At 39.6% G+C, this 72,089-nt stretch overlaps 2 protein-coding genes across 2 annotated transcripts in view; one reads left to right on the top strand and one right to left on the bottom strand.

Annotated features, from left to right (window-relative positions):
- Nucleotides 1–31,169, bottom strand: part of LOC101612530 (G2/mitotic-specific cyclin-B3-like) — a 38,680-nt gene extending 7,511 nt beyond the window's left edge. The window contains exons 1-7 of the mRNA XM_045139865.1: nt 31,071–31,169; nt 27,279–27,409; nt 12,437–12,773; nt 10,389–12,125; nt 9,235–9,342; nt 7,225–7,317; nt 1,558–1,695 (exon numbers count right to left, since the gene is read on the bottom strand). Coding sequence (XP_044995800.1) covers nt 1,558–1,695; nt 7,225–7,317; nt 9,235–9,342; nt 10,389–12,125; nt 12,437–12,773; nt 27,279–27,409; nt 31,071–31,169 — 2,643 coding nt within the window. The remainder of the gene's footprint in view (nt 1–1,557; nt 1,696–7,224; nt 7,318–9,234; nt 9,343–10,388; nt 12,126–12,436; nt 12,774–27,278; nt 27,410–31,070) is intronic.
- A 22,835-nt stretch (nt 31,170–54,004) lies between these two features.
- On the top strand, nt 54,005–68,298 carry Akap4 (A-kinase anchoring protein 4). Its single transcript, XM_004670059.2, has 6 exons — nt 54,005–54,031; nt 57,087–57,182; nt 58,268–58,318; nt 58,858–58,959; nt 65,522–67,645; nt 68,143–68,298. The coding sequence occupies exons 1-6, from the start codon at nt 54,005–54,007 to the stop codon at nt 68,296–68,298; spliced, it is 2,556 nt and encodes an 851-aa protein (XP_004670116.1).
- Nucleotides 68,299–72,089: the final 3,791 nt, after the last annotated feature.

The following is a 72,089-nucleotide window of genomic DNA, read 5'->3' as shown; positions in this document are numbered from 1 at the left end:
TCAAGTAAGAGGCTCTGCCTGAGTAAATAAGATGAAGAGCCATCAAAGAAGATACATTTCTACTTCTGGCCTCCACATATGTGTACCTGTACACATGTGATCTCACACACATGCAAACACATACACACACAGGCACACACTATATGTACATGCACATGCAAAAAAAAAAAAAAAACTAATAAAAATTGCTAAGCCTGAGCCGGGCATGGTGGCAAACACCTTTAATCCCAGTACTTGGGAGGCAGAGGTAGGAGGATCACCGTTGAGTTCAAGGCCACCCTGAGACTACATATTGAATTCCAGGTGAGCCTGGGCTAGAGTGAGACCCTGCCACGAAAAACCAAAAAAAAAAAAAAAAAAAAAGATTTTGGGCTGGAGAGATGGCTTAGCGGTTAAGCGTGCTTGCCTGTAAAGCCTAAGGACCCCAGTTCGAGGCTCGGTTCCCCAGGTCCCACGTTAGCCAGATGCACAAGGGGGCGCACGCATCTGGAGTTCATTTGCAGAGGCTGGAAGCCCTGGCGCGCCCATTCTCTCTCTCTCCCTCTATCTGTCTTTCTCTCTGTGTCTGTCGCTCTCAAATAAATAAATTAATTAATTTAAAAAAATGCTAAGCCAGGCTTGGTGGCACATGCCTTTAATCCAAGAACTTGGAAAAAATTGCTGCCTCTCTTTACTAAACCCTACTTTAATACATGTAGCATAACTGAAGCAAAAAGAGAGAAAACTTATTAGATCATTCATATCTAAGAAGGTAAACAATAGGAGAGGTTAGCTAGATGGAGTGTAGTCATGAAGGAAAACTAATCCATTCATGTTTATATTGCTATTTCAAAAATATCTATTTCAACTGGACCATTTTCAGACTCACTACACTTTAAATGCACTTTTTATGCAATCATGAAGACTTGAGTTCAACTGCCAGTACTCATGTAAACAGTCTATAAATGACCAGAAATACTACAACTCCAGCTCTGAGGTAGGTGGACAGGAGGATTGCTGAGGTACCCTAGTAAGCTAGTTTAACAAAATATATAGGGAGATCCAGCTTCAGTAAGAGACTATTTCAGGGAAATGAGACAAATGTGAAAGACACAGACATCTTTCTCTGGCCTCCTCATCACACAGGGCATTCACATTGGCACATACACACACACACATAATACTAAGTAGAAAAGGAGAAGGAGATAAAGAGAGATAGATAAAGTACAAAAACATAAAGAAAAGGGGCCCAGAAGACAAACATGAAAAAGAAGAATATATTTAAAGAACTACTTCTTTAATCAGTCACATGTACACATTATAAAGCTTTGCAGAGGAAGTGAAAGAACCTTGCTGATGCCAAAAGAAATACACTACCAGTGCCAACCAACAACAAATTTGTAGCCTTGAGGAAGAGAGAAAAATGATGGGAAAAATATTTGTATATATGTAATTGAATATCCACATAAATGTTTACACACGTGTATACATATGTATGTACAACTACATTGACATGCTCATTCTGTTTTGAGTGGTTACCTCTTAAATTCTCTCTAGGCCTTAGAGATTCAAACTCACCTCAAATTTTGCAGCAATCCAAGGGGCAGTGGATCCAAGGATCTGTAGGCTTCTTTTTGTACAAAATACCTTCATTAGGTAGTGATCCACCAGCTTCACAGCCAAGTACAGGGTCTCATGACTCATCTCCAAGTTCATCTCAAAGAATATACAAATAAGACAGGAATCTTCATATATTCTAGCTAAATAGTTGGTCTCAGACTAATCTAGAAACCTAAACTGTTTATGACATCAAGGAGAATACCTAACCAATTGGGATATTAGGAGGAATGTGGAAACTGATTTAGGGACATTCCTGTGTATTACTCCCGTGTCTCTGAGGACCCTGGCATTGCCAGTGTCTATACATTTGGGAAAGTAAATAATCTTACAACCAGACCAAAAAGTTCTAGCTTCTCAGTGAGTACCTCAAATGAATATATCCTCTCTCTTTGAACCCTATGACTCAGATTTTTGCCTTCCTCCATATGCTAGTAACTTGTAAATTCCCCCAGAGATACAGACTTGTTTCTTTATTAATTTTCCAAACTGTATATTCTATTAGAATATATTATTCAGGTGCAAGTACTGATAGCACAATTTGGAAGAGAACTGCAAGCTTTGAAAACATTAGTAGCATGACCCACTTCCTTTCTTTTTCTTATTACATTGCCTTTGCAATCCATAACAAGCCTTTTCCCATAGTCTTAGAACAAAGGTTTATGCTGGCCCATGTGGAACTTATGTGCAAATTAGAAAAAAAATATATACCTTCTTTGTGTGAATGTAGACCTTCACACATTTCTCTTACTAAGTTAATAATACCTTTATATGAATTAAAGGCATCCTTGCCTTTGGGTAGAGCTGCCCCCACCGTCAGGATAACTCAGTTTAGCAAAATGAGTAAGCTAGATTCTACTGGCTGTTTTTGTCCAAGAATTTCATAAGAAAGGAATGGCAAGAGCTCATACAGATGAAAATCAAGGCTAACAAGTTGAGTAGAAATTGAAAACAGACAAAGAAAACTAGAAAAATGGCAGGAACAGAAAATGGCAGTTTTTTGAGGATAATGCCTCTGTCACAAATTATGTAGACAGTGCTTACATTGCCTTCTCCTACTAGATGACATAGGTACTTGGCCACCCATGAATGCATTCTGGTATTAAAGGGTAACATGTAAGTATATGGGTAATATATGAATGAATGATTGAAATCTAAAGTCAACTAATATATTTTTTTAATTTAACTTAATTTTATTTTTTAAAATTAACTTATCTGTGTTAAGGAATGACAGTTATCCTGCTTTGTATCTAAGATAATATCACTCTGATAGAATTATACCACTTGGAATTATGTAAAAGAAGTGAAATTCTTATGGCAGCCTTTCAGGTACTAATGACAGTTATCATAGATCCTATAAATCTCCCCTACCTTTAGACAATTAACTTGATTTTCCCTACCTATTCTTTTCTATGAGATGGTTTTCATTCCCCTCCGCTCCAAATTGGGGCAGTTAGGGAAGAGTTGTAGAGCTCTAGGTAATTTCAAGCAGCTCTAACAAATGTGAACAGGAAGCCATTCAACAAATCAGCAACATTCTTTCTCTCCCTCACAATTACTTCTGATTTAGACACTGATTCAATTCTTCAAAAACAACTGACGAAGAGTGTTAAAACCAATTTAAAAGTGATAAACAGAGCAACTGAACTCATAAAGGTTACTTTAAGACTTCAAATTGGACAAAAATTAAACAAAAATTACTAACTCATATTCCAAAACTCAATGGATATCTTATATGATAATGAATAAAACAAAAAGAAATCAAACAGATATATGAAAACAACAAATAATTGTTATAGGAGAAGCATGCTTAAGAATCATCAAGTCTCTACATTTTCACTCCTAAGAACTGAAATAAACTTTTAAAAAGCATACTCTTATCAATATCTGACAGGACATTAAATCTATGAAAACAATCACCTTTGGGATGCAGAAAGATTACTCTCCAATAGATGCAATTACTTAAATTTAAAATGCAGTAAGAACACTACTTAGCATATTAGATAATTACACAAAAGCAAATAAATACTTCCAAAGGCTACTTTCAGAAAATCTAACCAAACTGAGAGGTAAACTATAGTTAATAAAGTTGGTTGTGAAGGTCTATGCCCATAATCCCAGCACTTGACATGTTAAGGCAGAAGGATCAAGAATTTGAGGCCAATGTGTTCTAGGCCATACTTGGTTCCCAACATAGTAGGACTATGTCAAAAAATAAAACTATCAAGCTGGGCGTGGTGGTGCAGGCCTTTAATCCCAACACTTTGAGGCAGAGAAAGTATAATGATAATACTAACAAAATTATAGATAAAAATTTCTTGGAACCAAGGAAACATTAAAATTCAAATTTAAAGAACTCTTAAAATGCCAAACAAAATTAAAGAAAACAGCCGGGTGTGGTGGCACACGCCTTTAATCCCAGCACTCAGGAGGCAGAAGTAGGAGGATTGCCGTGAGTTGGAGGCCACCCTGAGACTCCATAGTGAATTCCAGGTCAGCCTGGGCTAGAGTGAGACCCTACCTTGAAAAACCAAAAATAAATAAATAAATAAATGAAGAGAACAGATTCACATACAAAATTTCAAAGAAATTAATTACATTATGTATTAAATAAGAGTCATCTGGACCTAAAGCTTACACTAGTCTAAATAAAAACAGAAAAAGAAATGAGTGAAAAAGGACAAATTATTTAACCTTGCCTTAGGATATGGTAATAGATCAGCTCTATCAAAGGGGCTAGTAAACTAAGTAAAGATTAAAATTCACATAAGAGAATTATGGAGACATTTTTAAAGAATGCAATATAATTAGACTTACATGGAAAAATGAGTGATATTTATCTTTTGTTCTGTCTTGAGCATGGGTCTCATGTAGCCAGGCTGCTTCAAACATGCTGTGTAGCTAAAGATGGCCTTGAGTTCCTGATGCCTCCACTTCCTAATTGTGAGGATTTCAGGTGTATGCCACCATGCTCAGCTTCAAAAAGCAAAGGTTCTGGCAATATGGCTCAGTGGATAAAGCACTGGCCATGCAAGCTGAGTACCTGAGTTCAGATCCCCCGATACTATAGAAAACTCGATGCAGTAGTGTGAGCATCTATTACACTAGACTATCTATGGAAATATGGGAAGTAGAAGCAGGAGAATTCCCCAGCAGCTCATGGGCCAGCTAGCCTGGTGAATACAATGGTTAGCAGTATGAGTATCTGCCCAAAACAAGGCAGTAGGTGAGGAGTGATACCCAGTGTTGCCCTCTCACATCCCCCCATGTGCTGTAGTATGTATGTGTTCACATTTACACACACCAAAAAATGAAACAAGAAACAAAAGAAGTATAGTGGCACACGCTGTGATCCAGTACTCTGGAAGCTGTGGCAGAAGGATCTTAGGTGTAAGGGCAGTCTGGACTTAAAAGTGATTCAGTCAGTCTCTTTCTTCCCCCACCCCCGTGTGTGTGTGCGTGTGCGTGTGTGTGTGTGTGTGTGTGTGTGTGTGTGTGTGTGTGTATGCACGCACGTGCACACGCATGTGCCCATGATTTAGGAAAAAGATCAAGTTGTATAGAAATGTGTATACCATGACATTTCCTTATCATAAGCCCTGTAGCCAATTAAATAGGTATGTTTGAGATGTGAATAATATATTCACATATGTGCATTAATGCTTGTCGTACATGATTTAAGATATTTAAATAAAGGATAAGAAAAACCTTGAAAATGAAAAGATACACAGAAACAATATGGAAGGGGGGCTAGGGAGATGGCTCAGCAGTTACAGGGACTCTCTTGAAAAAGCCTGTGGTCTGAGCTATATATCTGATAGAAGATTAATATCTAGGATATACAAAGAACTCAAAAAATTAAATAATAAGGAATCAAACAAGCCAATCAAAAAATGGGCTATGGAGCTAAATAGAGCATTCTCAAAGGAAGAAATATGAATGGCATATAAGCATCTAAAACAAGTTCTACGTCACTAGTCATCAGGGAAATGCAGGTTAAAACTACATTGAGATTCCATCTCACTCCTGTCAGATTGGCCACCATCATGAAAACAAATGATCATAAATGTTGGCGGGGATGTGGAAAAAAAGGAACCCTTCTACACTGCTGGTGGGAATGCAATCTGGTCCAGCCATTGTGGAAAACAGTGTGGAGGTTCCTAAAACAGCTAAAGATTGATCTACCATATGACCCAGCTATAGCACTCCTAGGCATATATCCAAAGGACTCATCTCATTTCCTTAGAAGTACGTGCTCAACCATGTTTATTGCTGCTCAATTTATAATAGCTGGGAAATGGAACCAGCCTAGATGTCCCTCAACTGATGAGTGGATAATCAAGATGTGGCACATTTATACAATGGAGTTCTACTCAGCAGTAAAGAAAAATGAAGTTATGAAATTTGCAGAAAAATGGACCTGGAAAGGATTATACTAAGTGAGGTAACCCAGGCCCAGAAAGCCAAACGCCACATGTTCTCTCTCGTATGTGGATCCTAGCTACAGATGATTGGGCTTCTGCGTGAGAAGGAAAATACTTAGTAGCACAGGCCAGTAAGTTAAAAAGGAGACATAAAGGGAAGAGAAAGGAAGGTAGGAGGTACTTAATAGGTTGATATTGTATATATGTAAGTACAATGATTGAGATGGGGAGGTAATATGATGGAGAATGGAATTTCAAAGGGGAAAGTGTCAGTGGAGAGGGAGGAAATTACCATGGGATATTTTTTTTATAATCATGGAAAATGTTAATAAAAATTTAAAAATTAAAATTAAGAAAAAGAAAGCCTGTGGTCTGGATGTAATTCCCTAGTACCCACATAATGCATCAGAAAGAGGTCCTCATGAGCCCATTCTCTCTCCTCCCCTCTCTGCTTTGACTCACTCAGAAACACACATACACACACACATGCACACACAACCATTTTTAACAAATATTCTGTGAAGTACATTCTAAATGATTTCTAGTTGCTATCCAAAGAATAAAAATAGTGCTGAAACAAAATAAATCTTGCTAACATCACCCTCTGTACTTGAACAATTAGTTTGGCCCTAATGGGTCTTTCTTTCTAGTGCACTACAATTTAGCTTGATATAAAAGAACACTTGTTTCAAAAGTATCCTCCTATAAACAACTGAGTATCAGTCAGTCACAAGAGGTTAAACCTCCAGGCAATCAGAAGTTAAAATCTAACAAGTCATGATCATATAAGGCAAAAGTCAATGGCAGCCAATCAGGTTTGGTGTTATTTGTTGTCATGAGTTACTGTATCATTTAAAGCATAACATATTGAGGGTAGGAACTATGATTTCTTAGGCTCTGCTGTAATTTGTTAGCACGGTTTGGTTTGCATTATTTAATGACTGAAAAAGCAAACAGAACCTCCACCGGGTGTGGTGGCGTACGCCTTTAATCCCAGCACTTGGGAGGCAGAGGTAGGAATATCACTGCGAATTCCAGGCCACCCTGAGACTACATAGTGAATTCCAGGTCAGCCTGAGCTAGGGCAAGACCTCACCTTGACAACCAACAAGAACAAAAAAAAAAAAAAAAAAGAAGAGAAAAGAAAACAATAAATAAATAAAACAGAAGCTCAGCTCCTTAGGGAATCAGATGTCAGGCTTACCTGTACCTCCACCAACCAGTCCACAAGAATGGCCCTCATATAGGCACTGAGCTCAGTCTGCCTATTCATGTACTTTTGAAGTATAAGTTTTTCCTAGTGTCAATGAAAAAAAATGTTAATAAACTCTTCTTACAGTTCAAAATTATAAATTAACAATATCCTTCACTGTCATAGTCTTACTCATTATGTTCAACTAACATCAGATGGGGCAGTTCAATGTACCCCTTTCTAAATAAATTCTAGTTCTCTTTGGGAAATGGACACACATGATAGTCAAGTGTCAGAATGTATATTGAGGAATTCAGAGCAAATAAGGGTGAGGACTCACTTTAGCTATAGATGAGTGAACCCAACTTGTGGCCCATAAGCCACATGCATCCCAGGATAGCAATTTGTGTAGTCCAGCACATTTGTAGATGACAATGTCATGTCATAATATCAAAAGGTTGGACAAGCCTTCTGTAGATGGATGTCAGAAGACTTTTCCCTCTTCTTTGCAATTCCATCAACACAGTACCATGCTATATCGTGCTATATAGACCAATGCTTCTCCAAATTTGACACAGACTTGAGGATCTAATTAAACTTCAGATTTTGATTTAGAAAGACTAAAGTGGAGCTATGTTTCTAATTTCTCCCAAGATTACAAGAGAAAACAATACCACACACACACACACACATACACACACATATTAGAAAAGCAGAATTGTCTCCTATTTTCTCTAAAGTATTGATGGTCCTGACTAACAGTGGTTCAACTTACTGATTTCTGTTTTACCTTATGATGGAACAAAAGCAATACACATTCAGTTGAAACTGTACTTTAGTTTTTAATTTTTATTTTTTTCCAGGGCTAGCAAGATGTGTTCAAGTCCACTCTTTCAATGTTGGTTATGAGGAGAAAGCTATAGCTCTACCAGTCACACAATCACAAGGATAAACATAGTATATTTCATACTGAACATTGTGGCTAAGTTTGTATGTTTCAAATTATATGGGTTCATATGGATATGATCTCCTTCATAAGTTGAACATTATCTATAGACTAGCAAAAGCATGGCCTATGAAGTCAGATGATCAACTCTTTCTCTAAAGAGGATGAGATATTCACCCACTCTTTTACACATAACCTGTGACAAATTCTTCTTTGTACGTAAACTTGTTCTTATCTGTATCACTGAGAGACAGAAGGAAATTTGGAATTAATGATTCTTAGTAGTAAAAGAAAATGGAACATATCAAAAGAAAATAAACCTAAACCAGGTTGAACACTCAACAATGGATGTAATCTTATATATAATACTAGAAAAAGATCTCCAATAGAATCCTAAGATACAAACTACTTTAAGATTTCTGTGTCTGTACGTAGTAAATTTCAAATCAGCCTGGGCTAGACCAAGACCCTACCTCTGAAAAAAAAAAAAGTACAGAGACCTTGAAAATGTTTATTATTGCAGCACACCCAAACCTACCATGACAAATATTGCTGCACAATTTATCCTGAGGAGGAGAAATGGCATTGAGGGTGATGATCACAGGGGACTTTGATGTTTATTTTCATATACTTATACTGAAAATATATTCATGCCTCACTGTGTAATAAAAATATACCATTTAAAATGAAAAAAGAAAAAGATTTTTGTGTCTGATAATGTTTTCTCAGCAACTAAAGATAAAGATGAAGGATTATGGTCTTCATGTTAGTTCTAATCAATCTTTTTGTTCCTATCACAGTTATAACATGTAATAGTTTGAAAACCTGGGCAGTTAATCCTATGAAAAAAATAGGTAACAATTCCTAGCATCATGAAATTATTAGAAGAACAAGATAGTATCTATAGATTACATAATGCCCAACTCACACAAAGCTACCAATAGATGTTTGTTGGTGCTTTTGTGGCTTTCTTCAGCACCATTATCATTTCCTCTTTCATCTTGCATGCTAAAGGGTGGAATGAGGAGGAAATGAGAAATAGATTACTGTATACCCCCTACTACCTATGTACATACCTCTCTCTCCTTCAAGTAACTAAAGATTTTCTTCGTATAAACAGAGTTAAATAGTGGATCACGGTCTTCCAATTCAATTTTTCCTAATGTGTCACTGTCTTCCTGAATCTGCTTAAAATCATCAGAAACACATTAGAAAAAAGAGGGAACAGAAAGTTTAGCTCATACATATTATGGATGAATCATTTTGTCCCCACTGTCTTCTACCCAGACTACTCAAGCCTCATGTGCTCTGGGCAATCACAACACCTCTTGACCCTGTCATCCTCAGATAGTATAGAGATGAGCATCTGCCAAGTATATGCCTTCTCTACCCAAGCAAAAAGATGCTCTTTATACAGATAACTTCAAGCTTCTCTTTAAAAGGTAGTTTCATCTCATTATTTCAGATATGTCACCGGTCTTCACCTGCTCTATCCAAGCAAAAAGATGCTCTTTATACAAGTAACTTCAAGCTTCTCTTAAAAAGGTATTTTCATTTCATTATTTCAGATATGTCTCCAGTTTTCTTACATAACTTGTTAGGTATCTCAATATTTTGATCTGTCCCAATTCATCTTACTAGCCATTTTCTCCCACTACACCTTTACATAGGTTGATTTATTTACAATATGGCGCTATTCTACTTCTGCTTACTAAATCTCATCCTTTCAATCTTGAAATTCACAACTTAAAAGATCACTTTCTTTGGGAGATATCACAATGTCCTAGGCTTTAAGGGGAAATATTTTCTGTTCCTTAAGGTCTATCACTATAAAACCAGGATTTCAAGATATTCTGCCAGATAAGCTTGATATAATATGAAAATACCAGAGAGGCTGCTAAATTCATCACCATTTCATGGACAAATTCAGGCTATGAGAAATGTGAAAGAAAAGATTATGTATCACCTCTCATTAAATAAAACCAGAAGGAAGTCCAAAGACATAATCTGTCCTCACTAGGTGCAATGTATGCCCTGCCCCCAACAACTTACTCTATGTGAATTAATTGCTTGGGAAGCAAATTGTATGATTAGTGGTATAGCATGTACGTTGCATGTATAAGGCCCTGGGTACAATGTTTAGCAACAAAAGAATATCCCTTTTCTATGAATTACCTCCAGGGCAAGAAAGAACACTTCACCCAATTTAAGACACAAGCAAGATAAATACCTTATTCTGTATTCTGCTCACAGACGAGAAAAGGTTTTGCACGTCAGCTTTCCATAAACTGGACTTGATGGCAGTGGAGGACATGTTGAAAACACTGACCTTGTCTTTTTGGGATTCAATGGCACTTTTAAACACATGTGAACTGTTCACAACTGGAGAGATAAAAATTCTTTTGTGTAAAATGGCATCTTGGGTAGGATTCTCTTCTATAGAAAATGGATGCTTAAAGGATGACTCCTTGAAAGTAGTGCATTTCTCATTCAGAGTTAATGTGTCCTTAAATGGGGGTTCAATGTTGGACTTTTCCTGAAAGGCTAATGGGTACTTGAGGATATTGTACTTCATAATGCTAAGTTTATCATGAAAGGCCAAGGACTCCTTAGGATTGGCTTCCTTCTCAATGCTGGGATTCTCTTCTAAGGCCAATGATTCCTTCAGGATAGTATCTATCTTATATATAGTCTTCTCTTGCAAGACCAATGGCTCCTCCACGACCAAGGCCTCCTGCAAGACCACTTCTTCTGGATCCTCCAAGACTGCGGCTTCTGAATACTCAGCAGGAGTATCTTCCTCAAATATTGGCTTTTCCCGCCAAAGTAATATCTCCTTTGCAGGAGTCTCTAGCTTTCTTTTAGAATTATTCAAGGTCGAAGATCCATTCAGGGTAGCCTCTGTCTTAGTGTTGGGCTTCTCCTGCAAGGACAAGGGCTCACTCATGATAACTTCCTTCTCCTTTCTGGTATTTTGCAGACAGGCCAATATATCCATCAGGAACATCACCACCTCAGGTGTGAGCTTCTGTGGCAAGGCCAAATCGTCTTCGAAGTGAGCCTTGGTGCAAATGGTAGCCTCTGTGTTAGTATAGGGTTTTTCCTGCATGGCCAAGGGCTCCTTCATAATAACTTCCTTACCAGGTCTGTTATTTTCCACACAGGCTAACAGATCCTTCAGGAAAACCACTACCTCAGATCTGAGATTCTCCTGCAAGGACAAATAGTCTTTGAAGTGAGCCTTGGTATCTATGGTTTGCTCCTTGAAGACAGCCATCTCTTCAGTGCTAGACTTCTCCTGTATATCGAAAAATTTCTTAATGGCCTTCTCCAAAATGCATGAATGCACCTGAGAGGCCAGTGGCTGCTCAATGAGGGACTCATTATCATCACTGGTGTTCACACAAGAAGCTACAACTTTGTTTAACAGGAATACCTGCTCTTCAGCAACAATCCTTTCCTGGTTTGTTCCTGTCTCAGGGGAAGAGTCTTTCTTCTCAAACAACTTATTGAAAAATTTTACTTCTTGTGCATTGTTATATTTCTGTGAGTGCACCAGATTTGGGGGGGAATCATTTTTGATGTGACTCTTCTCTTTCTCTCCTAAGTTCAATGACTTCTGGGACACACATGTCCTGCAAAAAGTACTGACATCTTCAATAGGATTATCTTCACAGGTAGAACTGTTTGAAGAAAATAACTCTATAAAGAACTCCTTGTTATTAGAACATCCTTCCTTTAAAGCCATCAGTTCCTTACTATATGTTTCATTAGAACTCTTTGGTGAGACCACTGGCATTGAGAAAGATGCCTTCTGTGCACCAGTGTGCTTCTTCTGCTCCAATATAGATGACTTTGTTGGGAACCTAAGTGTCTCAGTATACAATTTTTGGTTATTACTAATTATTTTATGCTGCTCTGACTGTTCTGACCCTAAGGGGATGGCCTGAGCAGTACACTTTTTTTCCTGAAAATTTTCAAAGGATGATGGATACTTGATGAAAGTCTCCTTTCCTGAAATTATTTTCTGTATTTTTAGTGTATTTTTTACATTTGTGGACACTATGTCATTAGTGGTATGTGGCTGATTTTTAGTGCTAATGATTTTTAGTGGATTTACCCTTTGAGTGTAAGGGTATTCTGGGAAGAGTTGCCTTCTCAGTGGGAGGTGTAAAAAAAATCAATTGAGTCAAGATAGTCAGGAGTATCCTCACCATTTGTGTCCTGTGAGGCCAATAACTTCTTCTGGAAAGAATGTTTCCTCTGATGTATGTATACCTTCTGCCTTACAAGTACTGAATCTTCAGTGATGGGTGACTCCTCAGGTTTATACTTCTTCCCAAATGTCACTGGCTGTATATCAGGTTCATCATCATGGTCCATCTCCTCAAGTAAGGTTAGTGGCTCCTCTAACTTGGATACCTTATCACAAGTCATACACCTCTTCAGTGGCTTCTTAAGGATTGACTTTATCCGAGGAGTTTCCTCTATTAAAACTAACACTTCTTTGAAGGCAGGTGCTTTGCTGGTAGTTTGTGTTTCAGACGTGTTGGATATACCCAGGTTTGAAACTGAGGTGGGAGAAGCTGCTACTCGTACAAGTTCCACGTTGTATCTATAAATGAATGAATGTCTTAGTAAGAAGAATACAGCTCCTAAAGTCCTCATCTATGAACTCATTCTGTTGTTACATTAACTAAGTTGATTGAAAGGTATTCAACCCTGAGTAACAATAAGAGAAATGAGAATTAAAGGGAAGCAAAACCACCAGACTAAATACCAAGAGTAAGTGCTATGGCCATGTAAACCATGGCCAATCAAGTAAGTACTACACAATGTAGTTTCTGTGTCTATATCCCAACATTCTTCAACAACAATATATCCCTTAAAAAGTCCATGTTGTTGTTGCTGGTAGCAGGATAGTGACAACTCAGTTGGATGCCTCCTAACGACTAGCTAGCTGGCATGGTACTGGAAGGTTCCATGCAGGCTACTGGGTGAGAAAAATCATCAACTACCTACTCAACAACCCTGTGTACTATACAGCTGATTAGCCAACCCAGAGGCTCCCATCAGTGTTATAATGGACCCATATGGATAACCAACTGCTGTCTAACTGGATCTGAGGCCCATTTCATGGGAGGGAAGTGCCTGGTAGTGAAAACTTAACCCCAATCCTATGGTTGCAAAGAGCAGAGCCACTACTGTTGACTGACTAAAAGGATATGCTATGACCCCAAATTGCCCTCTAAATATTTATATTATGTCACCTTCCACAGGGTAGTGCTGATTGCTCCTCTGGTCTGAGCAGCTTCTTTATGCAGATGGCAGAGACTACTGGGAAGATATAAGACTTGCCAAAGTGCTAAGAATAAGTTCAGCATTTAGGGATAATAAGCTGAGACATTTAGAATACTCCAACCAAGGCTCAGGGAACATTTCAAAAGATCAGGTAGCAAGAATTTAAGAGCCAGAGGGTGAGGTGGCACACTTTGGGATGCCATCTTCCAGACACAAAGTGACTGTTACACAATAAGCTCATTCACAGTGGTTGTTGCTACTTCCATAAGATCTCTGCAAAAGTGAGCTTATCAACATTTCAACATGGATGATGGAAGAGGACCAAAAAAATTCAATAAAAGAAGAGGTTCTCGTTGGAAAGAAGGAGTTCAGAAAAATGGGTTTGGTGAGGTGGAGGAGAAAAGAAGGTACTAGGATGGGTTATAATCAAATTATATTAACTTCATATATGACATTTTCAATAATAATTCATGTTATTCTTTTTCATGTATACTTTATTGCTTTTATTTATATACAATGATTTTTCTCACTAGCTGCATTTATTCATCTTTATTTATCAGCACCAGGCATCTAGTAGAATGCAAGTAGAACTTAATATTAATTGAAGGCTAATGAGAGGCAGGATAATTAACAGTGGTAGTATTTAACAACATTTTCTGTATTTTGGATTATTCATGAGACCATTTCTCAACAAAGGAAGTAGAAACGTCAACAAAAATATTTGTCAGCCGTGTCACATCTAAAACTTTTTTTGAAGAGGATTCCATAACTCATTAGAGTGATTAGCCTACTGTGATCAAATCACCAGAAGAACAAATATGTGAATAAGAGAAAAGAGAATTTTAGAGAAGCAAAACTGCCAGTCTAAATACCAGGAGTAAGTGCCTCCAAAACCTATGTGTCATGTTTCAACTGATATAAAATATACAGCACTTAGATGGGTAGGAAGGGAAAGAGGGGAAGAAAAAGGATTCCTAGTAATGAGTCCCACAGAAAAAGGAGAGAGATAGAGAGAGAGAGAAAGAGAGAGAGAGAGAGAGAGAGAGAGAGAGAGAAAGAAAGAGAGAGAGAGAGAGAGAATGAATGGGCATGCCAAGACTTCTCTGCTGCAAAGAAACTCCAGACACATGCACCACCTTGTACATCTGCCTTATATGGGTCCTGGAGAATCAAACCTGAGTCCTTTGGCTTTGCAGTCAAAAGCCTTTAACTGTTAAGTTATCTCTCCAGTCAAATTAACAGCTTCTTTTAATGGTGTTGAAAAATTCTAAAATTAGACAGTGGTGATGTCTATACAATTAAAATTCTAGGAATAGAAAGAAAAGCACTGAATTATAAAAGTTAATTGATTACTAAATAACATGAAAGTAAGTGTCTCAAAAGGTTCAGTTTGGAGCTGGTCATAGTGGTGCATGCCTTTAATCCCAGCACTCGGGAGGTAGAGGTAGGAGCATTACTGTGAGTTCGAGGCCACCCTGAGACTCCATAGTGAATTCCAGGTCAGCCTGAGCTATAGTGAGACCCTACCTCAAAAAACAAACAAAAAATAATAATAAAGGTTCAGCTTGGGCTATAGAGTTGGCTCAGTAGTTAAGACAGTTTCCTGCAAAGCCTAAGGACCCAGATTCAATTCCCCAGTACCCACATAAGTCAGATGCACATGGTAACACATGTATCTGGAGTTTGTTTCCAGTGACTGGAAGCCCTTCTGTACCCATTCTCTTCCTATCTGCTTCTTCCTCTTTCTCTTTCTCTGTCTCTCCCTCCTTCCCTTTCAAATAAATAAATAAATATGATAATTTTAAAAAAATTAAAAAAAGTTCAGCTTGACAAAACAGGTATCAGGTTCCTCATGATGAGGACATTTTAAAATTGTCATTAGGGGACTTCCAGTTAAGATGGTGGCTTAAGAAACATGCCAAAGCAGCCTAGGAGAGAAAAAGCCAAAAAAAAAAAAAGGCAGCAAAACACATTCTTCTACTAAAAAGTGAGGTGTAAAAGAAATTACCAATGGTAGCAGAGAAGTAGGGGAGATCCAGAGCATCTAGAGACCACAAAATCAGGCAGAAGTAGCTCAAGAAACAGCAACACCAGGCCTGAGGGGCCATAGCCCCCAGGCTTGGCCTGAGCCACAGAAAAAAGCCAAGTGAGGGGATTCTCCACTCACCGAGGCCTCTGTTCAAACTCAAGAAATGTGAAGGGAGGACTGCAGTGACCAACGGGGTAGCAGCTCATGAGGAAGAGGATCATGTGGACCAGTGGGAAAGCTAGAGCCACCATCCATACCATCCCCTGCCCCAAAGCTAGCACAAGCAAAGAATGGACACTATCTTAGGGTGAAAGGTTGGAAAATGGTGTTTCAAGACAATGGGCCTAGAAAATAAGCAGGGGTTGCTATCCTAATATCTGACAAGGTAGACTTCAGTCCAACATTAGTTAGGAAAGATAAGGAAGGTCACTTTATATTCATTAAAAGCGCCCTCCAACAGGAGGACATTACAATCCTAAACATATATGCACCTAACATGGAGGCTCACAACTTCATCAAACAAATGATATTAGAACTAAGGTCACAGATACAACCAAACACAGATGTAGTGGGTAATTTCAACAACCCACTCTTATCAATTGACAGGTCATCCAGGCAAAAAATAAACAGAGAAGCATCTGGATTAAATGAGGTCATGGAACAAATGGACCTAACCAATATATATAGGACATTTCATCTAAATGCTGCAGAATGAATATACATTCATTTCAGCAGCACATGAAACATTCTCTAAAATAGACCATATATTGGGACACAAAACAAACCTTAACAAATACAGGAGAATCGAAATAATTCCTTCCATTCTATCTGATCACAATGGAATCAAACTATAAATCAATAGCAAGAAAAGCTATAGAGCATACCCAAATCATGGAAACTAAAAAATATACTACTAAAAGATTAATGGCCAATGAAGAAATCAAGAAGGAAATCAAAAAATTCATAGAGTCAAATGATAATGATAACACAACATACTAGAACTTTGGGACACAATGAAGGCAGTCCTAAGAGGGAAAATTATAGCTTTAAATGCCTATATTAAGAAATTAGAAAGGTCTCAAGTAAAAAACTTAAAGTCTTGGAAAAAGAAGAACAAGGCAAACCGAAAATCAGTACACGGGAAGAAATAATAGATTAGTGCCGGAGACGGCAAGCATGCCATTTCAGGATCACAAGGAATCGAGCGCTGAAGAGCTGCTTGACACAGTTCCAGCTCAGCTGTTTCTTCCTTGAAGTCCAATGTGGCCCCTCTATAGAAAAATCTTTGGTTCTCTACGCTATAGAAATATGTGGTTTTCTGTATAATGTTTGTCTTTCTCTGTCTTTCACTTGGTGTCCCAATCTCTAAGTTTACTTTTCCAGTAAAAATTGGTGTTGGTGAAGTGTTGGTCAATGTATCTGAAAGAGGCTCTGGCATAGAATTGGAAAAACAAGAAAATGGGTCAAAGATAATTGTTTCCCTTAAAGGCCTTAGAGAAAGTCAGGCATGGAGTACAGTACACTTAGGAGGAAACAATGAACCTCCTGGAACAATGCAAAAATTTTTCTATGACTAATTTTTCTAAATGGTGGCAATTGCAGCAAACTATGACTCTACCAAGAATCCTTACAGAAAAACAATCAAAGTCAGAAAGAGTTCAGTTGGGGGGACCAATGTCTAAGTATTGGAGAGACATGAAAAGGAAAATTCAAAATAAATTATTGAGGGATAAATGGATCTACTGGATCAGTGATTAATGATGGGAAGCCCCATTTGTGGTTGTTTTACCTCACACCTTTAACAGAGTAATTGAAAGTAGAAGTCCAGGAATTCACAAGTGCTTGACTGCACATACATGGGGAAAATGTGAAAACAGTTAATCATTACAGGGGCCTGACGACTTTACTTGAGGTGAATAATTATGGGATTGTTTGATGATAAGGAATAACAAAAAGTTTCTATGAATTCTGTAAAATTGTATCTTTCTTGAAGTTTGTTCTTGCATGACATGATCAGAAAACAAAAGACTAAGGCTAAGAGCTGTGGCAGCAGAGAAGCAGAGAAATATAGAAGCATGGAAGCATAGAAACAGGGAAAAGCAGAAAACAAAGAAAAGACAAAAAAAAAAGAAAACTAGAAAGAGAAAAGTAAAAAAATAGAAACAGAAAAGGAGGCAGAGAGAAAAAGATAGAAAAACTCAGCTGCCTTCAGCATTAGCCTGTCAGCTTGCACCAGAACTTGACTTCAAGTCGTTATTTCGCCACTCCCTTTCACCCCTCTCTTTGGGGAACCTCCTTCAAGCCAGGGCTGGACCCCGGCAGATTAGGGAAGAAATTAATGAACTAGAAACCAAAAAAAGAATCCAAACAATCAATGTGACAAAGAGTTGGTTCTTTGAAAGGATAAACAAGATTGATAAACTCTTAGCAAATCTGACCAAAAGAAAGAGAGAAGAGACACAAATTAATAAAATTAGAGATGAAAAAGACAGCATCATAAAAGATACCAGAGAAATTTAAAAAATCATAGAGACATACTATATAAGAACATATATTCCAATATGTTTGAAAATCTGAAAGAAATGGATGATTTCCTTGATTTATATGACCTACCTAAATTAAATCAAGATGAGATTCCACTTAGTGGACCTATAGCAAGTATGGAGATCCAAGCAGTTATGAAAAATATCCCAACTAAAAAAAAAGTCCAGGCCCACATGGATCCACTGGTGAATTTTACCAGACTTTCAGGGAAGAACTAACACCAATGCTTCTTAAACTTTTCCATAAAATAGAAAATGAAGGAATTCTAACAAACTCATTCTACGAAGCCAGCATCACCCTGATACCAAAACCAGGCAAAGATAAGATAGAACAAAAAGAGAATGGTATAGACCAATCTCCCTCATGAACATAGATGCAAAAATTCTCAACAATATATTGGCAAACAGAATACAAGAATATATCAGAAAGATCATTCACCCTGACCAACTAGGCTTTATTCCAGAGATGCAAGGATGGTTGAACATATGAAAATTGGTAAGTGTAATACATTATATATATGGACTGAAGGACAAAAATCACATGGTCATCTCATTAGATACAGAGAAAGCATTTGACAAAATCTAACATCCCTTCGTGATAAATATCCTATACAGAGACTGGTAATAGAAGGAACATATCTCAACACAACAGAGGTTAGTTATGACAAGCCTACAGCCAACATAATACTAAATGGAGAAAACCTTGAAATTTTTCCACTAAAATCAGGAACAAAACATGGGTGTCCACTGTGCCCGCTTTTATTTAAATATAGTACTACAAGTCTTAGCCATGGCAAGAGACACACATAAAAGGGATATAAAATGGAAAGGAAGAGGTCACTTTATCATTATTTGCAGATGGAAAGATTCTATACATAAAGGATCCTAAAGACTCTACTAGCAAAGTGTTAAAGCTGATAAACATCTATAGCCGTGTAGCAGGATACAAAATAAACACACAGTAATTGGTAACTTTCCTATATGCTAGCAACAAACACACAGAGGATGAAATCAGAGAAGCACTCCCATTCACAATTACATCAAAAAATAAACCTAACCAAGGAAGTGAAATACCTCTACAATGAAAACTTTAAAACATTGAAGTGAGAAATTGCAAAAGACAGTATGAAATGGAAAGACAACCCTTTTTCTTGGATCAGAAGAATCAATATTGTGAAAATGGCAATCTTACCAAAAGCAATCTACATTATTTAATGCATTCTCCATCAAAATTCCAATGGCATTCTTCATGGAAACAGAAAAAAAAATCAAAAAATTCATTTGGAAGGACAAAACATCTCGAATATCCAAAACAATATTGAACAACAAAAATAAAGCTGGCAAGGATGTGGAAAAAGAGGGACCCTTCTACACTGTTGGTGGGAATGCAATCTGGTCCAGCCATTGTGGAAATCAGTGTGGAGGTTCCTAAGAAAGCTAAAAATAGATCTACCATATGACCCAGCTATAGCACTCCTAGGCATATATCCTAAGGCCTCATCTCAGTACCTTAGAGATACTTGCTCAACAATGTTTAATGCTGCTCTATTCCAATAGTTGGGAAATGGAACCAGCCTAGATGTTCGACTGATGAGTGAATAACGAAGACATAGCACATTTAAACAATGGAGTTATACTCAGCGGTAAAGAAAAATGAAGCTATGAAATGTGCAGGAAAATGGATGGATCTGTAAAGGATTATACTAAGTGAAGTAACCAAGACCCAAAAAGGCAAAAGTCACATGATCTCTCTTATACGTGGATCCTAGCTATAGATGATTAGACTTCTGTGTGAGTATGAAGAAAACAAAGTAGCAGAGACCAGTAAGCTAGAAAGGAAATGTAAAGGGAATAGAAAGGAAAGGAGGGGGTACTTAATAGGATGGTATTATGTATGTAAGTAGAAGAATAGATTAATGGGGGTGAAAGGGCCTAAGTGAGGTCAGGGGAAGAGAATGAGTAAAGGAAAGGTGGAGGGAGGGCTAACCAAATCTAAGAGGATATAAATAAATCATAGACACAAACCACCAAAATGCATTCAAGAAGAAAATAAGAACCCAAACATATCTATAACATGTAAAGGAGTAGAATTAACCCATAAAACAGTTTAAGTTGATCTGGCTTCACTGGTGAATTCTACCAAATATTTCAGGAATTGATGTCAGTTCCTCATGAGTTCTCCAATGATGTAAAAGATAGAAACACTTTCCAATCACGCTTCAAGTGTCAAAAAATAAGGCATCACCAAACCAGTATATCTTATGGATATAAATGTAAAAATATTCAACAAAGTATTAGCATACAAAATCTAGAACCATCGAAGTAGTATACACTCTAACCAAGCAGGATTTATGTAAGCAGTATAAAGTCATTTTAACATCAAAAACTCAATTCAAGCTGGGCAGTGTGGCACATGCCTTTAATCCCAGCACTTGAGAGGCAGAACTAGGAAGATTGCTGTGATTTCAAGGCTTCCCTGAGTCTACATAGTGAATTACAGGTCAGCCTGGGCTACAGTGAGACTCTACCTTGGACAAACCAAAAAAAATTTTGATTCACATATGACAGTGTAATAACAAAATAAACAAGAAAACCATATGATTATTACCTACACAAGACTATCATAATAGGAGGAAAAGATCGTGACATCAAAATAAAAGAGAGACTGATTGAGACGGGAGGAATATGATGGAAAGTGGAGTTTAAAAGGGGAAAGTGGGGGGAAGGAGGGTATCACCATGGGATATTGTTTATAATCATAGACTTGTTAATAAATTTTTAAAAAAAGAATAAACAAGAAAACCATTTGATTATTAACAGGTCCAAAAATCATTTTAAAAAACCAATAGAAGGGGGCTGGAGAGATGGCTTAGCAGTTAAGGTGCTTGCATGTGAAGCCTAGGGACCAAGGTTCAATTCCCCAGATCCCATGGAGGCCAGATGCACATGGTTATACATGTGTCTGGAGTTCGTTCGCAGTGGCTAGAGGCCCTGGTGGGCCCATTCTCCCTCTCTCTAAGTCAATAAAATAAAATATTAACAAAACTAGCAGAAATTAAATTCCTCAGACTGATACAGGGAGTCTGTAGAAAAGAAAATAAAAGCTAATATCGTATTTAATGGTGACAGAATGATAACTTAGCTTCCTCAGATCAGAAAAGGCAAAAATACCTAATTCTACATTTATTTATTTGATTTTTTTCTTTCTTTTTTCTGAGGTATGTAGTCTCAGGGTGGCCTTGAATTTATGGCTATCCTCCTACCTCTGCCTCCCAAGTGCTAGGATTAAAGGCATGTGCCACCATGCCCAGCTATTTTTAATATTTTTAATTATGTTTTCCTTCAAGGTAGGGTCTCAGTCAATCCAAGTTGTCCTGTAACTCACTATATAGTCTCAGTCAGGCCTCAAACTCACAGCAATCCTCCTACCTCTGTATCACAAGTGCTGAGATTAAAGGCATGCACCACCATGTTTGGCTATTTTGAATATTTTTTCTTTATTTTACAGAGAGAGGCAAACAGAAATAGAGTGTGTATGGGTACACCAAGGCCTCTTGCCATTGGAAACAAACTCCAGAAGCATATGCCACTTAATGCATCTGATTTTATGTGGGTAATGGAGAATCCAAGCCAGGCCTATTGTTCAAATATACATTTATTTATTTGATGGAGGAAGGGACAGAGAGAGTTGAAGGGAGAGAGAAGGGACACACCAGGGCCTCAAGCCACTGCAAAGGAATACCAGACACATGTGCCACATTGTACATCTGACTTATGTAGGTACTGGGGAATCAAAACTGGGTACTTAGGCTTTGTAGGCAAGTGCCTTAACCACTAAGCAATCTATTTGCCTCAAGCCTATTTTTATTCATTTACTTGAGAGAGACAGAGAGAGAGAGAGACTGAGTATGGGCACAGGTCCTCCAGCCATTGCAAATGAACTCTAGACACACATGAAACATGGTGAATTTGCCTTTATGTGGGTACTGAGCAATAAAACACAGACCATTAGTCTTTGCCGGCAAGTGCCTTTAACAGCTGAGCTCTCTCTCCAGTCCAAGGATGCCTAACTCTGAATGCTTCCATTTAACATTTTACCAAAGACTCTAGCTAGGGCAATTACATAAGACAATCAAATAAAAGACATGCCTTTGGAAAATAATAAGTAACATAAGGTATGTTAATAGAGAACAAAACAAGATCTTAGAAGATAGTAATGAACCAGGCATGGTGGTGCACACCTTTAATCCAAACACTTGGGAGGCAGAAGTCAGAGGATCACCATGAGTTCAAAGCCAACCTGAGGCTACATAGTAAATTCCAGGTCAGCCTGAGCTTTTGTGAGACCCTACCTCAAAAAAAAAAAAAAAAAGAAAAGAAAAATACTAATGAAAGCATTCAAAAATTGGTAGAATAGATATGCACAGCAACATTTCAGGATACAAGATCAATATTTAAAAACAACAACAGATGTTGGGGCTAAGGAGATGGCTCAGCAGTTAAATGCACTTGCTGGGAAAGCCTGACAGCCTGGTCTGTTCCATTCCCCAGCACCCACATAAAGTCAGATACACACACAAAAAAAAATGTTGCAAGCATCTGGCATTCATTTGCAGTGGCAAGAAACACTGGGAGGGAAACACACACATACACACACACACACACGCACACACAGCTTTAAAGAACTTAAAACTAGCCAGTTAGATGTTGTGGTGGCACAAACCTTTAAATCCAGAACTTGGGAGACAGTGGTAGGAGAATTACCATGAGTTAGAGACCCCTAAGAGGCTGAACAGTGAATTCCAGGTCAGCCCAGGTTAGAGCAAGACATTATCTCAAAAAACAAAAAATAAATAAATAAATAAATAATAAACATTTTTATATATACTTGTAATGAATAACCTGAAGTGAAATGAGAAAACAATTCCAGGCTAATGACTCTACACATTGCTATAGGGATATCAGTTTCTCTATGCTTATTGTTGTTCCATTCACCATAGCTAGGAAATGGAACCACCCTAGATGTCCTTCAACTGATAAATAAATAATTAAGATGTGGTATATTTCCACATGTAGTTTTATTCACTGGTTAAGAAAAATTAACTTATGAAATTTACAGGGAAATGGATGGATCTGAAAAATATACTAAGTGAGGTAACCCAGGCCTGGAAAGTAAAACACTACATTTTTCTCTCTCACATATGGATCATAGCTTCCAATGTTTAGATTATATTTGATTTGTACTAAAAGTCAGTGGTAGAGGCCAGGAAGCCAATTCTCTTTCTCTCTCTCATAACAATTTTAAGAAAAAATGTATTTTTGAAAGTATTAAACTTGATTCTGGGGATATAACTGTTTAACTCAATCCCCAAAACTTGGTTTCAAGGCTGGTTATCTAGCTCCATTCAGCCCCTATAAATGACCCCAATTTGGGTCTCTAGAGGTGGACTTTAATCACTTCTACCTTCTTATGGGCAGACCCTCTCTCTACTGCGGGCTTTACCCACTCTTGCCTTCTAATGGGCAGCTCTTCATACCATCTATTCTTTCCTTCTCTTAAGCCAATGAAGTCTGTCTAAACATTAAAAAATAATCTACTCCACGGCTAGAGAGATGGCTCATCAGTTAAAGGTGCTTGCTTTCAAAGCATGATGGCCCAGGTCCTATTATCCAATACTCACGGAAAGAGAGATGCACTAAGTATCACATGTGTCTGAAGTTCATGTGCAGGATAAGAGACCCTGGCATACCCATTATCCCCACTCTCTCTTGTCTCCCCATTCTCTACTTACAAATAAATAATTTAAAATATTTACAAAATAAAATAAAAATATTTTTATTGATTTTTTTGGGTTTTTCAAGGTAGGGTCTCACTGTAGCTCAGGCTGACCTGGAGTTCACTATGTAATCTCAGAGTGGCCTTGAACTCATGGTGATCCTCCTACATCTGCCTCCTGAGTGCTAGGATTAAAAGCATGCGCCACAATGCCCAGCTAAAAATATTTTTTAAAGAATCATTTGAAAGTTTAACAAAATCACAAACCTTAGTTAAAAGATGACAGTTTAAAATTCATAGAAGAAACCAAGTATGTCTTTTTAATATTGGATTTAGTTACTTAGATATGAGTATAAAAACCTCAACATCAAGAAACAAGTAGAAGTATGTCAAATAAATAAGATGAAGGCATAAATGTATGGTACATTTATAATATGGAATATTACTTGCCTATAGAATGAAATTAAGTACTGACACCTACAATTACATGGCTGAATCTTGAAAACATGCTAAAACAAAGAAATAATTTTAAAAACATATATTGCTGGTGCAGTAATACATGCCTTTAATCCCAGCACTCAGAGGCCAAGGTAGGAGGATCACTGAGAGTTGGAGATCAACCTGGGCTAGAGTGACACCTTACCTCAAAAAAAAAAAAAAATCACATAATTCTATTTATATGAAATGTCTATCATAAGGAAATTACCCAAGAAAGAAATTAGGTTATTGATGGCCTAGAATTGGGGAGTGTGAATTGACATTTACAGGAAAAAAAAAAGTGATACACCTGCTCCATGGCTTATTGACTAATTAGAACTTCTGAGCCAGGAGTTTGCAGTACCAGAACCAAATCATCTTGGACTATCTTTAGCCCCATAAATAACCATTTATTGTACATCTCTATCTTTGACCTAACATCCTTAGGACCACCAGGTAAAATAATTTTTAGAAGGTACAAACAGACATATTATCTTCTAGCAACCTAAAGGCTAAGAATGTCATCAGAAAATATCAGAGTCAGGTAACAGGGACTTTTCCACTTTGCTACAATATACCTACCTAATATTTCTACCAAGGTATTTGAAAAATGCCTGGATTGGTATCATTCCTTCTTCTGTTATTATAAAAATACATGGAACTATTACCACAGTGGAACACAACATTAGGATAACTTGAGTCCTCACTCCCAGGCTATGGTTGGTACTATTTGGGTTCATAATAAACTATCTCTGAATTCTCATCCTCCTATCTCTGCATCTTTGGCAATTCCTCCCAGCATGCAATACCACACCTCACTCTTAATCTGTTTCATATGAGACCTGTATTTTTGTATGGACAGAAGGATGAGGACACTGAGACGTGATAGCTAAAGTTATACTTTTGGGGAGGGCCGGTAATGAAAATGTTCCACAGTTGTGGTAGCTACATAATTGAATATACTCAAAGCCATGAATTACACACTTTAAAAAGGTGAATTACATGATAGGTGAATTATAGCACAACAAAACTATTAGTTTAAAAAACAGGCTGGGTATGCTGGCACACACCTTTAATTCAGTTCTTGGGAAACAGAGGTAGGAGGACTGACATGAGTTCAGTGCCATCCTGAGACTTTATAGTGAATTCCAGGTCAGCCTGAGCTAGAGCAAGACCCTACCTTGAAAAACAAAACAAAACTTGGAGCCTAGTTTGGTGGCATATACCTTTAATCCCAGCACTGGGGAGGTAGATGTAGGAGGATCACTGTGAGTTTGAGGCCGGCCTGGAAGTACTACATGAGTTCCAGGTTAGAGCAGGCAAGAGTGAAACCCTACCTTGAAAAAACAAAACAAAACAAAAAGAATTGGAATGATATGTAATTATAGTGAGCTTTCAATAAACAGTAGGCACTACTAGTTCCACTATCATTATTATGGTCCATTCTACTATACATTGAAGAAGATAAAAATATTCCAAGCTGAAGTGAGAATGATGAAAAATTTAAAAGAAACCCCAGGAATTTGATTTCAGCCAGAAACCTAGAAGGGATAAATGTTAATCTTCTGGCTAGATTTCTCTCTGCTGTGTGATTAGCTAAGTGCTCTATAGGTCTTGCCATTTGAGTTTCTGAAATTCCAACCTTTTTACATTACACATTAGAAACCATGCTCAGTTTTGCTATGGCTATGTATCTAATCTATTCAAATGCAAATTGATTAGTACCTATAGAAGTAATTAGAATAAGGAGTCATTAAATGGAGGGTAAAAAGAAGGTAATGGAATACATGTGACATGAAAGTAGAATTAGGGAGGATGGGAGTGAACAGAGAAGGGAACCAGCTAGATCAGGGCAGGGAACACAGGTGAGTACAGTTGCAAAGGCTGATGAATTAGAACCAAGTATAATGGCACATATGTAGGGAGAAAGCTATAATGAACATATTATTTTCTTTGCTAACTTAAATATTAATTTTTTAAACTGTGAAATTATAATCATTAATACCCCTAGAATAACAGAAAATTTAGAAGAGAACAAATATTTCCATCTAACAGGCCTTACCTAATAGGAAGAGGCCAGGAAACTTTTTCTGTAAAGCAACAGATATTTAGCTCCAAGCATGATAGCACACACTTGTAACCCTAAAATTTAGAAGCTGAAGCAGGAGGAACACTAGCCACCCTGGACCATATAGACAGCCCCATCTATCTATCTATCTATCTATCTATCTATCTATCTATCTATCTATCTATCTATATCTCCCATTCATTCTGCCCTGGCATTGAAAAGGCAATAAGTAATATGTGAGCTAGTGAGTGTGGCTAATAGAGAATAAAGAGAAAATATAGAAAATCTCACACTACTTTCTAAGTCTTCTCATAAAAATCTTTCCTACTAGTAAAATATTTTTTAATCCTAGATGGGAATGCTCATCTCTATTAGGAGAACCTATGAAGAGTTACCTGTAACAGCTAAAAGACATATGTTTTGGGCCTTGTGGATATACTAATTTCTGTCCATAACAAGGAAACAACAAACCTCCCCACAAAATTTGAAAGGGATAAGTAGATTTGTATGCTGTTAAGTCAATTGTTGAGATTCTCTGAAAAGTTAGATCGCCTCTACACTCATGAACATAGACTAACTTAAACAGTGACTGGATCAAATATTAAATAAGGTCTTTGCCAGACCCCTCAATCTCTCTCTTTCTCTCTCTCTCTCTCTCTCTCTCACACACACACACACAGAGAGAGAGAGAGAGAGAGAGAGAGAGAGAGAGAGAGAGAGCAAGAGAGAGAGCGAGCAAGCCTGGGAGAAAAGAGACAGAAGAGAAACCTGTAACTAACTCTTCAGCAACCACAACTAGACTCTTGTAAGCACCTAGGTGTAATGTGGTAGTCATCACTGTGGCTAACTAAACACTATTGCTTGTTGGACAAAATGACTCCACAGACTTTGTCATCTCAAAATTTATCATCCGAATCATGTCTTACGTTTTTGCTTTCTTTAGATTATTTCTTTCAAACCGCAGAATCTGTGTCTTCCTTTTCAAGCTCTTGAAAACATCTTTTATAGAATCTATATCATCTTTCTTCTTTGACTGGAAAAGTTGACTTGGAGAAACCTACAGAAAAGCAAGGAGAAGGAGGGAATATAAGAGAATCATATATTACTCAATTAGTGGTCCTTATAAGAAAGTTGTGACCAATGTCTCCATCCTAGACAGCTTGTTTGAATGTTTGTCAGAGCAATAATCCAAACATCTCATAACAAGTATAGTACTGAGTCAATCCAGCATAGAGGAAGCCAGAGGAAAATAATTAATAGTACTAGTAAATATTGACGAAATGATAGCCATTAGAGTTCCCAAGGGGTACAGGATACAGTACTGATCTCCATGCCAGGCATACTGACTTGTTAATAACTGACAAGGTTCTTTATTAATATCACATTCCACTTTTGCTTCTTAAGATGTTCAAGGGGAAAGAGGAAATATGATTGATGACTTTGCCATCTAGATATTCCAAGAACAAATAGCTATTAAGAGTATGTCCAACAGAAGTTTCAAGAGAGAGAGAAAATAAACAGTAAAAATCAGGCAACATCTTGACAAGGTGTTCACAAATAAAACTACCAAAGAGAAGCCAGTAGACACCATGTGCCTTCACATGTGACACTCTGAGGAAACCAAAGCATCACCTATAAAGTATTCTAATGAAGAAGGTTTTAACATATCAATCTAAACAAAAAGTTCAGACCAATAATATGTGAAGACTGTTTATAAAAAGGAGGAGTTGGGGGCTGCGGAGATAGCTTAGTGGTTAAGCGCTTGCCTGTGAAGCCTAAGGGGCCTGGTTTGAGGTTCAATTCCCCAGTACCCACCTCAGACAGATGAACAAGGGGACCCACACATCTGGAGTTCATTTGCATTGGCTGGAGGCCCTGGTGTGCCCATTCTTTCTCTCTCTGTCTACCTGCCTCTTACTCAGTCTGCGCCTTTCAAATAAATAATTAATTAACAAAAAAATTTAAAAAGGAGTAGTTGGGCCACAAAAAAAGAAAGACTATGAAAATGTTCCAGATAATAAAGCTAACACAACCGAGTGTGGTGTGGCATGCCTTTAATCTCAGAACTCGGGAGGCAGAAGTAGGAGGATTGCCATGAGTTCCAGGCCAGCCTCAGATTGCATAGTGCATTCCAGGTCAGCATGGGCCGGAGCGAGACCCTACCTTGAAGCAAACAAACAAACAAAAAAAAGCTAACAAGTAAATGTGATATATGCTTTGAGTCTGAATCCTTGAATCAGTGGGGAAGAGGGGCATCATAAGGCCAACAAACAAAACTGGAATATGAATGATTGCTGGTTGTCAGGAAGGCAGTGACAGCAGCATTCATTTTAAGCTCTGTTGTTATTAAGCTGCAGAGTTTTGCAGGTCCTTCTTGACCTGCCATTCATCAGTTGCTCTGATATTATTCCCTTTTCACTGTGACTTGATCCAGAGGTCAATAACACTGTGTCCTGTGCTCTCATCCAGTGGTTCAAAAGTGGATTTTCACAGATAGTAAGCTATTTCTTGTCATGCTATGTGCCTTCAAAACAAATACAAAACAGCATTAGATATAAGGAGGGATTTCTATACTTGTATAAAAATGTGCATACAACTCTCATTTCCCACACATATAAATTGACACATTCATCACATGTACAACTTTATTTGCAAGTAGAGTTCATTGCTAGTGTTGATGGGTTAATGTTAGTATTATTGTAGTAGAAGAAGTAGACTGTTGCCTAGTCAAATGCTTTATAGCAACATTTCATCTTTGTGGATTTGAGTAGTTTAATGTTCAGAAGGAGGCTGAACCTTTATTTGATTCTAGTAGGATTAGTGGTAAAAATATTCCAGAAAGCAAGAAGGGAGGTGATTTTGGTTAGAGAGGCAGGGAAGACCCAAATGGTATGTACCAGGAAAAGAGCCTCTGAAGTTTGTGTAATTGGGCCATTGAGTCCAGATAAATTCTATTCTCAATATTCCAGAGAGGGTCAGTATCCAGTAAACTGTAAAGATGTGTCAAGGTAAAGACTATGTAAAGTTTATGCCAAACTAAAGCAAAGCAGGCACTAGCATACTCACATTGGTGATTTCTTCAAAAGCTGATCTTGGGCTGGAGAGATGGCTTAGCAGTTAGGCGCTTGCCTGTGAAGGCTAAGGACCCTGTTCGAGGCTCGATTCCCCAGGACCCATGTTAGCCAGATCCACAAGGTGAGACACGCGTATGGAGTTTGTTTGGAGTGATGGGAAGCCCTGGCGCACCCATTCTCTCCCTCTCTCTCTCCCTCTCTCTCTCCCTCCCTCTCTCTCTCCCTCCCTCCCTCCCTCCCTCTCCCTCCCTCTCCCTCCCTCTCTCTCTCTCTCTCCCTCTTTCTCTCTCTGTTGCTCTCAAATAAATAAACCAAAAAAAAAAAAAACCTTAAAAAAAGCTGATCTTGTTCTGACTGTCCCCTTAGGTAAAGATAAAAATATTTGGGCTGGGTTTTTCTCTTCCCTCTGAAACAGTAAAAGAACAAATGAGACTATCTAATTGTGTATCCCTTAGTGAGCATTCAATAGTGTTAGTATAATTTTCATTTAAATATACATGGTGGTGAACATAGACCACACCAAGGTTAGAATAACAGTGTCAAATTATCCTCAAGTCAAAAAGTCAGAGTTTAACTGCACCAGAACATTTTCTAAATTTAATACTGGTTAAGTGTCACTTATCCAAAATGTGTAGAAGTATCTTGGATTTCAGGCTTTTATAGATTTTGAAGTATTCACACATACATGGTGATATACCTTAAGGATGAGACCCAGGTTTATTTTAAATTCTTTTAAAAATTATTAATGTATATTTACTATACAAAAATAAGCTCTGTTCTGCCCCTTCCTGTTCCAATCCAAATTGTGTTTCACATACACCTAATCATTTTACCTGAATGTAATTTTACACATTTTTAGTGTGTTTGCATTTTGAAGACAATTTAGGCATGAAATTTTCTACTTGTAAGATCAGGTATGTGCTCAACATGTTTCATACATCAAAACATTTCATTTTAAAACTTTCAAATTAGAAATAAGCAACCTGAGTAGGTAAAAAAGTATGATACTACTCTGCTAATACAATCTTCATATTCTATCATGAACATACTACAGCCTCCTGGCAAAATATTTAGAGCTTTTAGGAGAAAGCAAATGTATACAGCCAGGAGTGGTGGTACATACCTTTAACCCCAGCACTCAGGAGGCTAAAATAGGAGTATCATTGTGAGTTCAAGGTCAGCCTGTGAATTCAAGGTCAGCCTGGGCTACAGCAAAACCCTACCTCCAAAAACCAAATAAAATGTACAGACATGGTCATTAATGAGAACAACATGTTTTTGGTTTCAAAAGATGCAGAATGGGCTAGAGAGATTACTCAGTGGTTAAAGTGCTTGCCCAAAAGATGCAGAAAATGGCTTTCATTTGAGCCATATAGTTATGAGGAAAAAAAATTACCCTTTCTCCTCAATTTATTTGGAGGAATACTGAGGCTGGAACACAGGGTCTCACACATACTAGGAGGCAAATGCTTCACCACTGATCCACATCCTCAGCCTCCAGACCTGTCTCATCTTTCTGGTATTCTTCAACTACAAGGCTTACCACTTCCTACTTTCTCATAATAATCCCAGAATACTACAAAAGATTCAGAGGTCAGAAATATTTTCCATAATGCACTATTGGGAAAGATTGTTTGCACTAACCTTTTTGGATAGGTAATGATCACTGGAGACAATATTGCCAGACTGGTATTTTGTAGTCTCCTCTTTATTGGAGATTTTATGTGGTAGTTGTCGTGGCATCTCATATACTTTTGGCAGGACTGTATGCAAGGCAGACCTACAACCAGAAAGAAATTCTTTACAAATAAAATTCATGCTGGGTATGATAGCATATGCCTTTAATCTCAGCACTGGGGAGGCAGAGGTAGGTGGATCACCATGAGTTCGAGGCTAGCCTGAGACTGCATATTGAGTTCCAGGTCAGCCTGAACTAGAACGAGACCCTACCTCGAAAACCAAAATAAAAATAAAATAAAAATAAAATACACCATGAGTACCACAGAATTCTGGAGAAATTAAAAAAAAAAAAGTTTCTGTATAGCATCCCTAAGAGAAAACGTACATTAAAGTTATGTACATTTTGGTACAAATCTCAGTTGTGGGCTGGAGAAAGGGCTGAGTGGTTAAGGTACCTGCCTGGAGACCCAGGTTCGATTTGCCAGTTCTTGTATAAGCCAGATGCACAAGGTGGCGTATGTATCTGGAGTTGGTTTGTAGTGGTAGAAACCCGGGAATGCCAATGCCCATTCTCTCTCTCCTTCTCCACTTTCTCTCTTCAATAAATAAAATGACTTACCTCCCACAGCTTCAGGGACCTCTGTAAAATGGAAACAAGAATACCTATCTCTACAGGTTGTTGTTCAAGTCAAATGAGATTTTCATTAAAAAAAAAAAAAAAGAGCACAGGGCTCGAGAGATGGCTTAGTGGTTAAGGTGTTTGCCTGCAAAGCCAAAGGATCCCAGTTCAGGTCTCCAGGACCCACCTAAGCCAGAGGCACAAGGGGGCACATGCTTCTGGTGTTTGTTTGCAGTGGCTGGAGGCCCTGTAACACTCCGGAGGAACTCCATACCCTTTCGCCACCTAGTGGGCATGAACGACCTTGTGCTTGCCTTACCTTTGTGCCTCTGGCTTAACATGGGATCTGGAGAGTCAAACACAGGTCCTTAGGCTTCACAAACAAGTGCCTTAACCACTAAGCCATCTCTCCAGCTCTGAAAAAATATTTTTATAATCATAGAGAAAAAATAACTTTGAACAGGACCAAAAATTTAGTAGTTGATTGTTTTTAAATTTCTGTTAGACAAACAAAAAAACCTAAAACCAGGTTAACATCTAACAACAAACTACCAAAATATCAGCAATTCAAATGACAATAGGATAACTTTACATTATAATCAATAATTTGAAAATTAACCAAGTATAACACCTGGAAGTAGAAAAAGAGGAATGTTAATTTTTTCATTCAAAACATATATTGATTTGCTTTTTTTGAGAGAAAGAGGAAAAGAGACAAAGGGACAGACATAGATTGGATATTAGCCCACCATAGCCTTATGCCATAGCAAATGAACTCCAGACGCATGCACCAGTTTGTGCATCTAGCTTTACATGGGTACTAGGGAATCAGACCCATGATGTCAGGCTTTGCCAGCAAGTACTTATAGCTGCTGAGCTATCCTTCCATCCCAATCATAAAAAAAAAAAAAACAAATGATGTTTTTTTGAGCAGGGTGTGGTGGCACATGCCTTTGATCCCAGCACTTGGAAGGCAGAGGTAGGAGGAATACCTTGAGGTTGAGGCCACTGTAAGATCACATCATGAATTCCAAGTCAGCCTGAGCTAGAGTAAGACCCTACCTTGAAAAAAAAAAAAAACAGAAAAATGTTGATGTTTTTTTAGACAAAGTGAGCAAGAGAGAAAATTGGCACAACAGGACCTCTGCCACTGAAATTGAACTCCAGACACTTGTGACAACTAGTGGGTATGTACACCTTTGTACTTAGCTCATCTTTGTGCATCTGGCTCACGTGGGATCTGGGAGAATGATCAAACATGTGCCTTAGGCTTTGGAGGCAAGTGCCTTAACTAGTAAGCCCTATTAAGCCTTGTTTTGGTTTTTGAAGGTTTTGCCCTAGCCCTGACTAACCTGAAATTCACTGTATAATCTGAGGCCAGCCCCCTGAGTTCCTCTGTACTGTCTAGAGACCCTGGCAAGCCCACTCTCCTCTCTGCTCGCTCTCTCCTCTCCCTCTCCCAAATAAATAAAATGCTTAAAATAATATAACAAATTTGGGTTTCAGGGATGGCTTAGCTGATAAAGCATTTGCCTGCAAAGCCAAGGGACCCAGGTTTGATTCCCCAGGACCCACGTTAACCAGATATATAAAGGGGCACGTCTGGAGTTAGTTTGCAGTGGCTGAAGGTCCTGGCACACCCATTCTCTCTCTCTCCCTCTTTCAATGTCAAATAAATAAAAATAAATTTTAAAAAGCTGGAATAGCCGGGCATGGTGTCACAAAACATTAATCCTAGCACTTGTGAGGCAGAGGTAGGAGGTTCATTGTGCGTTTGAGGTCAGCCTGGACCTACAAATTGAGCTCCAGGTCAGCCTAGAATAGGGGGAGTTCCTTCCCCAAAAATACAAAAATAAAAAACAAAATTTGGTACTTGGAAATATCAAGCATTATACAGAGTGACAAATGAAAAAATCAGCAAGTTATTAATATAAAAGAGACACAAAGCTTGTCCTACAGTACCAAATATTCAGCCAAGATATAACATTTGCTTCTTTATGTAAAAAATAAAGAAGCATAGTCATCTCATTAGTATGTAAACTTACCTTCCCCTTTAATAAATATTAAAACTATGTAAGAAAAATAGACACAGGCCCAGCACTAGTGTGGCAAAGGTAAGATTCCATGAGACCAGCCTGAGACTTCATATGGAATTCCAGGTCAGCCTGAGCTAAAGGGCGACCCTACACTGACAACCAAATAAAAAAGGAAGGAGCGAGGCACAGTGGCACATGCCTTTAATCCCAGCACTTGGGAGGCAGAGGTAGGAGGATTGCCATGAGTTCGAGGCCACCCTGAGACCACAAAGTTAATTGCAGGTCAGCCTGAGCTAGAGTGAAACCCTACCTTAAAAAAACTATATATATTTGATCTGTTAGGCTAGTCTGAGTTTGAAATTCCTCCAGTACCCATGTAAAGCCAGAGGGACAAAGTGGCACATAATCTGGACTTCCCATGCAGAGGATGGAGGTCCTAGTGTACCCATACTCCCTCTCTCTCTCCCCTTACAAATAATTTTTTAAGTCTAGATTTGGGTTGGAGAAATGGCTCTGCCGTTAAGACACTTGCCTGCAAAGCCAAAGGACCCAGGTACAATTCCCAAGGACCCACGTAATGCCAAATGCACATGGTGGCACATGCATCTGGAGTTTATTTGCAGTGACTGGAGGCCCTGGCCCACCTAATCCCTTTCTATCTGCCTCTTCCTCTCTCACACCCTCTCTCAAATAATTTTTAAAAAATGTTTATTTTTTTTTTCAGTTTAGATTTAGCCAGGTATGGTGGCACATGTCTTTAATACCAGCACTCTGGAGGCAAAGCTAGGAGGATTGCTGAGAGTTTGAGGCCAACCTGGGACTAGAGAGAGAATACATATCAGCCTGGGCTTGAGTGAGACCATACATTGAAAATAAAAAATTAAGTCTAGATTTGTATGTATGTTGGGATAAAAGAGAGCAGGAAGCTACAAAGGGGCTATGTGGGAAGGAATAGAGAAGGGATTTAAGGGGAGGGTATAATAGGTATAGAAGGAGAAGGGCAGAATGCTGGCAGGGAGGTAGATTAAGGAGACGTTATGGTAGAAAAGAAGGCATGGGAGGAAGGATAATTAAAATTTAAGATGGGTGGGTGAAGAGCTGGCTCAGTTGTTAAAGCATTTTCCTGCAAAGACTAATGCCCTGACTTACCAGTTAAAGCACTTGTCAACTTAAAGCCAGATATACAAGGTGGCCTATGTGCTTTGAGTTCCTTTGTATGGGCTAGAGACCCTGGCAAGCCCATTCACAAACTCTCCTCTCTGCTCTCACTCCTAAATAAATTAATAAATAAAATATTTAAAATAATAAATTTGGGCTTCAGGGATAGCTTAGGTGTTAAGGCGTTTGCCTACAAAGCAAAAGGCTCCAGGTTCAATTCCCCAGAACCCACGTTAGCCAGATGTGTAAGGGGCTGCATCTGGGTTTGTTTGCAGTGGATGAAGGCCCTGACACAACCATTCTCTATCTCTCCCTCTTTCAATGTCAAATAAATAAATAAAAATAAATTTTAAAAAGCTGGAATAGCTGGGCATGGTGTCACAAAAATCTAATCCTAGCACTTGGGAGGCAGAGGTAGGAGGATCATTGTGAGGTCAGCCTGAACCTACAAATTGAGTTCCAGGTCCGCCTTCAATAGAGGAAGTCCCTAACCAAAAAATACAAAAGCAAAACAAAACAAAACAAAACAAAAAACTGGTACTTGGAAATATCAAGCATTATACAGAGAGACAAATGAAAAAAGTAGCAAATTATCAGTATAAAAAAAAAAACCACAGAGCTTGTCCTACAGTATCAAATATTCAGCCAAAATTTATCATTTGCTTCTTTATGTAAAAAATAAAGAAGCATAGTCATCTCATTAGTATGTAAATTTACCTTCACCTTTAAGGAACAGTAAAACTATGTAAGAAAAACAGACACAGGCCCAGCACTAGTGTGGCAAAGGTAGGATTCCATGAGGTCAGGCTGAGACTTCATATGGAATTCCAGGTCAGCCTGGGCTAGAGGGAAATCCTACATTGAAAAACAAATAAAAAAGGAAGGAACAGGGCATGGTGGCACACACCTTTAATCCCAGCACTTGGGAGGCAGAGGTAGGAGGATTGCCATGAGTTTGAGGCTACCCTGAGACTCCATAGTGAATTCCAAGTCAGCCTGGGCTAGAGTGAAACCCTACCTTGAAAAACTATATATATATTGGATCTATTAGGCCAGTCTGGGTTTGAAATTCCTCCAGTATCCATATCAAGCCAGATGGACAAAGTGGCACATAATCTGGACTTTCCATGCGGAGGCTGGATGTCCTGGTACACCCATACTCCCTCTCTCTCTCTCCCCTTACAAATATATTTTTTATTTTTATTTGTTCATTTTTATTTATTTATTTGAGAGCGACAGACAGAGAGAGAAAGAGGCAGACAGAGAGAGAGAGAGAGAGAGAGAGAGAGAGGGTGAAAGTGCAAGAATGGGCGCATCAGGGCCTCCAACCACTGCAAAAGAATTCCAGACGCTTGTGCCCCCTTGTGCACCTGGCTAATGTGGGTCCTGGGGAATCAAGCCTCGAACTGGGGTCCTTGGGCCTCATAGGCAAATGCTTAACCACTAAGCCATCTATCCGCCTGCAATTTTTTTTTTTTAAGTCTAGATTTGTGCTGGAGAAATGGCTAAGCGGTTAAGGCACTTGCCTGCAAAGCCAAAGAACCTAGGTTCAATTATCCAGCACCCACATAAAGCCAGATGCCCTGGCCCACCCAATCTCCTTCTATCTGCCTCTTTCTCTCTTTCAAATAAATTTTATTTTTTTTTAAGTCTAGATTTAGCGAGGTATGGTGGCACATGCCTTTAATCCCAGAACTCTGGAGGCAGAGGTAGGGGTAGATAGCTGGGAGTTTGAGATAAACCTGGAACTGGAGAGTGAGTACAGATCAGCCTGGGCTAGAGTGAGACCCTACATAAAAAAAAAACAAACAATAAGTCTATATTTGTATGTGTGTTGGAATAAAAGAAAGCAGGAAGCTACAAAGGGGCTATGTGGGAAGGAATAGAAAAGGGATCTAAGTAGAATGGCAGAATGCTGGCAAGGAGATAGTTTAAGGAGACATTGTGGTAGAAAAGAAGGCATGGGAGGAAGGATAATAAAAACTTAAGATGAGTGGGTGAAGAGCAAGCTCAGCTGTAATGACATTTCCCTGAAAAGACTAATGCCCTGAGTTCAATTCCCCAGTACCTACATAAAGCCAGATATACAAAGTGGCACATGTATCTGGAATTCATTTGCAGTGGCTGGAGGCCTTGGAGCTCCCATCCTCTCTGTTTAGCTTCTTACTGTCTCTCTCTGCTTGCAAATATATATATTTTTTATGTTTTTATTTTGAGAGAGACTGACAAAGAGAACTGGTGCACCAGGGCCTCAGCCATAGCAGTCAAACTCCAGATGCTTGCGCCAACTAGTGGATAAGTGCAACCTTGCACTTGCCTCATCTTTGTCTGGCTCACATGGGACCTGGAGAGTCAAACATGGGTCCTCAGACTTCCAGGCAAGTGCCCTAAGTGCTAAGCCACCTCTCCAACCCTAATTAAAAAAATTTAAGAGGGCTGGAGAGATGGCATAGCGGTTAAGCGCTTGCCTGTGAAGCCTAAGGACCCTGGTTCGAGGCTCGGTTCCCCAGGTCCCACGTTAGCCAGATGCACAAGGGGGCGCACGCGTCTGGAGTTCGTTTGCAGAGGCTGGAAGCCCTGGCGCGCCCATTCTCTCTCTATCCCTCTGTCTTTCTGTGTCTGTCGCTCTCAAATAAATAAAAAAAAAATTAAGAAAAATAAGGGGCGAAGCCAAAAGACCCATGTTTGATTTTCCAAAACACATAAACAAGATACACAAGGTTACACATGCATCTGTAGTTTGTTTGCAGTGGCTGAAGGCTCTGGTGTGCCCATTCTCTATCTGTTTCTTTCTTTCACTCTCAAATAAATAAAATAAATAAATATGTGGGTCCTGGGGAGTCGAGGCTCCAACTGGGGTCCTTAGGCTTCACAAGCAAGTCCGGAACACCTAAATCATTTCTCCAGCCCAAGATGCATTAAAAAATGTTTTAGTGACAACCTCCATACATACACACAACATATTAGTATCATGGTCCTCTCACGCAACCCTCCTTTTTCTCCCTTCCCTATCCCAGCCCCCACTTTTGAGTCTTTTCTTTTCTTTTCTTTTCTTTTCTTTCTTTCTTTCTTTTCTTTTTTCTTTTCTTTTCTTTTTTTTTTTTTTGGTTTTCCAAGGTAGGGTCTCACTGTTTCCCAGGCTGACCTGGAATTCACTCTGTAGTCTCAGGGTGGCCTCAAACTCACAGTAATCCTCCTACATCTGCCTCCCGAGTGCTGGGATTAAAGGCGTGCGCCACCACACCCGGTCTTGAATCTTTTCTTAAAATAGTCAGATTCAAATATAGCAAAAACTAGAATTCCTCAAAATCAACAAGAGAAAGGAGTGAGAGGCTAAGTAATTCAGCTGTTGGTAGTTTCTCTCCTTGCCAGGGCAATCCCTGCCTTGCTATATTTAAACAGATATTGACGACAGAAATACCAATAAATCCATACGACACTTCAGCTCTGGGAACAGGGAATGCTTCTATCAGGAGAAATCACCACATCCCTTGTGAGGAAAGCCTTGTGAAAATGGGCTTTTTCCTGAAGGTTCCTGTACTTTAAAAGAAACCTTTTGTTCCAAAAAGCCGCGACACCTAGTGGCCACAAAGCCTCACAGCCCTGATTTACGTTCCACGATTGCTAAGCAAGTACCTGGTCTCGCCCTGACTGACAAGCTCACCACCACCTGTCAAAGCCACGGATCAAGCTAATTTTGTGCCTGCTTTAATTTATCTAAAACGGAGGGGGCCCGAGGTGGCATTGCCTGGTGGGTGCCCACGGGGGTCATACGGAAGTCAGGAAGGCTTCATGCTCCCAGAGCCCGCTTACGGTTCTCAGAAAAGTTCAAAACATTCATTGATGGATAGGACACACTATATCATAGAGGAAAAAATTAAGGTTTAAATGCTTTTACCACAAATTAATACTACATTTAAGCTCTTTTTGTAAGGCTCGTTGTTCGGACAAGTTTGTTGGTTTGACACAAAGTTCGGATCCACAGGCTAGTTCTGTCAGTCCCGTTTACCTCTAACACCTCAGCCTTGACACAGAATATGTAAATATATTCCTGTAACTCTTAAGTATGCAAGGCCAAAAAAACCCTCTGGTAGTTAGTGGCTAGCGGAACAATTCGTACCTTCACTACGCCACAGAGATTACAACGAAAAGTCACATATTGGAGATGTTCCGATCTTGAAGAAAAAACAATACTTCTCCACAAATTGGAAACGCAAACAAACGGGAAGTAAAGAAAGATGAGGAGTGGAGAGACAGAACACTAACCAAAGCGTCCTTGTGAGAGTCTGCGAGCCTTCGAACAGCACCTGCCTCGCGAGGGAAAAAGACCCGGATCGCCAGGACTACACCATTCTTACCAGCCGCGGGGGGGGGGGGAATAATCGGTGCTTCCTTCACACAGACCTAAAACACTACGTGGGGCTAGAAGATCAACTACATACTCATCATGTATATATGTTTTTAATTTCGCTTCTGAGTCTCCACACTAGAACACAAAAAGGGCTGTATTCATGGATGCGTCAACATGTGCCCCCCCCCACTGCAAGCAACATAAGCGCCCCCCATCCACCCGCCCAACCATCTTCCAGTCAGCTTGCCGCTAGCTAGCTACCTAGTCACAAAGTGGCGGCCACGTGGTCAGTGAGGCCGCTTCAGTGGTAGTGTGTTTGCTTAGCACACAGTACACCATGGGTTTAATCCCAAGCACCGTCAAGGAGAAAACGTCCTTTTCGGATTAGAGTGACATCTATTAGAAAAAAAAAAAAAAAAACGAATTGCAACATTTATTAGACACTAAAGTGACAAACTATAGTCAACTATAGTAACCCAGAAGAGAGGGTTTCTTTTCTTTATTAGCATACAAAGAATTAGATATCATAATGGTACTTTCAAACAAATCTTGTTTTCCTTTGCCTTTCCCATTCCTACCCTCACGCTCATCAATTGTGCCCCCTTCTATCTATTTGATAGAATAATGGATAAATAATAAGTTGGGCTTCAAAGATGGCTTAGTGGTTAAGGCATTTGCCTTCAAAGTCAAAAGACCCAGGTTTGACTCCCCAGGACCCACATTAGCCAGATGCACAAGGGGACGCACGCATCTGGAGATCCTTTGCAGTGGCTGGAGGCCCTGGCATAACCATTCTCTCTCTCTCTCTTTCTCCCTCCATCTCTCACAGATAAATAAATACATAAAAATTAAATTAAATTTAAAAATCTTTGATCCTTGGGCTGGAGAGATGGCTTAGCGGTTAAGCGCTTGCCTGTGAAGCCTAAGGACCCCGAGGCTCGGTTCCCTAGGTCCCACGTTAGCCAGATGCACAAGGGGGCCCACGCGTCTGGAGTTCGTTTGCAGAGGCTGGAAGCCCTGGCGCGCCCATTCTCTCTCTCTCCCTCTATCTGTCTTTCTCTCTGTGTCTGTCACTCTCAAATAAATAAATAAATAAATAAATAAATAAATAAATAAATAAATAAATAAAATCTTTGATCCTTTAAAATAAATTAATGTGATATTTTTAAAAATAAATAAGTAAAAACAAGCCATGCATGGTTCCACACACCTTTAATCCAAACACTGGGGAGGCAGAGGTTGGAAACAATGAGTTTTTAGGGCCAGCTTGGGACTTCAGGGTGAGTTCCAGATCAGCCTTGGTAAAGTGAGACCCTCCCTTGTAATAATAATAATAATAATAATAATAATTAATAAATAAAAGCAAGGAGCTGGGGAGATGGCTCAGCAGTTAACGTCTCTTATTGGCAAAGATTACCTGTCTGGGTTCAATGTCCCAGTGAAGCCAAATGCGTGAAGTGGGGCATGTGTCTGGAGTTTGCAGTCCTGGCACTCCCCTCTTCCTTTCTCTCTTTGTAATTAATTAATTAATATAAAAATAAAAATCAATTGAAGTAAGGCTCATCCTAACATCAAGGAAGTTAAAGTATTAGGATGACCATGAGTTCAAGGCCAGCATAGGCTAGAATTAGAGCCTATCACACAAAAAAGAATAAAAGTAGTGTTCAGTTTTCTGATACTTTCCTATATTCCCAGATAGAAGTTTGAGAACTTCTCAGAAACAGTGAAGCATTGTATCAAATGAGTTAATTAAAAAAAAAATAAAATAGGGCCAATTTCATAAAGCTAAATGAGAAGAACATGCATGTGAAACCTAGTAATCAGGAAAATATTTAGGCCCCACCCCACACCTGAAAAGTTAGGAAACTCTGACATGGCACCTAAATATCTTGCTCTAATGAGTCCACAGGTGATTCTCAGACTCTATGGTGTTACATTTATTGCTCTAGAATACTTCCCACTAAGACTAATTGTTATATTATTATACATCCCATGTCTCCATGTCTTTTGATTCATATTTCCTGTTATAATTTCAAAACTAATATTCATTTCTTGATCCCCAACTGTGTGCCCAATATGTAGCAGATACGAGAGAGAGAGAGAGAGAGAGAGAGAGAGAGAGAGAGAGAGAGAGAGAGGGAGAGGGAGAGGGAGAGGGAGAGGGAGAGGGAGAGAGGGAGAAAGAGAGAGAGAGAGAGAGAGAGAGAGAGAGAGAGAGAGAGAGAGAGAGAGAGAGAGAGAGAGAGAGAACCTGCCTTACAGGTTCGCAGTGTAGGTGATCCATATATAGGAAACAGTAATTATTTTTAGAAGCCCAGAGCCAGTGTCAGATAAATGATATTAAACAAATATTCTGGGAAATGACAAGAGAGAAATCTTACAATTATAGGGGAGGATCCTAATGAGAAATAGCCCTAACCAAACCAAACCTGCCTCTCAAAAACAGCTGTCATTTCTTACCACAGGCAATAGAACAAAACCTTAGCTGTCTATTTAAGCCTTTGAATGTGGAGGAATTTCCATTTAACTTTAACTTCTGTTTCCTGACATTTAAAGGGGGAAATGGGAATGTTTATGACTTTTAAAAGTCATTTAGTTTCTCCTTCCATTCCTTCAAACACTCATAGGAAAGGGCAGATGTATACAATACAGACATAAAATAAAATAAATACTTGACAAACATAATTATGCAGCAGTGATGTTCAGAATTACCATCTTGTGTTTGGGCGTATGTGTGTGTGTGTACTTTCGGGAAGATGTTCTGAATGACGTCATGTATTTTCCTGGTTGGAAAACAACTCAGGGGAAAAAGAAGCAGCACTCCCAATTGTATTGGTCCACAATTAATGAATTACATCTAATAATAATTGACATCACTGTCCAACATACCAATAGTCACGTTATCATCACCTAAACTAAATTAAGTAGATTAAATCCAAGTCTAAAAGATACTCAGCAGGACTAACAAGCAGATTATAATTTCATGAGTGGTGATAGTTTATTTCATTCTCTTTCTCTATTGAGAAAAATGAGGAGAAATTAGCCAATAAGGCATTTGCCTGCAGTACCAAAGGACCAGGTTTGATTCCCCAGGACCCAAGTAAGCCAGATGCACAAGGTAGTGCATGTCTCTGGGGGTCCTTTGTAATGGCTAGATGCCCAGGAACACCCATTCTTACTCTCTATTGCCTATTTCTCTTTCTTTCTGTCTATCTACCTACCTATCTATCTATCTATCATCTATCTGTCCCAAATAAATAAATAATGGCTGCATAGATGGATTGGGGGGTAAGCCACTTATTTGCAAAGCCAAAGGACCCAGGTTTGATTATCCAGGACCCATGTAAACCAGGTAGATGCTCTTGCATCTGGAGCTCATTTGCAGAGTCTGTAGGGCCTGTGCACCCATTCTAACCTCTCCCTCTTCTCTCTCATAAACAAAAATCACTGCTTAAAAAATACTTTTTTTTTTTTAAAGAATGGCATTAGAAATACAGGTCTCAGCAGAGTATGGTGGTACATGCCTTTAATCCCAGCACTCAGGAGGCAGAGAGGTAGGAGGATCACCAGGAGTTTGAGGCCACCCAGACCCTACCTCAAAAAAACAAAAGAAAAGAACAGAAATACAGGTCTCATTTGCATTAAAAGCTTTTTCAAACCAAATGAAAACTGAAAGCATATTTACAGCGTTGATTTGTACCTTTGTACCATCAGTCACAAGTCTGTGTGGAAGAGATGTTTGAGTAGAAAACAGAACTAGCTTGGGAATGGCAGTGTGTGTCTGTAATTTTCCCCAGCAATTTGGAAGGCACAGGCACAACAGGCATGAGGATCACTAGTACCCTAGGAAACATAGTGAGTTCCAGGACAGCCTGGACTACATAGTGAGTACTAGTCTCAAAAAAAAAAAATCTAAGAGAAAGATAAAGATAAAAGGGAAGAGAATAAGAGGGAGAGAGACAAAAAGAGAATAGAGGTGATAGATGATGATAGGGGAAATGATATAGGATTTGGTTTCATTGTTGTTCATCATGATAGTTCTTTGAGACAAAATCTCACAAAGACTGGACTGACCACTGTGAAGCATAGGCTGGCCTCCCCAGGACCAATATTACAGGTTTGTGGCACCATGACCAGCTGATTGACTTTTACCATCTCTTTATTTGTCTCCCTCTTTTTTAATTGTTTAAACTTTCATTTATTTGAGAGTGAGAGAGAAATAAGCAGGTAGAGACAGAGAAAGAGAGAGAGAGAGAATGGAGACAGGATGTGTGTGCCAGGGCTTTTGGCCACTGCAAAGGAACTCCATGTGCATGCACCCTCTTATACATCTGGCTTATGTGGGTCCTGGAGAACTGAACCCTGGTCCTTTGGCTTTGTAGGCAAGTAGTTTAGGCACTAAGTTATCTCTCCAGCCCACCATCATTTTTTTGTACATGTGTGCGTGTGTGTGTGTGTGTGTGTGTGTGTGTGTGTGTGTCCACCATTGCTTCCTGCTTTTTTTTACATGTGGTCTGGGATTGAACTCAGGAGCTCCAACTTCAGTAGTGAATGTTTTATTCACTGACCTATCATCCCACCCCTTCTTTATTTGTCTCTTAATGGATAAACTAAGTGCACGCTATTCATACATATTTACTCATTAATACAGTTTATTTGAATATCCCTCCCTTCCTTCTATCCACCAAACTCAGTAGAAGCCATTTTGAGAGCCTTGTCAACTGAAGAGAAAGAAGGGGTGTCATATATACTATGACCTATGACTGAACCACATCTGACTTGAGTCTTTCCTTCACTTTCATTATGGGTTTCACATTCAAAGTTTGCCCTTGTCTGTTCCTGGTTAGGCTCCAGGATGACAGGATTGCAGTGCCATGGGAAAGTGCTCTAATCATCTATAATTCTCTCCTTGGCATTTGAAGATTTAGCAAGAAATTTTCCAGGCACAAATCCTGGAGGTTCTCTTCTGACCTGAAAGATATCAAGCTGGCTTAAAAAAAAATAAAAAATAAACCTCAGGATATATGTTCTGCACTGGGAGAATATATAAATATTTCTTCCTTTGCTTCTTATTTGACAGAGAAGAGCCATGTATAGGAGGTCCAACTTCGTGTTTATTTTAAAAAGTTTCCCCTTTGGAGACTCAAAACTTGTCAAAAGGCCGAGAATAAGTGACTGTTGAGTGTTCAGCACTAAATGAGACATCTCTATCATGCCCTCCAAGCTTCAGGGAATATTGTGGAAGGAGATATAAGAATATAAGAGCCAGAGGATGAAAAGAAATATGTTCCAGGCATGATGTAGCCGTTGTATTCATAACCTGACAGCAGCTGCGGTTACAAGCACACGCCTGCACATATTGGGCCCATTCATATTTCATCATGGATGATAGAAGAGGGCAAAAAAGACTTCAAGTAGAAGAGAGACTAGCTGGAAAGGAGAAGGGGTTCTGTGGAACAGAGATGGGAGAGGAGGACAAAAGAAAGTACCACGAAAGGATAATAATTAAAATACATTATATGCATGTTATACTAGACCCTTGTTAGCTATACAATTACGAGTATTTCCTCCCATTATGTAGATTGCCTCTTACTCTCTCACTCCTTTCCTTTATGGTAGAGTGTAGGGCAGTATGTCTATTCTTGGCTTTTGTTTCCTTTGTTTTAAGTGCCTTGGCCAAAAATAATTCTTACAAATTCTAGTGTCCTGAAACATTTATACTCTTATATTCTAACCATTCACTGTTTCAGCTTACACTTAGCTTTTTAATTCAATATGAGTTTCTTTCTTTTTTGGTTTCTTGAGGCGGGCTGACCTGGTATTCATTATGTACTCTCAGGCTGGCCTGGAACTCACAGTGATCAGTCCTCCTATCTGTCCCTCTGGAATGCTGGGATTAAAGGCATGCACCACCATGCCTGGCTAGTTAATTCATTTTGAATTGATTTTTTGGTTTATTATTTTTATTTATTTATTTGAGAGCAACAGACAGAGAAAGAGGCAGAGAGAGAGAGAATGGGCGCTCCAGGGCTTCTAGCCACTGCAAACGAACTGCAGATGCGTTCGCCCCCTTATGCCTCTGGCTAACGTGGGTCCTGGGGCATCGAGCCTCGAACCGGGGTGCTTAGGCTTCTCAGGCAAGCGCTTAACCACTAAGCATTCTCTCCAGCCCTTGAATTGATTTTTTTACCTGGTGAGAGATAGTAGTCTTACAATAGCTGCCAGAGCCTGCTTATGATCCTTGTCCTATACATGCAATCTATAATAAGGACTGTAATATATTATCTAACTCAGGCATTGTTTAGAAGAGATCCTCATATATTTGAGGTGGCCCTTTTTATTAAAGAGACTTCCCACGTCATGCCATGTTGAGCCATCATGACACTCTCCTTCTTTTCTACTCAAGGATCCACTCCCAAATAGCTCAAACTTAGTTGCATGTCTTGTCACCTAATGCACAGGGCATGCAACTGCTATTACAGAAAGGACACATCCCATTCCATACCACAGGGATTGACTATGCAGACCCTGCACCCTCAGACAAATCAAATATCTCTGATATTCATGGGGACCTCACATCAGCCTTTAATTTCAGAGAAAACTTGCATATCCCATCACCCATTGTAGAGGCCAGGCACTCATTCTTCACCAACACATCTTTGCTTCTTTCAATTCCTATTCAGGTGCCAATTGTATTGGGTGACTTCCTGGAGATATGTAAAACAAATATTTCTTCACCCAAGACAGGACACTGATGATTGACTAGACAAATAATTCTACCCAAGTCAAGCTTGAGTGAATCAACTATTTTATTAAGGTATGTAGGTGAGTAACATAGGTATGGAGTTACTTACAAGAACACAGAGGAATCAAAGGCAACTGCATCATTGAAAAGCCCACTCCAGCATAGGTGATGATGACTCACAAAAGGTGCATCTCAGATCCTAGATGCTCTCTACACACCTTGTAAATAACTAGGCTGCTAGAGAAACTCTGGAGGGGCCTTGTGAATCTTGTAATTTTTCTGAGCTTCCCAAACCTTCTAAGGTTTATTACTTCCTGCATCTCATAAGCTCCCCCTGCTACCTCCAAGAGTGAATATTTCAATTTAGAGGAAAAGCTATATAACATTCCTATTACTCAGAGATTTCGTGTCTTTAAAAATATTTCGGGGGGGGGGGCTGGAGAAATGGCTTAGTAGTTAAGGCACTTGCCTGCAAAGCAAAAAGACCTCAGTTTGATTCCTCAGGACCCACGTAAGCCAGATGCACAAGGAAGCACATGAATCTGAAGTTCCTTTGCAGTGGCTGGAAGCCTGGCATGCCCATCCCCCCTCTTCCCCCCTTCTGCCTCTTTCCTTCTCTCAAAATAAAGAGATTAAAATTAAATATTTAAAAATATTTTTTGGCATTTGTCCTTCTCTCTCCTCTCTGTCTCTCTTTGCTTATATATATATATAATGGGCTGGAGAGATGCTCAGCGGCTAAGGTGCTTGCCTGCAAAGTTTAACGACCTGGGTTCAAGTCCCCAATACCCACATAAGCCAGATGCACAAAGTGGCTTATGCATCTAGAGTTCATTTGCAATGGTTAGAAGCCCTGGCATGCCCATTCTTTCTCTGTGTTACTCTGTCTCTTTCTGTCTCCTTTCTCTGTCACTTTCTGCTTTAAAATAAGTGAAAAACAGTTACAGAGATGGCTTACTGATTAAGGCACATGCCTGTGAAGCCTAAGGACCCAGGTTCAATTCTCCACATCCCACGTAAGCCAGATGTATATGGTGGTGCAAGCATCTGGAGTTCGTTTGCAGTGGCAAGAGGCCCTGGCATGCCCATTCTCACTCTCTCCTTCTCCCTCTGTCTATCTCTAATTAATAAATAAAAATTCTTTAAAAAAAACAAAATAAAATACTTTTATTTTATTTGGGGCTGGAGAGATGACTCAGTGGTTAAAGACGACTGCTTGCAAAGCCTGATGGTCCAAATTTAATTCCCAGTTACCAGGTAAAGCCAGATGCACAAAATGGTGCATGTGTCTGAGGTTTGTTTGCAGTGACAGGATGCCCTAGTGTGCCAATTCTCCATGTGTATATCATACACACTATCTCTCTTCTTACATATAAATTAAAGTAGAGTTAAAAATGGTGGTGAAGGGCCGGGCGTGGTGGTGCATGCCTTTAATTCCAGCACTAAGGAGGCAGCGGGAGGATGATCGCCATGAGTTCGAGGCCATCCGGAGTCTACATAGTGAATTCCAGGTCAGCCTGAGCTAGAGTGAAACCCTACCTTGAAAACCAAAAAAACAAAACAAAAAAAAAAATGGTTTTGAAGCTGATAATGCTGGCTCATGTCTTTAATCCCAGAATTTGGGAGGCAGTGGTAGGTGGATCACTGTGAGTTCGAGGCCACCCTAAGACTACATAGTTAATTCCAGGTCAGCCTGGGCAAGAGTGAGACCCTACCTCGAAAAACAAAACAAAAAAAAATTGTGGTGCTGTGCAAATGTGCATGCCTTGTGTAGAGGACAGAGTTGAACATCGGTTTCCTTCCTCTATCACTCTTCCACTTTATTTCCTTGAGAATATCTGACTTAACCCGTAGCTCACCATGTTTTAATCAGGTTGGCTGGTCCACAGATCCAAGTGATACTTCTGTGTCTGTTCCTCTCCAGACTGGGGCAACAGGCATGTGTGACCATATTCAACTTTTTTTATTTAAACAACATATTTTATTAGACATGGACATATTTTGTATGTAAACAACACATGTTTGTACCATCATTTCCCTCCTCCCTGCCCCTTTTCTGAAAAGGCCTTCCTCGTTGGAGATTCAGGTCAACCCCATTGGAAATGTGGGTCATGCATTATGGGGGGGCATGTCTGTGCAAAATCTCCCAATTTGTGGCTCTAACAATCTTTCTGCCCCCTCTTCTGCAAAATTCCCTGAACCATGCTGGGAGCACTTTAAGTCTACCTCAGTGATGGGCACTTAGAAGCCTCTGGATCTCTGGTTTCGTAGGTGTTGAGTGTCCCCAGTATCTATCTCTACCACCCTTGTGCTGATATCAGATTTGCTAAGAAAGCAGCTTTCTTCTTCATTTCCCCAATTCCACTGTGGTTTCAGCTGGGGCCAAGATGGGGTGTACTGGATCGTTTATTTCCTCAGGTCCAGCTCCAGTCTGAAAAGGAGAAGCAGGTTCTCCAATGGAGAATGAAGTCAGCACTGGTTAAATTGGATAATCATTATTAATTTAGAATTAAAAGACCCTCTTATAGTCTAAGGTTAGTGGAAACTTGACGGTGGAAAACAGAATCATTATCTGGATATGATTCTGACTTGTTTCCCAGTTCCAGGTATGGTTTCCTCTCCACTGAGCAGATCTGTTAGCCAATCCAAGAGCAGTCGGATACCCACCATGGCTGTGTGTCACTATTGCACTGTGTGAGCATCACTTCAGGTTGTTTGCTTCTGAGTGGCTTAGACTTTGAGTTGCTTGGACAGTTGTTGGCCACTTTCCCCCAGCAGCTCATGTAGCACCTTCCAGCACTAGATGGGCTTATTGTTTGGGGCCATGTCCAACTTTTTATGTGGGCACTGATGACTGAAGTCTGGTCCTCACACTTATTCTGCAAGTGTTCTAACCTGCTAAGCCATTCCTCCAGCCCAGATTCCATGACTTAGCTATGATGTATAATTTTGATCTTCTTAGTTCGTTGTGTTAAAGGAAAACATATCCAGACAGTTTATCAAGGTTGAAAGACAGATTTTATTCAGTCTACCACTGCAGAAGAGAGAGACTTCAGATGAACAGAGCTCAACATCACTGAAAAATGAGGCAGGTTGTGTTAAAAGTAAAGACAGATCTGATCAATATAATTAGGGTATCTGTGTTTGCTCACTAGTGCTAATCAGTTAACTTATCCTCCCACAGAGTATGGGCAGCACTGGCTCTATATTTCTTAATGATTACAATTCAATGGGATGGTTCTCAGTTTCTTGAGAAAGACATTCATAGGTTTTAGAAGATAACAAAGGAGATAACAAAAAGAGAGAGAAAGAATTTATGACTTGCATTTTTTGAAAGTACATATTCTAGGGAAAGTGAGTTATGGCCTATAGTAAGAGCTTAGCAGGAACAGACAATAAATTCCTGAGGCTCAGTTGTCTATCTAGAATAACTTACCTTGTAAGGGAGACACTACTATGAGAAAAGTACATGTGGAGGCTATCTGTCACATTACCCTTTAATTTGGCAGAAAAAAACGTAGAAAAAAGGAGAGAATGTGATGGAGGTGTTAGCTTTCCATTAGTTATAGCTGACAGAATGCAAGGGAAAGAGTACAAGTTAGATCTCTTATAAAGAGTCCTCCTTGGATTAAAAAAAAAAAAAACAAAACAGGGGCTGGAGAGATGGCTTAGCGGTTAAGCGCTTGCCTGTGAAGCCTAAGGATCCCAGTTCGAGGCTCGGTTCCCCAGGTCCCACATTAGCCAGATGCACAAGGGAGCACACATTGGAGTTTGTTTGCAGTGGCTGGAGGCCCTGGTATGCCCATTCTCTCCCCCCCTCTCTCTTTGACAAATAAATAAATAAATAAATAAAATAAAATTTAAAAAATAAATAAATAAACCTTGAGCCTATGAGAAAGAAATGGACAATTAAGAGAAAGGAAATGAGGTAAATAATAATAATAATAATAATGGCCTTTCAGGTCCAATTCCCAATACACAGGAAAGGAAAATTCAGGATTTAGTCAGGGGTTTTAATAACAGCCTGGTACATGGGGCTATAATAACCATGGGATACTCACATCTGTATTGCTTGAATTGGAAAAGACTTTAAACCAAGAGATGAAAAAGCTTCTCATGGCCTGGCTTGTGAAACTGTTGAACATGGAGACACATGGGAGCAGTCTGAATGTCACAGAAGCGGATAAACTGAATAACCACCCATTCTTCCTTAAGACAAGGGCTGCATAATCTGGGGCAATATGAGGGAAAATAGCTCTTGATAGACTGGCTCATCCAAGCCATTAGGGACATTCGATTATTGCTAGCTGAGGTCCCCCATGAATATCAGAAACTGGAGGACAATAGAGGAAGGACAGTCACCACCAAGGGAACTAGACATTAGAAAGGCAGTGTTTCAAAGTTCACTGGACCAGATAGGATTTTATTCACAGAAAAGTAATGATTCAGCAGGGACATTAGAACTTATATGGGGCTTTAATGACTTTGCTGAGCCCCATAGTAGGATTAGACCTTTACAAGGTAGTACAGGCCCTGGCAAATCTAAATTATTTAGACTAGCTTGTAAATTGGGTTTCTAAAGAGCTAAAGCAATCAAGAGGAGATGAAAGAAGGATGGTAACAAAGGGTTCTATTCAGGCCACTCAAAGGCAGATGTGACAAGATTTGTGTTGAGCCAGAGTTTCTAGAGAAAAACATTAACAAAAAGCCAAATGTTATACTTGTGAACTTCTGGAAGGCTTTAAAGACATAAATGATAAAAAAAAAACAGTGCAGGTGAAAAAGTTTGTCCTTGGGGTGGGCAGTTATCCCCTAAGAGTGTTACATGTAGATTTGTTCGCTGCAAGAAAGTATACTGGGATAGTAGATACATTTTTTTAAAATTTTTTTATTTATTTATTTGAGAGCGACAGACACAGAGAGAAAGACAGATAGAGGGAGAGAGAGAGAATGGGCACGCCAGGCCTTCCAGCCTCTGCAAACGAACTCCAGATGTGTGCGCCCCCTTGTGCATCTGGCTAACGTGGGACCTGGGAAACCGAGCCTCGAACCGGGGTCCTTAGGCTTCACAGGCAAGCCCTTAACTGCTAAGCCCACTTTTTTTTTTTTTTTTTACCCAGACTGTGGCCCTTCCCACATCCAGGTATGGCTAACAGGAAGTTGAGGGCCATAGTCCTGGCCCGGAGCCTATTGGAACCTGGGAGCTGGATCTGGTAGTAGAAATGGCAGGCTAGATTGTACCCCTTAGACCTGAGAAAGGACAAAAGCACAAGCTGGCCCACAGAGACTGCCAGGGTTGGGTAGTTGTTACAAGGGCTCTGACGTAGAAACAACATCCCATGATGTGGAGGTAAGACAGATCATTAAAAATGAGAGTAGAGGGCCGGGTGTAGTGGCACAGGCCTTTAATCCCAACACTCGGGAGGCAGAGGTAGGAGGATCGCTGTGAGTTCGAGGCCACCCTGAGACTACATAGTGAATTTCAGGCCAGTCTGGGCTACAGCAAGACCCTACTTCGAAAAACAAAACAAAATAAAATGACAGTAGAGGGCTGGAGGGATGGCTTAGCAGTTAAGGTGTTTGCCTGCAAAGCCAAAGGACCCAGGTTCAATTCCCCAGGACCCACGTTAGCCAGATGCACAAGGTGGCTCATGCGTCTGGAGTTTGTTTGCAGTGGCTGGAGGCCCTGGCTTGCCCATTCTCTCTCTTTCTCTTCTCTCTCTCCCTCTTTATCTCTGTCAAATAAATAAATAAAAATAAAATATTAAAACAAAATGACAGTAGAGGGATGGAGAGATGATTTAGTGGTTGAGGTGCTTGCTTGTGAAGCTTAGGGACCCAGGTTCGATTCCTCAGTGCCCACATAGGCCAAACACACATGGTGGCACATGTGCTGGAGGCCCTAGTGTGACTATTTTCATTCTCTCTCTCTCTCTCTCTCTCTCTCTCTCTCTCTCTCTCTCTTTCCCTCTTCTCCATTCTCTCACTCACTCCCTCAAATAAGTAAATAAAATATTTTAAAAATGGCAGTAGATAGCTGGGTGGAGTAGTTCCTAATCAACCTGGGCTTCAGGGAGACCCTGCCTCAAAAAAATCATAGAAGTCATGAGATCTTTTCATGTTGTATTTGATATTACTAACATTACTTTTTTACTATTTTCTTAGTCATAGAAGAGCAATTGGCACTTGCTTGGAGCAGACAATGATGAGCATTCAGAGGGCACTGTCTGTAAAAAGTTGACCCTTGCCGGGTGTGGTGGTGCACGCCTTTAATCCCAGTACTCGAGAGGCAGAGGTAGGAGGATCACCACGAGTTCGAGGCCACCCTGAGACTATATAGTGAATTCCAGGTCAGCCTGAGCTAGAGTGAGACCCTACCTCAAAAAACCAAAAAAAAAAAAAAAAGAAGAAAAAGTTGACCCTTAATTCTGACCGTTGAGTGTCAAACATATTTGGAAAACACACTTGGAAGAACAGTAAAAATAGAAATTAGGGCTGGAGAGATGGCTTAGTGGTTAAGGCACTTGCCCCAGGTAAAGGCATACAAGAAGAAAATGACGCTGGGCATGGTGGTGCACGCCTTTAATCCCAGCACTTGGGAGGCAGAGGTAGGAGGACTGCTGTGAGTTCGAGGCCACCCTGAGACTACATAGTTAATTCCAGGTCATCCTGGACCAGAGTGAGACCCTACCTGAAACACGCCCCCCCAAAAAAAGAAGAAGAATAAAATGAAACAGACCAAACACTACCTACACAAGACCATCATAATAGGAGGAAAAGATCATGACATCAAAATAAAAGAGAGTCTGATTGAGATGGGGAAGGGTTATGATAAAGAATGGAGTTTCAAAGGGGAAAGTGGGGGGAGGGAGGGTATTACCATGGGATACTTTTTATAATCATGGAAGTTGTTAATAAAAAAAATGAAAAAAATCCAAGTTGGGGGCTGGAGGGATGACTTAGCAATTAAGGCACTTGCCTACAAACTCAGGGACCCAGGTCCAATTCCCCAGGACCCATGTAAGCCAGATGCACAAGGTGGTAAATGTATCTGGAGTTCGTGTGCAGCCGCTGAAGGCCCTGGTGGGCACATCCTCCCTCCCTCCCTCTCTCTCTCTCTCAAGTAGATAAGATAAAAAATAATTATTAAAAAAATAGACAAGAACATCAAACTAAATTTTAATAGATAACTCAAATAATTTTGATTTCAGATGTAGTTTTTCACATTCATGAAGTGAAAGTGGAGGCATGTCAAGAAATTACAGGGAGGCTAGGTATGGTCGCACACGTCTTTAATCCCACACTCAGGCGGCAGAGGTAGGAGGATCGCCATGAGTTCAAGGCCACCCTGAGAGGACATAATGAATTCCAGGTCAGCCTGGGCTAGAGTGAGACCCTACCTCAAAAAAAGAAAAAATGACAAGGAGGCCAGAGAGATGGCTCACTGCTTAAAGGCACTTGCTTAAGAAATAACAAGGAAAAAAAAATCAAGTGTTTCTTGGACACAGATAAGAACCATTTCTTATGTGGCAATATTTCAAAACTGGGGTTTAAATATGACACATCTCAAAGTATAATGGATACTTCTCTAGAAATACAATGGCAAATAGTATTTCTATTCAGCACTGGATAGAATGGAAAACAGTAAGTGACACTTAAGTCGTTTTATGGTTTGATGAATTTGTAAAAGCCTGACACTGTCCTAACAGAAGCAGCCTTTTCCTGGGTTACATAAGTATCCTCCATGAAGGTCAGAACTTGCTAGATCACTTAAATTCCTTTGAATCTTAAGAAGAAAGCCCATGACTTTGTGCTGTCACTGTTCTCTATAGAAACAGTGATGCCATTGAGTTGAAGTTCTAGTACCACCTGGAACTTAGAGCTTTAAGGGACTATGGAGGGTTGAGGAAAGACGTAACATCTTGAGGCAGACCGGAAGAGTCATCATAACATCCAAATTGCTCAGAAAAAAACATCCAAAGGTCCTAAATGATTGCCTGCTGTGAGACTACAAACGTAAGTTCATCTTCTGACTTATTGTTAACTAGTTTGGGGCATATTTTAATTTTTATTTATTTATTTGCAAGCAGAGAGATAGAAGAGAGACAGAGAGAAAGAATGGGTTTGCCGGGGCCTTCAGCTGCTAGAAACAAACTCCAGATATGTGTGCTACTTTCTGCATCTGGCTTTACATGGGTACTGGGGGTTTGAACCTGGGTCATAAGGCTTTGAAGGCAAGCACATTAACTGCTGAGACATCTCTCCAGCCTGTTTAGGGGCATCTTTATGATAGAATGAAACCCCAGAAGCTGCTAAGAGAGCGTCCAATTTTCTATTTTAATTTGGATATTCAAATAAGACTTGATCAACATTTCTCACTTTTAAAATAAATCTAAAGGTCTCTTGGCACATATCCCTAATATCGTACTGGGGAGCTCAAAGGAAGGTAAATTAAAATGTGAAAATATTTTCATTCACAAAGAGTGATGGTCTATCAAGAAAAGTGGAGGCAGGAGAGATGGCATAATGGTTAAGGAACTTGTCTACAAAGCCAAAGGACCAAGGTTTGATTCCCCAGGACCCACATAAGCCAAATGGTCAAGGTGGCACATGTGTTTGGAGTTCATTTGCAGCATCTGGAGGCCCTGATGTGCCCATTCTCATTCTCTCTCTCTCCTTCTTTCACTCAAATAAATATATAAAAATAAAATAAAATAATAGAAGAGAAGATAAAATAAAATAAAGTGGGCTGGGTGTTGTGGCGTATGCCTTTAATCCCAGCACTCGGAGGAAGAGTTAGGAGGATCGCTGTGAGTTCCAGGCCAGCCTGAGACTACATAGTAAATTCCAGGTTAACGCAGACTAGAGTGAGACCCTACCTTAAAACATGAAAGAAAGGGAGAGAGAGAAAGAAAGGGAGGAAAGAAGGAAGGAAGGAAAGAAGGAGGGCTGGAGAGATGGCTCACCGGCTTAAGTGCTTGCCTGATAAACCTAAGGACCCAGATTCAATTCCTCAGGACCCACATAAGCCAGATGCACATGGGGGCTAAAGTATCTGGAGTTGGTTTGTAATGGCTTAGAGGCCCTGGCATGCCCGTTCTCTTTCCCTATCTGCTTCTCTGTGTGTGTGTTAAATAAATAAAATAAAGTATTTTTAAAAAGAAAAAAAGACGGAGGGAGGGAAGCAAGAAACGAAAGAAGGAAGGAAGACAGAAAAGAATGTGACATTTGGCTTTGAGGGGTTGTGAATTGTGTGAAATTTGAAATATGTACATCCTCTTAGACATAATACAAAAAGGTTGTCCTATAGCAGGCAGCCGGGTGTACTTTGGATGTGAAAAGGTTACTGCACTTGGCAGTGTGCCATGCCCAGGCTGTTACAGGACCAGGCATTGTGACCCAACAATTCCCCTAGGCACACCTCAGGGTCAAGCCAGCAGGAAACAGCTTGGCCCATCAGTCTGGTCCAACAGCTGACCAGGGTGGCAGGCAGCTGCTAGTGCCCAAGAACTTGGCACTGCCCACTTCCATCTAAAGGGGCACATCTCCCTTCTCGGTGGCACACTTCAAGCAAAGATCCACAAGAACTTCACTATCAAGGTAATGAGTTTATACATTTTACTTTTCAGTTGTTTTAGGATTTGGAATGAGACTACATCCAAATCTCACAAGGTAACTCCATGCTGTCCTCTGTGTTTTCCTAGTTTAATGTTTACTGACCCTTGAGAAGAAAAGGAATCCCTTCATCTGAGATTATAGAAAGCCTGTTTTGTAGAATTTGTGCAAGGGAGAACACAAAACATGTTGGGAGTGGCCAAGATAAGGGAATCGAGTATCATGTGAAAGGATAGTTATTAGAAGATTGCTATCATTTAAAAAATGCTTGCGACAGAGAGAAATTAAGAGGGAAGAAAACAGGGAAGGAGTGAGGGAAGAAGAAAATAAAGGAGACAAGTTAGAAGGGGGAAAGAAAGGAAGGAGGAGAAAGAAGAGAGAGGGAGGGAGGGAGAAAGGAAGTAAAGGGAAGGAAAGAGAGGATAGAGGAGGAGGAAGTGAGGAAGAGAGAAGGTAAAGGAGGGAGAAAGAACAGAAGGAAGAAGAGAACGTGAGACTAATTTGAAAAGCTAAAAGGAGAAGGTCTATTTTTTTTAGGGAAGCTGAAGGAAAATACTTATAAAGTGTTTATCTTGTTAAATTTAAAGAAGAAATAAAGTTGAATTCCCAGAAAAAAGAAATCTACTAACTTCTTAGTTGCTCTTATATGGCAAAAAACTAACTTTTTTTCCCCATTTTCTTTTTACTTTGCTTTAGGTTGGGTTGGGAGTGTAGTGAGGCAAGGTTGAAAGAAATTGGCAATGATTTATTTTCTTTTCCTTTTTTTTTGGTAGGGTCTCTCTCTGGTCCAGGCTGACCTGGAATTCACTATGTAGTTTCAATGTGGGCTTGATGATCCTCCTACATCTGCCTCCCAAGTGCTGGGATTAAAGGTGTGCACCACCACGTCCAACTTAAAATTTATTTTTTTAAAAAAGAAATCTTTGCTCGGGAGGCAAAGGCAGGTGGATCGCCGTGAGTTTGAGGCCACCCCGAGACTCCATAGTGAATTCCAGGTCAGCCTAGGCTAGAGTGAGACACTACCTCAAAAAAACAAAAAACTAAAAAATAAAAATAAATAATTTTTTTCCTTTTAGGTCAAGGTCTGGTCTTCTCTGATGCTTATGTTTTGGTGCTACATTTATGAGTATTAGACTGAGTTTTCGTGGTATTCTCTGTGAGATTTAGTTAGGTAATCGCCACAATCTCCAGACCCTCTTTTAAATTTGCTTCTTGTTCTACCACTTTTCTGACTGGTCTTCTCCCAGACACTTAGTGAGGTAAGTCTAAATGAAAGGAGACCACAAATTTTGGTAAAAGCTAATGATTTTGTGCCTTAACTTCAAACATTTCATAGCATGAATCTCTACTTCTCAACTCTTCCCTGTATGAAACACAGGTGTCAAGGACCCCCTAGAGAATTTTACTCAAACCTTATTTCTACATATAATAATTTAATATTTATTTCTCCTTGCAGATGTCTGATAACATTGACTGGTTACATAGCCGCAGAGGCGTCTGCAAGGTAGATCTCTATAGCCCAACAGGACAACGAGATCAGGACCGAAAAGTGGTAAGATACAAATCAACGCCTAACACAAAGTAGAAAAACTTTTCATATGGGTATAGATCTACTGGGGTCCAAGATAAATTCAGAGAGGCTGATACTTGACTTCTCTAAGCAACTAAGCTCAGTAAGAATTTTTCAGGGGTCTGCACACATATACATCACACAGGGATGAATCAGGGGAAGGGCGGAATAAAGAGTGATGTAAGAGAGCTATAGAGGGAAGCCTAGGATAAGCTTGAGAGGGAAGAGCCAAAGGGGAGGGAGGAACCCCTGAGGAGGAGGAGCCTTAGAGGAGGGAAGAGAGATGGTTGCCTAGTAACTAGCCTCTATTACCTAATACCTCTTAAGTCATGATATGTAGCTACCAATAAGCTAGACTAGGACCTCTCAAGAGGGCAAAAATATTTCAACTACTTCATACAGTTTCACAAACTTCAAGTGATTTTCATATTTTTAAAACTTAAATATATTTGAAAATGACCATCCTGCTAAGCAATATTATTCCAGTGTAATGCACCTATTAAGCACATAGATGTTTCCCCATATACTCTTAAAACCTTTTTCAATTATCAGTAAAACTACTGCTACAGTAAAAAGTGCCCTAAATTAGAAGCCAGGGAAATCAAGTTCTTATACAAGCTCAGCCTCTGTATTTGTGACAGCAAGGCAAGACACTTCTTAATTTTCTCAATTAAGATATATAGACAGATGGTACATAGATAGATACATGCATACATAGATAGACAATACATAGATAGATAGATAGATAGATAGATAGATAGATAGATAGATAGATAGATAGATATTGTAGATAGATAGATATTGTCCTTTGGAACTCTCTATGACAGATTGATGTTTTCATTTAGGAAATATAGTGTGCTAAGATTTCATTTGCCTAGTAATAGTTGCAATATTAATGTTTATTGAATATGTACTATGTGTCACTGTCTACTTAAAGCTTTACATACACTACCAGCTAACCTTTCCAAGGGTCCCATAAGGTAAGTGCAATTATCATCTCCAAAGAAAGAGAAATTATGGCCTTTTCTCTAGAGTTGATCTAAATTCACCCTCCTAATTTCATCCAGATATGCTTTGTGGATGTGTCCACCCTGAATGTGGAAGATAAAGATTGTAAGGTGGGTATTTTCTGCTCAAAGTTGGAGGGTGTGGGAAACTGCTGAGAAGAGTTATCAATAAAGTATGTGGAAAGGGAAAGTTTGCTGCAGAGGGTGGAATGGTGGAGAGGACCTCAGGTGGAAGACCATCATTCTCATTAGTCCAAAATCCCTAATTCAAAATTGCTTGTCACTCTTAATACCAATTCTCATGTTAGAAGCCATTTAAATTGCTGGTTGGCCTAAATGAAAGTATGGCAGATAGCATGTGAGGAAAGTTTTCAGACAAGGCAATCTGTCCAAAACAGGAGTAACTGAAAGAATATGGCTCTTCAGACTAATAACCTTGTGTCATTAGAGTAGGAATTAGTAATTTGTGGAAAGAAATTTGCCTCATTCTTCAGACTAGTTAGCATTGAAAGCCTACCTCTCCTGAAGAAAGACAAAGGATAATAAGAGACGGGACATCCAGGAAGTAAAGTGGTAGTTTATGGGAGGGGGGCAGCTTGGAGAAGTCTCAGAAAGCAACTTCATAAAACCCTCACCCCTTAATTCCACAGGGTGCTACCGGTTCCAGGTCAGAAGGCAAATTAAACCTGGAGAATCTGGAAGAAAAAGAGATTATAGTAATCAAGGACACTGAAAAGCAAAACCAATCTAAGGTAGATCTAGCTTCTGAGGTTCTACCACTTCTAATATCTAGGGCCCAATATTGTTTGAGACACTAGGTGAGAGATGGTAAAGAAACTATTTTGTCCAATAGGTCCATCAAATTGTAATATATGGGATCCTAGAGAAAACACAATTAAGTTCATTGCCACAATAAGTTCCACATACAGGTACTTAAAATGACTCACATTTATTTGCTTGTGAAGCCTTTTGATCCAGGTTCAAATCCCCAGTACCTATGTAAATCCAGATGCAAAAATATGAGGCATGTGTCTTGTATTCACTTCTAGTTACAAGAGACCCTGGAATCTGTCCCCATATATAAATAAATAATTTTATTTTCCAGGTATGGTCTCACGCCAACCCAGGCTGACCTAGAACTCACTCTGTAGTTCCAAGCTGGCCTCAAACTCACAACAATCCTATCTCTGCCTCCTAAGTGCTGAAATTAAAGGCATAAACCCAGCCAAAATATTTTTTAAAAATTATTAAAAGAAGCCGGGCGTGGTGGCGCACACCTTTAATCCCAGCACTTGGGAGGCAGAGGTAGGAGGATTGCCATGAGTTCAAGGCCACCCTGAGATAACAGTTAATTCCAGGTCAGCCTGGACCAGAGTGAGACCCTACCTCGAAAAACAAAAAAACAAACAAACAAAAAAAAAATTATTAAAAGAGTGAAAAGGCTGGGCATGTTGGCACAAGCCTTTAATCCCAGCACTGAAGAGGCTGAAGTAGGAGGATTACTGTGAGTTCCAGGCCAGCCTGGGACTACATAGTGAATTTCATGTCAGCACAGGCTAAAATGAGACCTTTCCTTAAAAAATAATTAAAGGTGGGCTGGAGGGATGGCTTAGCAGTTAAGGCACTTACCTGCAAAGCCAAAGGACTCACATTTGATTCCCCAGGACCCACCTTAGCCAGATGCACAAGGGGGTGCACGTGTCTGGAGTTCGTTTGCAATGGCTGGAGGCCCTGGAGTACCCATTCATTCTCTCTCCCTCTTTCTCTGTTAAATAAATAAATAAATAAATAAATAAATAAATAAATAAATAAATAAATAAATAAATAAATAAATAAATAAATAAAAAGGCTGGTGGGAGGAAATTATGACCAAGGTACACTGTGTATGTGTAGAGATTGTCAGGAAAAAGTTTTTTGTTGTTTTTTAATAAAAAAGGAAGCCATGTATGGTAGAACACACCTTTAATGCCAGCACTTGGAAAACAGACAGGTAGGAGGATTACTATGAGTTTGAGGCCAGCTTGGATCTACAATGTGAGTTCTAGGTCAGCGTAGGCTAAAGTGAGATCCTACCTCAAAAAAAAAAGAGGGGATGTAATATGATGGAGAATGGAATTTCAAAGGGGAAAGTGGGGGGGGCAGGGATGTAATTACCATGGGATTTTTTTTATAATCATGGAAAATGCTAATAAAAATTTAAAAAAAAAAGAAAAGAAAAGAAAAAGCTGGCTGAGCATTCAGCATTCATCTCTCACTACTTCCTTCCTACTGTTGTAACAATGGATGTCACATTGCCATACCAATTCTCTGCTCCTGCCCTGTTTGCCCCTCCAAAATATATATAACCTTGAAACTTTCAATGGGAAATAAACCCTTCAGGGCCTTTAATATACAGAATAATATTATCTGCAAATAATGATAATTTGCTTTCTCCCTTTCCAATTTGTATGTCTCTTGCTTTATTGCTATAGCTAAAACTTTCAGTACTATATTAAATAAAAGTAGAGACAGTGAACACCCTTTTTTATTCTTGAATTTAGTGGAAAAGTTTCAAGATTTTCCTCCTTTACTATTATGTTGGCTGTAGGTCTGTCATAATAGCCTTTATTATGTTAAGATATGTTCCTTCTATTCCAAGTTTCTGTAGGACTTTTATCATGAAGGCATGTTGGATTTTGTCAAATACCTTTTCTATATCTATTGAGATGATAATGTGATTTTTGTCCTTCAGTCCACATATATATAGTGTATTACATTTATTGATTTGCATATGTTGAACCATCCCTGGACTTCTAGGATAAAGCATAATTGGTCAGGGGAAATGATATTTTTGGTATATTCTTGTATTCTGTTTGCTAATATTTTCTTGAGAATTTTTACACCTGTGTTCATGGGGGAGATTGGTCTGTAGTTTTCTTTTTTTGTTCTGTCTTTGTCTGGTTTTGGTATCAGGGTGATTCTTGCTTCATAGAAGGAATTTGGTAGGATTCCATCCTTTTGTATTTTGTGGAAAAGTTTGGAAAGCACTGGTGTTATTTCTTCCATGAAGGTCTGGTAAAATTCACCAGTGAATCCATCTGGGCCTGTGCTTTATTTAATTTTGTTTTTAATAACTGCTTGTCTATCTCCGTACTTGTCATAGGTCTATTAAAGTGGTTGATCTCCTCTTGATTTAATTTTGGTAGGTCATATAAATCAAGGGAATCACCCATTTCTTTTAGATTGTCCTTCTGCTTTTTGAATTTCTACTCTCATTTGCTTAAAATACCATTTTCCAACCTTTCAGGGTAGGGGGATAGAAGGCTATGCAGGGTGCCTGGAGTTGTACTGGAGCTGCTCAGCTGCTCAGTTTGTTGACTTGGCAAGGAGTCTGATATGAGTGGGAAATCCCTCCACCTGTTTTTTGCTCCTGCAGCTCTGTGCCAGCCAGGTGGGTGGGTGTGCAGACTAGGGCCGCTGAGGCCTTGGCAGTTTCTGGCCAGTTTCCTCCTTTCTGGAAGATCTTGGTCTCTCCTGCTTCTCTGCTGTGGTTGTTAATAACTTATACACCTTCACTTTTTAGTAGAAGAGTGTGTTTTGCTGTTTTTCTGCTTGTTTCCCTCCTTAGGCTGCTTTGGCATGGCTATTATGCTGCCATCATACCCAGAAGTCTGGGAAATAAATCCTTTCTTCCTCACCCACCCCCCAAAATGACTGTCATTAATCATAAAAGTTCAGGATATCCTCTTCTGATTTGTAGGTAACTATTCCAAATAGAATAATTCTAATTAATATATGGGCTTATAGGAACCATCTGCTGACTCATGATGTACTTGTATGACCCATATTGCCCAGCATCCAATAAGGAAGAGGGATATAGAGCAGAAAGAATTCCTAACAACTAAGAATTTGAGTACCTAAAACATTACAGGGCTATTGAATAGATTCAAGTTAGAAGTAATTTGAGGGCTGGAAAGATGGCTTAGTGGTTAAGTGCTTGCCTGTGAAGCCTAAGGACCCCGGTTTGAGGCTCAATTCCCCAGGACCCACGTTAGCCAGATGCACAAGGGGGTGCACACGTCTGGAGTTCATTTGCAGTGGCTGGAGGCCCTGGCATGCCCATTCTCTCTCTCTCTCTCTCTCTCTCTCTCTCTCTCTCTCTCTCTCTATCCCTCTTTCTCTGTCACTCTCAAATAAATAAATAAAAATGAATAATTTTTTTAAAAAGAAGTAATTTGACATGGGGCTGGGGAGATTGCCCAGAGGTTAGAAGTTATTGGTTACAAAGCCTGCTAGCTTGGTTTCAATTCCCCATCCACCCACTTACAGCCAGGTGGGCATTTGCCACAGTAAGGGACTCTGGTGTGAGGCATACATATGCATGCTCCCCCCTCATACATATGCAAATGAATATTTTTAAAAGTAATTGCACTTGCATGCCACTTCACATTTCAAATCCATTTATTTTTGTGCATCTCAAATTACATGTGTCAGGCTCCTGGTTTATGGAAGGCATTTGGAACACACAGAACACCCTAGATTTTCACACACTTGGAGTGGTTGGTCTTGAAACAAGATATCTGGCTTCAGTGCAAAGGAGTCAAATGTTTCTTATTCAGTGTCTCTAGGTTCATATGTTATAAGTAAAACATTATTTCTGGCCCAAACACATTTGGAATTATGTGAGTGGTCCCAAAGGAAGAAGCAAGTTACAAAACATTCTTCAAAAAGTCGGTCTTGGGGCTGGAGAGATGGCTTAGCAGTTAAGGCATTTGTCTGCAAAGCCAAAGTACCCCAGTTCTATTCCCCAGGACCCATATAAGCCAGATGCACAAGGTGACACATGCATCAGGAATTCGTTTGCAGGGGCTAGAGACCCTGGTACACCCATTCTCTCCCTCTGTCTCTCTCTCTGCCTCTTTCTCTCTCTCAAATAAATATATAAAGTATATTTTTTCAAAAGTTGGCCTTACTGGGTGTGGTGGCGCACACCTTTAATCCCAGCACTCGGGAGGCAGAGGTAGGAGGATCACCATGAGTTCGAGGCCACCCTGAGATTACATAGTGAATTCCAGGTCAGCCTGGGCTAGAGTGAGACCCTACCTTGAAAAACCAAAAAAGAAAAAAAAAAGTTGGCCTTATAGCTGGGTGTGGTAGCACATGCTTTTAATCCCAGCACTTGGAAGGCAGAGGTAGGAGGATCACAGTGAGTTCAAGGCTACCCTGAGACTACATGGTGAATTCTAGGTCAGTCTGAGCTAGCGTGAGACCTTGCCTCGAAAAAACAACAACAAAAAAAAAGCCTTATTATAACCTTATATTTCTAAAAATTAACTAAAAAGGAGAAATAGAAGGGGCAAAAGGGCAGCAGTCCTTAAGTGGTATGTAGAAGACAGGTATATATACAGCTATCTGGACATGAACATACATACATAAAATAGTTTTTAATGCAATATAAGTGTATGTGGCATTGAAATACTCAACAATATATACATCCACATGCATTTAAAAGTAATTCATAGGCTGGAGAGGTGGCTCACTGGTTAACACGCTTGCCTGAAAAGTCTAATGATCCAAATTTGATTCCCCAGTACCCACGTAAAGTCAGATGCACAGTGACACATCAGTTCCAATGTGGCAGCTGGAGGCCCTGGCTCACCCATTCTCTTTCTTTCTCTCTCTATCACCTCTCTCTCTTTCTGCTTTCAAATAAATAAGTAAATAAATAAATAAATAAATAAATAAAGTGATTTATATGGGCTAGGGTGGTTGCTTAAACATGAGGGCCTCTTGGACAGAGACTGCCAAGTTTGACTCCCCATATCCCATATTAAAATACAAAGCTGGGCATGGCCATACATGTTTGTAACGTAACCCCAGTATGCACTGGGGTGGAGGAGACTAGAGAATCACTGGGGCTCACTGATAGTCAGCAGCTCTGGTTTGAAGTAGAGACCCCAACTTAAGGAAATATGTGAGTGGGTGGTGGGAAGACACAGAACATTATCTTCCAAAAGCATGCACATGGTTACATGCATCTGCACATACAGGTACATAATCACAGACATGCTGTATATATACACACATAAAAAGGATAAAAAGTGATTTATACAAGACAATACACATACCTGACTAGTTTACATGTGGCATTGATATACACACATAAGCATTACTATACCAAACCTAAATGCACTGACCTTTTCATAAAGACTTACATATACAAAGACACACAGGTAAATGCAGTGATATGCCCACATGTAACACACATTAGCATCCACATTTACATTCATGCACACAATATATAAATGCATTCTAATACACATTAACAAACACAAATCTTGATCAAAACACAGTGAACATACAAATTCAATTATTGGCATACTATATATATAAATGTACATGTCTACAGAAAGACCTATATGGCTATACACAACCATCCCTAACATACATACATACCTATTCATTAACACTTTTCCTTATGAACACATATTGAGAGATGCAATGACATATGCATTCATATTATTCACATATATACCCAAATTCCAGGGTATATGCAATATTTATTATATTATATATACTTTATAAAACATTTAAACACAGCATAAACTAATAACAATTTTATTGACACATAGCCATGATTTTAATATGTTTTCATTAATATATTAGTGTTAATATATTAATGAATACATATGTTAAAATGTGGAATTATTTTAAAAAGTGAATTTATGCTCCAATAAATACATTTACACTTCTTAATGGATAGTGAATAGATCATTCAAATTGACACTGGCTTATTTATATGTTCAGAGGTGTACTGACATACACAGCCTTATTTGTCATTCATTAAGAGGTACAAATGTGCACAGTAACATGCACATGTTGGTCTATACAGTGAACATGTACAATGAGCAATGATGTCAACACATTATTACATCACCATACATAGTCACACAAATACAAATATACACAATGGCATACTTCAGCACACCAGCAATACAAATTTGCATATGCTGACAACTATTGAGACGTTTAAATTGCTACATTGATGAGGACTTACTCTATAGGCACACTGACACATTTTGGCACATTTAAATAAAACACAATTGACTACACTTGTAAACGGTTCAGTCTACAATACTATTATATATATGAGCTTTTGCTACCACTTGTGCTTGAATGGGTATCAATGGACATAATTAGGTGCTATGTTTTCATGTGAACTCCAAAAAGTCCAATCTCTAGTATGTGCTATTTAGAAGCTATATCTTCTGAATAAAATAAGAGAAAAAAATAGCATACCCAAACCCTTATGGATAGATGTTCTTTTCTTTTTAGATGGAGGGGTCTGTGTGTCTTTTCAAACAAGCTCCTTCTGATCCTTTAAGTGTCCTCAGTTGGCTCTTCAGTGATCTCCAGAAGTATGCCTTGGGCTTTCAACATGCACTTAGCCCCACAGCCTCTAGTTGTAAACATAAAATAGGAGAGATAGAGGGTGAATGTTACAAAATGCCCTCTGAGAACTGCTGCAGTGTATATGCTGATCAACTGAACCTGAGCCATACAGCCAATGGACCCCAAAGCCTACGTCTAGAAATGACAGCAGCTAAAAACACTAACAATAACCAAAGTCCCTCAAATCCTGCAACCAAACCTCCTAATAATCCCAGGTCATCTGCCATCCCTGATGAAGAATGTCCTATGGATGACCTTTCCTTCTATGTCAACCGACTGTCTTCTCTGGTCGCTCAAATGGCCCGTAAGGAAATCAGGGATAAATTGGAATGTGGAAGCAAATACCTCCAACATTCAATGTATCCCGCTGCAGACAAAGGAAAAAATAACCCCCGCAGTGCTGTCAGCAAGATTGCTTCTGAAATGGCCCGTGAAGCTGTAGAATTGACCTCGGCAGAAATGCATGGCACTGGGGAGGAGTGTCGCGATGGCCGGAAAACCTTTCTGTACAGTGAATTATCTAATAAGAACAAATGTGGAGAAAGGCAGATGTGCCAGAGAGATGGTAAAGAATTTGCAGATTCCATCAGCAAAGGGCTCATGGTTTATGCAAATCAGGTGGCATCTGACATGATGGTCTCTGTTATGAAAACATTGAAAGTGCACAGCTGTGGGAAGCCAATTCCAGCTTGTGTGATCCTGAAGAGGGTGTTGTTAAAGCATACCAAGGAAATTGTGTCTGATCTGATTGATTCTTGCATGAAGAACCTGCATAACCTTACTGGGGTCCTAATGACAGACTCAGATTTTGTCTCTGCTGTAAAAAGAAATCTATTCAATCATGGAAAACAAAATGCTGCAGATATTATGGAGGCCATGCTGAAACGTTTGGTCAATGCCCTTCTTGGCGAGAGGAAAGAGACTAAATCTCAGAGTCTGGCATATGCAACTTTGAAAACTGGGATCCATGATCCAAAATGCAAGAATCAGAGCCTTGAATTCTCAGCTATGAAAGCTGAGATGAAAGGAAAGGATAAATGCAAGGTGAAGACAGATCCAGGCAAGTCACTGGTGAGTGCTGAGAAAGTCGGTGAACATATCCTTAAGGAGAGTCTCACCATGTGGAACCAGAAGCAAGGAAACCAATGCAAGATGACTAGCAAAATCACCACCTGTAAAGATGAGAAGAGAGGAAATCTCAGCCCTTCTACAGATTCATTGGCCAAGGATCTGATTGTATCTGCCCTTATGTTAATTCAATACCATCTAACACAGCAGGCCAAGGGCAAAGATGCATGTGAAGATGACTGCCCTGGTTCCTCTATGGGGTATATGTCCCATAGTACTCAGTATGAAAAGTGTGGAGGTGGTCAAAGTTCTAAATCTCTCTCAATGAAGCATATTGAAACTCGTGGAAATCCTGGACCATCCACATGTGTAAAGGAAAATCAACAGCTGGATTCCCAGAAATTGGATATGTCAAACATGGTACTATCACTGATTCAGAAACTCCTTAGTGACAGCCCCTTCAGCTGTGATGAACTATCTGAAAATGAGAAATGTTGTGACCCCAGAACAAACAAAGGGGCTTCCGTGTCTAAGAGACCTGACAGAGGGGAAGAGCAATGCCAGGACAGTACAGAAATGGACTTCATCAGTGGAATGAAGCAAATGAACCGCAAATTTATAGATCAACTGGTAGAATCTGTGATGAAATTATGCCTTATCATGGCTAAGTACAGCAACAATGGGGCAGCTCTTGCTGAGCTGGAAGAACAAGCAGCTTTAATGAGCAAAACCAATTTCAATTGCTCCAGAAGTTGTCGTGAAGGTACGATGTCGCAGAACTATAGAGATACTCCTGGGCCTGAAGTTATTATCAACAATCAGTGCTCCACAAGTAACTTACAGAAGCAGTTGCAGGCTGTCTTGCAGTGGATGGCTGCCTCTCAGTTTAATGTGCCCATGCTCTACTTCATGGGAGACAACGATGGACAACTGAAGAAGGTAAGAAACGTATCAAAGCACAAGAAATTAGAGACAGAAGGAGTGAAGGCTAAAATTCACACACATGCACTTTCGCTTTTAGGATAAATTCCAGAGAAATCACTTAGCCAAACCATTTTTCCCTATGGGAACTAAGTCTAGGCAATCCTTTCAATGCCCAGTCTCATCGTTTGTTTTAAGAAAGGCAAAGTAATGGCAACCCCAAACCTTGACCTGGTAATTAGCACAGACTAACTTAAGGATCTAGCATTTGCTCAGAAGTATTTAGTGAACATAGATGATTTCAGAGTTTGTAATTTACACCATTAGAAAAGGTGCAAGAGAAAAGGATAGGCCATTTCAGCAGCCTCCAGTTCTAGATCTGTGACATACTTTAATCCTAGAATCATGGGTTAGAAGGTGGAAGGGATGTGGAGAACTGTTAGTTCACTTTGTCCAATGGGTCTTCCTTGTTAAAAAGCATCAGATGACTCAAACAAGCTCTGCTCTCTCCACAGCTCCCTGAAGTTTCAGTCAAGGCAGCAGAGAAGGGGTACAGTGTAGGAGATCTTCTTCAGGAGGTTATGAAGTTTGCCAAAGAACGACAACTGGATGAAGCTGTGGGTAACATGGCTAAAAAGCAACTGCTAGACTGGCTTCTCGCTAACCTGTAAGCTGAGAACTCCACAGGCTCTCCTCCATCTTCCACCCCCAACAGCCTTCCATCCCGGCTGGAGCCACCCCGTCATCGGGCTGATGAGCTGCACAGTGTGTGACTGACTGTATTTTCAGTTGCATTGTGCAAACACTGGGTGCCCTAGCTGGGCAAAAAGATGAATTAAAAAATGAAGAAAAAATTGTCATTTCCTTGATACAATATATTGGGGGAAGGGAAGGGAAAACAGGTTCATTGTCCATGACTGGTGATAGTGTTGGACTTGTGTCCAGATCTTACCCTGGGTTATTGTTTAAGAACTCAAGACAGGGCCAGGCATGGTGGCGCATGCCTTTAATTGCAGCACTTCGGAGGCAGAGGTAGGAGGATTGCAATGAGTTCAGGGTCACCCTGAGACTACATAGTGAATTCCAGGTAAGTCGGGGCTAGAGAGTGAAACCCTACCTCAAAAAAAACAAAAAAAGACAGAAGGATATAACCTAGATACAAGTCCCATAGTGGTGTGGTTTGCCAAAATAATCTCTATTCACAATCTGCTTGAATATTTTCACACATGGCCTTGTTGTTTCTCTCAGAAATATCAAACCTAACTGGTTCATCTCCTTTCTAATCCCAAGGATATCATCTTTCTTAGCAAATTCCTTGTGTATTCTACTTTCCAAGTGTTCCAACATTCCCCTGGGAACTAGCATTAAGTCCCTACATTAGTTCTGCACTTTCTAGGAGTCATTCATGCTAGACCTGACTGAAGATCAGATCAAGACAGTAGTTTCAGCAGTGTTGTCTCTGTTAGCTTATTTGCTTCATACTCTAGTGTCATGCCTTGAGGTCCTCTGTGTGTGTCTTAATACAACAAGAACAGATCATGGTGTTCCTGTGGAGCCTACAGTTGAAGTTTGCTTCTTACTACTTACGTGGCAATAGGCAGTTCTCCAGACTTTGAGCCTTTCTTCATCAGTTAAATACAGCTAAACTATTCTTCCAGTCTTTAGAGGTTAAACCATAGGAAGGGATGTATGCTATTTTGCACAGAATGGATCTTATTACAGATGGAGATATGTGAAAGAAGCTATACCTCTCAAAGCTTGTCCTAACACAGTTGTGAGTGTTCTCTTAGTTTCAGAACTGAAAACAAGAACTGTCACTACAGAGACCCCAGAGAAGAAAGCTTACAGGAGGTAAGAGGTCTACAGGCCAAGGTTGCCAAGTCACCATGATACCTGAATCACTCCGAAGTAAAACAGGGCCCCTGTAAAAAGAAGATCCTTCAAACCCAAAATCCAGCCAAGATGAAAGTGAATCAAATCTTTCTCAGTCCTACCCCAGCCCATGTAAAGATTTGGACTTGAGCCATTACAGATCCCTCTGTTCTTGAAGAAAATCCTTGATAAACAATTCCAAGGCCTAGGCTGAATTTCTAATGACTCAGTCCACCCCAAGCACAGCTGGGTCCCTTGCTAGTTTACTTTCTTGATTAACCCAGCTCTTACCCTGTTACTGATTTGTATTATAAGATAGCCTTGGGGAGTTTTTGGAAATACACTGAGCAAAGGAAAATATATGTTCTGTTAAATTAGAGGGATTGGGGTCTCTAGGGGCTTTTCAGTTTGGACATTTGACGATTAGAAGAACATGTCTTTTTTTCCCACAATTTCTCCAGGAAAACAGTGTGGATGGGGTAAGTTCAGGGTGAGGAAACTTGATTTTTTCCAGAGCTAACTGACAGATTCCAGCAGGGAAAGGAATGCTTTGAGCTACAAAGGACCCTGAGAAGGGTCTGGAGGAGCTCAATAGTCCTTGAGGTTTATTCATGGAAAGTGACATTTCAGCCTTTGACCTTTGTTAATGTGAAATGATCCCAGACATCCCAATAGCACTGTGACCATACTCAATGCCAGCAGATTGAAATGGATTACAGTTTATGGTGAACAGAGAACCTTATGTCACAGCAGGAGAGGGACTGTGGAAATCAGAGAGAGAGAAACATGATTCTTCCCTGGCCAACAGTCCAATTTTCTTCATAGCATTGAACAGATTTGATCTATCCAATACCAGGCCTTCATTTTAAAAGAAAATAATAAGTAGAACTAGGCTGGGAGGTTACTGCAGGGCTATAACTAGAGTGTTGTGAGAAAAAAGGTAGCACTTGCCTCAGAAGCCAGAACAAAATACTTGGGCAGTTGAGATCAAATTTTAATGAAATATTTTAAAACATAAAGTAATTCCAAAATCTTCACAGTGAACAAAACTACTGAATTATAAAATTTAATTTATCACTAAATAACATAAAAGTAAGTGTCTCAAAGGTTCAGTTTAAGCTGGAGAGATGGCTTAGCAGTTAAGGAAAGGCAGATACACAAGGTATCACATGTGTCTGGAGTTCATCTGAAGTAGCTGGAGGCCCTGGCATGCCTGTTCTCTCCATCTGCCTCTTCCCTCCTCTCAAATAAATAAGAAATATTTTAAAAATCAAGATCAGGGCTAGAGAGATGGCTTAGCAGTTAAGGTGCTTGCCTCAAGGCAAAAGGACCTCAGATCAATTCCCCAGGATCCATATGTACAAGATGGTACATGCATCTGCAGTTCATTTGTAGTGGCTGAAGGCCCTGGTGTGCCTATTCTCTCCCTTTCCCCCCCCTCTCTCCCTCTCTCTCTCTCTCCCTTTCTCCCCTCTCAAATAAATAAAAATAAAATATTAAAAAAATCAAGATCAGCTAAGCTATAATAAAAGGAAATATTGGAAGAGCTGATTTTTGAGGGAATAAAACTTTATGGGTGATGACTTAGACACTATTACAAAATGTGCTGAAAGCCTGTAACGGTACAAAAAAGAAAATAGTGAAGACATTGCCTAAAGAATTTAAGTGATTGAGATGGGGAGGTAATATTATGGAGAATGGAATTTCAAAGGGGAAAGTGCGGGTGGGGGGGAGGGAGGGTATTACCATGGGATATTTTTTATAATCATGGAAAATATTAATAAAAATTGTGAAAAGAAAAAAAAGAATTTAGGAATTGGAGTAACAAAAAAATTAAAAGTCCATGGGATATATTTTATAATCATGGAAAATGTTAATAAAAATAAAAATTAAAAAAAAAATTAAAAGTTTGTGGAAGGGTTGGAGAGATTGCTTAGTGGTTAAGACACTCGTCTGCAAATTCAAAGGATCCAGGTTCAATTCTCCAGGACCCACATAAGCCAGCTGCACAAGGTGGTGCAATGCATCATGGAGTTCACTTGCAGTGCCTGATGGCTCTGATGTGCCCATTTTTTCTCTCTCTCTCTTTCTCTGCCTCTTCCTCTCTCAAATAAATAAAATACAATATTAAAAATGGCTGGAGGCCCTGGCGTACCCATTCTCGGTCTCTCTCTCTCTCTATCGGCCTCATTCTCTCTGTGTCTGTCCCTCTCAAGTAAATAAATAAAACAGAAAAAAAAATTAAAAAAAAAGTTTGGAGACTGGGCCTGATGGCGCACGCCCTTAATCCCAGTACTCGGGAGGCAGCAGAAGGAGATCTCCATGAGTTCGAGGTCACCCTGATACTACAGAGTGAATTCCAGGTCAGCCAGGGCTAGAGCAAGACCCTACTTCAAAAAAAAAAAAAAAAAAGTTTGGGAAAGAGAAATTGAAATTTAGAGCAGAAGAAAATCCAAACAGGAAATAAAAGTTTTATTTAAGTCTTCAAAAATCAGGAAGTGTGGGCTGGAGAGATAACTCAGTGGTTAAGAAGCTTGCCTGCAAAGCTTAGCGGCCGGGGTTCAATTCCTCATACCCACATAAAGCCAGA

Source organism: Jaculus jaculus, chromosome X, assembly GCF_020740685.1.
Source record: "Jaculus jaculus isolate mJacJac1 chromosome X, mJacJac1.mat.Y.cur, whole genome shotgun sequence".
Lineage (NCBI taxonomy): Eukaryota > Metazoa > Chordata > Mammalia > Rodentia > Dipodidae > Jaculus > Jaculus jaculus.
The sequence above is the reverse complement of the archived record's forward strand: the minus strand, read 5'-3'. Positions and strand labels throughout refer to the sequence as shown.

Coding starts and splice junctions, on each gene's coding strand:
- Akap4 (XM_004670059.2), top strand. CDS start 54,005: ATGATTGCCTGCTGTGAGACTACAAAC. Junction 54,032..57,086: donor CCTGCTGTGAGACTACAAAC/GTAAGTTCATCT, acceptor TTCTCCTTGCAG/ATGTCTGATAACATTGACTG. Junction 57,183..58,267: donor GAGATCAGGACCGAAAAGTG/GTAAGATACAAA, acceptor AATTTCATCCAG/ATATGCTTTGTGGATGTGTC.